The sequence below is a fragment of the Scyliorhinus torazame genome, chromosome 1 (genome assembly GCF_047496885.1).
Source record: "Scyliorhinus torazame isolate Kashiwa2021f chromosome 1, sScyTor2.1, whole genome shotgun sequence".
NCBI classification, from domain to species: Eukaryota; Metazoa; Chordata; class Chondrichthyes; order Carcharhiniformes; family Scyliorhinidae; genus Scyliorhinus; species Scyliorhinus torazame.
This window is the reverse complement of record NC_092707.1, coordinates 238,197,056-238,249,640: the sequence shown is the minus strand read 5'-3', so window position 1 is coordinate 238,249,640 and position 52,585 is coordinate 238,197,056. Positions and strand designations below refer to the sequence as shown.

The window sequence follows — 52,585 nt, the reverse complement described above, 5'->3', positions numbered from 1 at the left end:
CCAGGAATCACCTTTCATGTGTCTTGCTCTTACACAATGTCACCGGAAGTCCGAAATGTCTCTCAAATTAAGATATTTCATTTTTAAAAAGGCCGGGGGGTGGGGGTGTCATGAATCTGCCTGGAGAAAGAAGTTGACTGTATTCAAAGGGCCTCAATGATATATGTCCCACCTGGTAACGGGTTTAGAACGGCAGTTTAGATAATAATCAAGTTTGAATAGCTTATGGAGGAGAAACCGATTATAAACGATTGGTAAGGTCCCTGAGATATAGATATGTTAGTGAATAGTCAAGGACGTTGATGGGGACATAGAACGCATAATCAAAGAATAACAAAGGTGTAATTGATCAGTCCCTGAGAATGAAGGGAGGCAGTTACCATCTAGCAGTCTCAGAAATCGGACAGGCCCGTTTCCAGCCACCAAGCCTGAAGGCCAGTTTACAGTAATAAGCTTCTAAGTTTTAGAGCCAAGGCAGTGCAGAAAAACTTCGTAACAGCAGTTTTAAAATATCTCCATTGGACCTGAGTGGTTCCACCATGCTGGGTTCAGCGGACGTCAGTGGGCCTGTTGTGACTTCTGTTGGCTGAGTCTCCATGTCAGACTCCGAGTCCAATAAGTCAGCCTCCCATATATCCAGATCGAGGAGTAGGTCCTCCTTACAAGAGGTCAATGTCGACTATGCCGGAGGAAAAGGTACCACTGGTTGTGGGAGCTCCGGGTGGCATTCGAGGACCTGTTTGGCACGGCTGCGGAGGTAATCCATGTGCCTATCGCCCCTTCCCCTGTACACGCACAAGTATGAGACCGGTCCTGATTGCTTCACCACTCTTCCGAGATCCATAACACGCCATCAGCGAAATTCCGGACATAGATTGTGTCGCCTGGGGAAAGTTCCCTGAAGGGCCTGGGCCATACGCATCAGAGTGCTTCTGCCAATCATGGAATTTCCCCCCCGATATCGGCAGGACGAGGCTCAACCGTGTGCACAGGGGACGACCCATTAACAGCTCTGAGGGGGCTGGGTCAGAGGGGCTGAGCTGGGACAGAGGGGTTGATTCCCAGTGGGTCAGAATGGAGGAGAGCTTGTGCAGGGGGTCGGGATTGAAAGCACTAGCGCCACTCCCGATGGCCCCGGGGAAATACTCAGTGAGTCCAGTAATAATAGCTTCATTGAGAATTTGGAGGCAGGTTCGCCAACACTTCGGGTTGGGGGCAGGGTCAAGGGAAATGCCATTTTGGGGGAACCACAGATTTGAGCCAGGGAGGTGGGATGGAAATTTTCAGAAATGGGAGGAGAAGGGGATTAAGACACTAAAGTATTTGCTTCTTAGGAGTCGGTTTGCAGGATTGAGGGAGCTGGAAGCGAAGTATGGACTGGAGCAGGGGGAAATGTTTAGAAACATGCAGGTTCGAGATTTTGCCAGAAAGGAGATACAGAGCTTCCCGGTGGAGCCGGCCTCCACATTGCTGGAGGAGGTGCTGACGACGGGGACTGGAGAAGGGGTTATAGTCGGCGGTTTACGGAGCTATTTTGGAAGAGGAGAAGGCACCACTGGAAGGGATCAAAGCAAAGTGGGAGGAAGAGTTGGGAGAGGATATGGAGGCGGGGTTCTGATGTGAGGTGCTCTGGAGAGTGAACGCCTCCACCTCGTGCACAAGGCTGGGGCTGATAGAGCTGAAGGTGGTATACAGAGCACACCTCACGAGGGCGAGGATGAGCCGATTCTTTGAAGGAGTAGAAGGTGTGTGTGAACGTTGCGGGGGCGGGGGGGGGGGGGGCCTGCTAATCACGTTTATATGTTTTGGTCCTGTCCAAAGCTGGAGGATTACTGGAAGGAGGTTATTAGGGTAATTTCTAAAGTGGTGCACGTGAAACTGGACCCGGGCCCCCAGGTGGCCATATTCGGGGTGTCGGACCAGCCAGGGTTGGAAACGGGTGCGGAGGCAGATGTTGTAGCCTTCGCCTCGTTGATCGCCCGAAGGCGGATCCTGATGGGATGGAGAGCAACCTCTCCACCCTATGCCCTGGCGTGGCGGGGGGACTTGTTGGAATTCTTGACTCTTGAGAAGGTTAAGTTTGAACTGAGGGGAAGGATGGAGGTGTTCTACAATTCGTGGGCATTATTCATCATGCACTTTCAAGAACTGGATAACACCGAACATTAGTTGGGGGGGGGGGGGGTTGGGGGGAGGGGGCTGTGTGTGTTAATGGTGACTATGGGTGATTCCTGATTCCTTTTTGTCATTTGTTTATGTGAACATGCGGGCTAATGTTTGGGGTTTGGTGGGGGGATGGGATCGCTGTTATTGATATGGGGATTGACCTATTTGTTACTGATTATTGTTTATTGTGGGTGGGTGTAAATTTGGGAGAAAATGTGAAAAAGGAGGAGAATAAAAATATATTTTTTAAAACAACTCTGAGGGTGCAACTCCAGTAGTGGCATGCAGCATGGGCGATGGTAGAATAAGAATTGGGCCAGATGGGTCTCCAGAGAACCAGAGGTCTGCTTCCGCATCCTTAACTTAAAGGTCTGTAGCGCCCATTCGGCCAATCCATTGAAGGACGGGTGGTAAGTGCAGTCTGTAGCCATCTCAGATGGCCACCTGAAAAGGACCATGGGAATTATGGCCAACCCAGGACTCAGGTAACCGATACAGATGCAGACTAACCCTTTGCTAAGAAAGCCCAAACAGCCAAGGTCAATGACGGCTCAGGCCATGCCCAGCCATCAAGGCACTCGCCCCTTTATTGGCCAAAATCGAAGGCAGTGATCGAAGTGTTGCTCTTTTTAACCTTAGTCTATTTGCTCTGTTTACGTCACCTTTTCTCATGAGTCGCCAGGTATCTTTATGATACCTCCACGTGGTTCAAGTTCAGGTTATGATTAATAACACAGCACACCGCTTAGTAAGGATTAAAACAATGGTCATTTATTATATACAACAAGCAATATTAATACCCTAATACTACTTTCTATATAATAAACCTATCACTATTGGCCAATACTTAACTTAGGAAGAGCCCACCAGGTCAGGGAAACGAATGGCTTGTCCAATCAAACCTGGCCCGCGGGATTCAAAAGGCTGCTACAGGTCGGTGGCTAGGTGTCTCTACCGGATAGCGATCGTTGGATTCAAACTTACAGTTGCCGGTGGCTGGTTTTGCGAAGGTCTCGAGCAGGCGAAGATGAGAGAGAGAGAGATCTGAACTTGGACCCTCACTTTTATAGGGCCCAGGGGCTTCCCGCCTCCCGGGGCGGCCCTTGACCCTGAGTCCCAAGTGATTGGATCTGTCGATCTCTGGGGTCGATGTGTCCAATGGTGAGGCGATTCCTCAATCGGGGGGTGGTCGCTCACCTGTCTTTGTTTCGGCCACTGCAGGCGCCGACAGGTCTGGCCCAGTATTCAATTGCTAATATGTTGCAATTGTTCCCGGGGATAGCCGATTTAACTGTGGAAGTCTGAATAGATGGGCTGCAAACAGTCCTGAATGCAGCTGTGAATACCTGGGTTGATGGGCTGTTGATAGCCCTGAGTATCGATCTGGGCTACCTTCCCAGAGCCGAATATGCAAAACTGTCTGCAGCTGCCTGCTTGTGTCTTCTTGGCTGCTTTTCCCAGCAGTCTTTCGGGTTAGCCGTTTTAAACTGGGTTTTGGCCAGATTAATCGGAACGCAGCCATTTTATATGGCTACATTCCCGCCTTGTGATCCTGACGCGAAGCGTGAAGGATCACATAAATTTTGTCCTCTTCGTTTCCCGACGGGGGCACCTCCCACATGGCCACTACTCTGACCCTAGCTATGCACAAAAATTTACCTAACCAATTCTTGAGGGCGCTATGTCAGGGAGGGCATGTGTCTGGAAAAAAATAAACTGGGAACCTCTAATTTTACCTAAACAATACTTCAAGTATTTTACAATCTTATCTCTCTAAACATACACTAACAATTACAACATTTAATATATTCTTTCCTGGCTTGGCAGTCAAGCTCAGGATCATACATTTCCACACATTCTCTTTTTATTTGCAGGAAAAACCTCCAGTGCATGTTTTATTATTCAGTGAAGTGTTAACAGTAAAGGGGTTTGGAGTGATGGGGTCCGCGTTCCCGTGCAACCAAAAGTCCACAACAAACATGTTGAGCACGAAGAAGGGAGTCCCCATGGCTGTCTTCTTTCTTTTCCTTTTTCTGTTTACTGGTTTTCTCCGGACTTGGATCTTCTGGAGTTCTGTAAGACAAGCGTAGTGTGTGTAAATACTTCGGTTTAATATCTGGTGTGTTAGTGTGTCTGTCCTTCTTGGGGCCAATTAAACCCTTATAATTGGTCACACTATGTGACTCTCCCCCCATTTTTTTTTTTCAAAACAAATGTTTGGACACGGCACACTTCCCAATGGTGGACCAGTGCTAGGTTTATCATCCAAATGTTCCAGGATGTAAATAGCATGTGGCAGCAACCCAAAGGTTGCCTAAATAAAATAAAACTGTTTTTGAAAGAAAAGGTCAAATGAGGTGCGTGTGGGCCGCGACGGGTACGATTTGGGTGGAGTCCCCGGGTAGGACGGCTACCAATACTTCCCTACCCGAGCGTTTTTGACCAATGGGGTGGTCCCCAGGCAGGGCGGGTCTCACGCCGTTTCTCCACTGCCTGAGCGACCAAAGAACGGACCAAAATGTAGTCATCATAGTGGGGTTACTGTTCTGATTCTACCATCAAATCAGAAGAGTAGCTACGACAGGGCGTCTGGTCTGGTGACCACGTATCTGTGGACAAGTTGGTACCGCTGAACAAGCGTCTGGCTTGTCCGTTTGGAAAAGAGCTAAAAGGTTCAGGTGAATGGGTGTGGGGCGGTGAGAAAATTCTCCTGTAGGACGAACAACATTTAACAAACAGACAGACAACGTAAAACATTCTGCAGGTTCCATCAGGGAGGACAACACTTTTCACCAAATGTCTCCTTTAAATTATCATGTGGACACCTAGGTTCTCGGTTGCAAACAGGGTCGCAAAAGGGTTGGCGGAGTCAGGCCCGAGGTCGTCACTGTCTCCCGGGTGCCAAACTCTGGAGTGGATCAGGGCGGAAAGGGCTGCGTGGTGTGAGTTGGGATCGTCCTCGTCGTTGCGGACGAGTCTGCAGGAGTTGTCGCGGTGCCAATGAGTGGTGTCGAGTTGGGTGGGGACAAAGTCGGGGTCGTCCGTGTAGTTCGGTGGTCGGTGGTGGGGTTTATTTAAATAGGTGATGAGGAAGGGGTCACTGGAGACGAGGTCGGAGTTGCTGGGCGTGGGACCAGGATGGTAGGGAGGCGTGCTGTGGCTGTCGTCAGAGTCACAGTCGCTGTCTGTGCTGCTGCAGTCTGTGGGCGTTCAGGGGCGGAGCGTAAAGTTCGTGGGTGGAGTCGGTGGCGAGTCCATGTCTGGGCTGGACGTGGAAGGGGTGGGTGTGGTGCCGTTGGATGTGGGCGGGGTTTGGTCGGCTGCGTCAAGCATGACGTGGTGGGAGTGGTTTGACTGTGGTCCATAAACCTTGAGCTGGTTTATGTGAAACCATGCAGTCTTACCATTTTGGTATTTAATTTTATATACCGACGGGCTTATTTTGTCCGTAATTGAATAGGGACCCGAGTATTTTGGAGCCAGGAACGTGCTGGGGTTGTACACGGACAACATTACTTGCTGTCCTATGTTGTACTCCGTAGCATGTACTGCCTTAGCAAAACAGGCCTTGCTCTGTTTTCTTTTAGTGCCCAGTTTAACAGCGGCTGCTAGCTGAGCCGTTTTTATATTTGCAAGTAGTTGTTCCACGGCCTTCTCGTGGGTGAGGGCCGTGACTTCGGGGCTGGTTAGGTCTAAACCTAGCAAGTATTCTGTCCCTTTCATGGGGCGTCTGGTCATGAGGGTGTGTGGGGTGAAACCTGTGGAGGTGGAAACAGTGTTACCCAAAAACATCAGCGCAAAGGGGAGGACCGAATCCCAAGTGGTGTTGTTTTGCTGGACCATTTTTCTAAGGGTGGTTTTTAGGGTCCGATTCATGCGCTCCACTATACCACTCGACTGAGGGTGGTACGCAATGTGAAATTTTTGGGTTATGCCAAATATCGTGAGAACGTTCTGCATGACCCGTCCCGTAAAGTGAGAACCTTGGTCCAAGTCAATACTGCGGGGGAGTCCCCATCTTGTGAAGATGTGGTGGGTTAGGATTTTGGCTGTGGTTTTCGCGGTGTTGGTGCGGGCTGGAAATGCTTCCACCCTCTTTGTAAAAGTGTCAATGACCACCAGAACATATTTATAGCCATTCCTGCAAGGGGGCAATGGACCTATAAAATCGATCTGGAGGTTAGTCCAGGGGCCGTTAACGGGTCGGGTGTGGCTGAGATGTGCCTTTTTGGCATACCTATCTGGGTTGTTTTGCGCGCAGCTGAGGCAATTTTCGATGTAATGGGATACATCCTCTTTAAGATTTGGCCACCAACAAAGCTGCTTGAGGTGGGCTGCGGTGGGTTCTATTCCCTGGTGTCCATGGCCGTCATGGAATAGACAGATCATCTGATTCCTATCTTGTACAGGAACCACGTAAAGGCTGTCTTTTAGCACCACACTATCATGTGTGGCTATGGTATTCCGGAAGCTCTCGTATGAGGCTGGAAACTTCCCTTTCACGATCTCAGTGAGAGCGCTATCTTGCTTCTGGGCCGCTATTAGATCCTCGATCCTAGTCTGCGCGATCTGAACTGCACTCACTGGCGCACTCACTGGTGCGCTCCCGGGGGGCTTCCAAAAGTACCCATGCCTGGATCCTGCCTTAGCCAGCGCGTCGGCTTTTACATTTCCAGGGGGGGAAGAACAATGGTGGCTGCGGACTTTTATAATGCCAAAAGTCCTGTTCTTGGCCTTTTCCAGACTATGGCGGAGTAATGGGGCCGAGGGGAGAGGTTTTCCATCCGCGGAAACAAATCCTCTTGTTTCCCAGAGGGGCAGAAATTCGGTGAGGCTGTTGTAGACGTATAGGCTGTCTGAATATATGTCTGCTGGGCTGGGGAAGGAATCTAGGTGGTCTACAATGTAGGCGATGGCCGCAAGCTCTGCCGCCTGCGCGCTTATGTGCCCGGGCAATTTTAATGCGATTTCTTCGAGGGCGTGTCCCTGCGCGTCCTCCATATAAATCCCACAACCTGTTATGCGTTGCCCATCCAGGATTGTGGAAGATCCATCCACATAAATCCTGATGGGGTCACACGTGTCCAGGTGAGGGGGGTTCTGAGATGGAGTGGCTCGTTTTCTGGGGGGTGTTCTGGTTATAAAGGGGCCTGTATTATGGTGGGGCGAGATGATTTCACACTCATGGGGGGTTCCGGGGTATTGTAGATTGTCCGCTAAGTATGTGTGAGTCTTTGTCCGTTTTACTGTGATGTCCCGTCCTTGTAAGAGAAGGGTCCACCGAGCAGCGCGGATTTGGCTGACGGTACCGTCTTTAAGTCGTCCGTCCAGTAAAAGTTGTGTGGGGGTGTGTTCGGTCAAGATGGTGATGGGGTTCAGTCCGGTAATGTAGGAAAAGTACTGGACTGCCCAGAAAACTGTGAGCAGGTGCCTCTCACAGGCTGAGAATCCCTGCTCCACAGCAACTAAAATTCGGGAGGCATAAGCTACGGGTCTTAGCTGGTCGTGCCGTTCCTGCAGGAGCACGGCTGAAAGGGTGCGGTCTGTGGTCGCTACCTCTATGGCGAAAGGGGAAAACGGGTCGGGAACTTGTAGTGCAGGGGCGGCTATGAGTGCCTGTTTTAGTGATTCCACAGCCTCCGTATGCTGCGGAAGCCATTCCAGGGGGTTCCTTTCTTTAGGAGGTCTGAGAGGGGCGCTGCCTTGCTGGCGAAGCCGTCAATGTGGTTTCGGCAGTAGCCAACCAGTCCTAAAAATGACCGGAGGGCTGACACGTGTTGGGGAAGGGGAAATTTAGCGATCGAGTCAATTCTTTTGTGCTCGATCTCGCGTTTGCCGTGTGTGATGATAGTACCCAAATATATCACCTTTTCTTCCAATATTTGGGCCTTCTTGGGGTTTACTTTACAGCCAATGGAGTGTAGTAACTCCAGGAGTTCGGACAGAAGCTCAATGTGCTCTGCCTTTGTGTCTGTCTGCAGTAGTAGGTCGTCTACATACTGTACCAGACATTCGGGGCGAGAAAATTTTGCTAGTCCATTTGCCAGCTGTCGGTGGAAAATGGAGGGGGAGTTGTGGAAGCCTTGTGGCAGGCATGTCCACGTGTACTGCTGAGCTCAGAAAGTGAAGGGAAATTTATACTGGCACGCCTTTGCCAATGGAATGGACCAGAACCCATTACTGACGTCCAAAACCGTGAAATATCGGGCATGGAGTCCCTGTTTGAGCATGGTCTCGGGACTTGTTGCAACGGTGGGGGCTGCTGCGGGGGTGACTTTATTGAGTTCCCGATAATCAATGGTTAAACGCCATGATCCGTCGGGTTTCCTTACTGGCCAAATCGGGGCATTGTTAGTCGAGGCTACCGGTCTTAGGACGCCCTGTTCTAACAAGCTTTCTATGACCTTTAGGATTTCTCACTCTGCTTCTAGGGGAAATCCGTACTGTTTCTGGGGTCTTGGGTCCGGTCCGGTTATGTGTACGGAGCCGGTCATCCGTCCACAGTCCTGTTTGTGGGTTGCAGATGCTGCCCTGTTTTTCTGCAGGACTGCCCTAACCTGTCTGTCCGTGCTGAGTGTGCTGGGGTTAAACCAAAACTCGCCTACGGCGTTGATTTTGTTCATGTAGTCCCCTATATTGAGTGTTGCGGGGGCTCTAGCGGATTTCGCCATCTTCCAGACACACTGGTTGACTGGATCGAAAGAGAGGTGGTGAGAGTTCATGAAGTCGATCCCCAAAATGTGCTCTGCTGTTGGGGGCAGGTCGACTAACACTACGGGGTGTTTTGTACTAATGGTGCCGATTTGGATGGGGACAGGGGTTGTGATATGCCCCTGTTGTGAGTGGCCTGTGAAGCCGCTGAGGGTGATAGTGGATGTGGTGGGCCATGTGTCCTTACCAAGGGTGGAGGAATTTAAGGTTGTGCGGGACCCTCCTGTGTCCCAGAGAAGCTTGATCGGCTGTCCCCTAACCTTTGCTGCGACTACGGGTCGTCCTGACCTATCCCAAAGGGTATCGCACACCCAGCTGGGGGAGCCTATACACCGTCATGCCGTTCCGGTCGCGTCTGTCTGATTGGGCTGGGCGCTAACGCTATGTATGGGCCCTGCCTTTTTCTTATTGGGAGTGCCTGTTTGTTGGGCTCTCTGTGGTTTCTTAGGGCCATTGCATTCCTTAGCAAAATGTCCCAATTGGCCGCAATTGTAGCACTCTTGCGGTTTGGCTGGGGGGCTGTTCTTTCCCTTGTTTACCCAGGCGGGGTTGTGAAAAGTGGTTCTTACTGCCTGCACATCTGTGGCGGCTTGGTTTTCCTCGGGGGTTCTAGTGGCTGTTTTACCGTGAGCCGCTTGTTCCCAAACGCGGGACAATCTCTTGACCACCCACTTCTCATTATGAGCCTCCTCCGAGGGGTCATAATTGCTACAGGCATTCTGTCCTGCTTCCGTGACATGGGAGATAAGGGTGCGGGTCCACTTGGCCATATTGCCTGGGGACAAATGGGCACGATCTACGTTGCCGAAAACGGCTTCAAAATGAATCCACAAGCGTCCTGCGAACGCTGTGGGGTGTTCAGACTTTTTCTGTCTGCATTTATTCAGACCGTCTACAGGGTCGCCCCGGTTGTACCCAATCGCATCCAGGATCGCGGTATGCATTTCTGCAAGGGTGCCTCCTCCTACATTCTGTGGGTCGGGAAGGGCTGCTGCGACCGATGGGTCTAAGCTGAGGACCATGAGCTTTACCTGCTCTTTCTCATCCAGGCCGTACATGGTCGCCTGGTGTTTGACGGTGGCAAAGAAATGGTGTGGGTCTGAAGCGGGGAGGAACGGTGTGATTTTGGCATACGCGTCCCATAATTGGGTCACTGTGAGGGGGGTGGACTTCCGCCTCGTCTGCTGTGGCGGTGCGGTGGGTTGTTACAGGGTTCATGGGAGCCTGTATTATATGTTGTGTGGGGGGTGGGGGTGCTTTCCTCCTTTGGGGTTTTCCCTGCGCACATGCTCCCTGAACATATCTCTGCGCTGTCTCTTGCAATTCTTCCCAATCAGGGCTGTCTTCCTGGTCTAAACTTTCCCCAAAGGTTTCTTGAAATCCCTTTTGGACAGAAAGCAGTGCCTTCAAGTCCGCAATCTGCTTTCGGCACTTTGCCTGGTCCAAAGTACTCTGCCTTTGTTCCGTGGTTGTGGCGTGGAGCGCTCTCAATACTGCCTTGAGATCACTGCATTGTTTCTGGAGCGTCTCTAACTGGTTTTCTGTTTCTTTCTTTACCAGGACTGCACGCTGCAGGTCCTGATAAGCCTTTTCATATTGCGACTGGAAACTACTCAAGTGCGCCAGACAAGGTTGGTGACCCCGTTTGGCGTCAGCCACCTCTTCGTCCTTTGCTGCTAATTTCCCTCTTAACTCCAGGTTCTCTTTCTCAATTTCGCATACATCGATTTTACTCATCCGATGTATGCCTTTGATTTCCTTGCGGAGAGTCCTGACGACCTCCTCTGTGCCTCGCAATTGTGCCAGACAGGACACAATTGCCATCGGCTTGCGCGCTTTTGCTAAACTCTTTTTGTGGATCTCACTCAGGTTCTCCCACCAAGTATGCCCTATACTTCCAGGACCTGAGTCGTCGTTATTGCAGAAACCCTTCCACATGGGCCATCCTTTGCCCTGCAGAAATTTGCGGATTTCCACTTCCCAAACGGAACACTGTCCCGCTCCTACGCTGCTGACTGGTGCAACAGCAAAATCTTCGGGGTTCATGAGGCGCTGCATCGCTTGCATTGCCTGCATGGCTCTCTTATCTGCTCGTTACGTTCGAATTTGGAACAGGGGGCTAAGGTGGTGTGGTAGATGTGGGTACGGCTTGCGCTAATTTCCGAAATACCAACTGCCGATAGTTTTGACGCAACAAAAAATCTATCAGTTTTGCCTTATAACCCTGTTAGTTACGCATGCATATATACACACTTCTGAATTGTGAATTATTAACCAGAACCGCTTGAACACTTGTGGTTTTTTCTTGTTTCCGATTTGATTCTAATTCAAAATGTTGGGGTTCTCCCGGAGTGGTTTTCCACTTCTATGTCGGGTCCCGGCGGAGTCGCCAATTATGTTGCTCTTTTTAACCTTAGTCTATTTGCTCTGTTTACGTCACCTTTGCTCATGAGTCGCCAGGTATCTTTATGATACCGCCACGTGGTTCAAGTTCAGGTTATGATTAATAACACAGCACACCGCTTAGTAAGGATTAAAACAACGGTCATTTATTATATACAACAAGCAATTTTAATACCCTAATATTACTTTCTATATAATATACCTATCACTACTGGCCAATACTTAACTTAGGAAGAGCCCACCAGGTCAGGGAAACGAATGGCTTGTCCAATCAAATCTGGCCCGCGGGATTCAAAAGGCTGCTACAGGTCGGTGGCTAGGTGTCTCTACCGGATAGCGATCATTGGATTCAAACTTACAGTTGCCGGTGGCTGGTCTTGCGAAGGTCTCGAGCAGGCGAAGATGAGAGAGAGAGATCTGAACTTGGACCCTCACTTTTATAGGGCCCAGGGGCTTCCCGCCTCCCGGGGCGGCCCTTGACCCTGAGTCCCAAGTGATTGGATCTGTCCCCAATCTCTGGGGTCGATGTGTCCAATGGTGAGGCGATTCCTCGATCGGGGGGTGGTCGCTCACCTGTCTTTGTTTTGGCCACTGCAGGCGCCGACAGGTCTGGCCCGGTATTCAATTGCTAATATGTTGCAATTGTTACCGGGGTTAGCCAATTTAACTGTGGATGTCTGAATAGATGGGCTGCAAACAGTCCTGAATGCAACTGCGAATACCTGGGTTGATGGGCTGTTGATAGCCCTGAGTATCGATATGGGCTACCTTCCCAGAGCCGAATATGCAAAACTGTCTGCAGCTGCCTGCTTGTGTCTTCTTGTCTGCTTTTCCCAGCAGTCTTTCGGGTTAGCCGTTTTAAACTGGGTTTTGGCCAGATTAATCGGAACGCAGCCATTTTATATGGCTACAGAAGCCTGTCGAATTATTGGGTCCAAAGCTAAGGACCGCCACAAAGAGGGATAAAAAGAGACACAGACATGTGTTCGGTCTCTCTTGGCCTCGGCCTACGCCTAAAACCAAGTGTTGCATTACGACCAGAAGACAAGTTCAAGACCAACTATCGCTACCAAATGGATGAGCCCAGCATAAACTAAGCCACTTCTTCTACCCAGCCATGCAGCCACCAAGTACTGCTTAAGTACTCCTTAACCACTTCCTTACCTTGCAGGTCAGCTGTTCGGGGGAGAGAGAGCCGGGACCTTGGAAACAGCGCGGGAGTTTGAAAAAGCGCGGGAGCTGCGAGGCAGAGGGGACAGTTTAAAATGTCGCGGCGTGGGTGAGGTAAGTGCTGCTTAACCACTTCCTTACCTTGCAGGCCAGCTGTTCGGGAGAGAGAGAGCCGGGACCTTGGAAACAGCGCGGGAGTTTGAAAAAGCGCGGGAGCTGCGAGGCAGAGGGGACAGTTTAAAAGGTCGCGGCGTGGGTGAGGTAAGTACTGCTTAACCACTTCCTTACCTTGCAGGTCAGCTGTTCGGGAGAGAGAGAGAGCCGGGACCTTGGAAACAGCGCGGGAGTTTGAAAAAGCGCGGGAGCTGCGAGGCAGAGGGGACAGTTTAAAAGGTTGCGGCGTGGGTGAGGTAAGTGCTGCTTAACCACTTCCTTACCTTGCAGGCCAGCTGTTCGGGAGAGAGAGAGAGCCGGGACCTTGGAAACAGCGCGGGAGTTTGAAAAAGCGCGGGAGCTGCGAGGCAGAGGGGACAGTTTAAAAGGTCGCGGCGTGGGTGAGGTAAGTACTGCTTAACCACTTCCTTACCTTGCAGGTCAGCTGTTAGTTTCGGGAGCTCAGTGCCGGGAGCAGGCCTATTGGCTGACTGTAAATCAGGAAGGATACAAAGGGTGTGGCTGAAGTGCCTATAGAAAAGGAGTGCTGGAGGCAAACAGAGTGTATCTGAGTTTGGGTAAAGGCTGCGTTCGGGTAAGAGGTGAGCGAGGGCTGTGTTTTTTTTTTGGAGTTTGGTGTTTGGGGTTGAGTTTCCCCCCCCCCCAAAAAAAATCCAATTAATTAAGTGAATTAATTAACTAGTTAAGGGAATTTGGTGCTCATCTTAAGGAGGTGCAGAGAAGCAGACCTGTGAGGGAGCCTCGGGAGCAATTACATCACAGCCAGCAGGTAAGTGATTGGCTTGTAACTGGTAAGTGATTGCTCTCTCTTTGACTTTCTCTTAGCTGTGTAGTGTAGTTCAAATTTAACTTCAGGTTTAAGTCATGGCAGGAGAGCTCAGACCCGTGTCATGCTCCTCTTGTGAGATGTGGCAAGTCAGGGACCCTTCTGGTGTCCCTGACTCCTTCATCTCCAAGAAGTGTGTCCAACTGCAGCTCCTGTTAGACCGCTTGACGGCTCTGGAGCTGCGGATGGACTCACTTTGGAGCATCCGCGATGCTGAGGAAGTTGTGGATAGCACATTCAGTGAGTTGGTCACACCGCAGATTAAAATTACTGAGGCAGATAGGGAATGGGTGACCAACAGACAGAGGAAGAGTAGGAAGGCAGTGCAGGGATCCCCTGCGGTCATCTCCCTCCAAAACAGATTTACCGTTTTGGAAACTGTTGGGGGAAATGGCTCACCAGGGGAAGGTGGCAGCAGCCAGGTTCATGGCACCGTGGCTGGCTCTGCTGCACAGAAGGGCGGGAAAAAGAGTGGCAGAGCTATAGTGATAGGGGATTCAATTGTAAGGGGAATAGACAGGCGTTTCTGTGGACGCAAACGAGAATCCAGGTTGGTATGTTGCCTCCCTGGTGCAAGGGTCAAGGATGTCTCGGAGCGGCTGCAGGGCATTCTGGAGGGGGAGGATGAACAGCCAGCTGTCGTGGTGCATATAGGCACCAACGATATAGGTAAAAAACCGGATGAGGTCCTACAAGCTGAATTTAGGGAGTTAGGAGTTAAACTAAAAAGTAGGACCTCAAAGGTAGTAATCTCAGGATTGCAACCATTGCCACGTGATAGTCAGAGTAGGAATGACAGGATTGCTAGGATGAATACGTGGCTTGAGAGATGGTGCAAGAGGGAGGGTTTCAAATTCCTGGGACATTGGGACCGGTTCTGGGGGAGGTGGGACCTGTACAAATCGGACGGTTTGCATCTGGGTGGGACCGGAACCAATGTTCTCGGGGGTGTGTTTGCTAGTGCAGTTGGGGAGGGTTTAAACTAATGTGGCAGGGGGATGGGAACTGATGTAGGAAGTCAGTGGGGACAGAAACAAAAGGCAGGAAGGGAGAGTGTGTAAAGCATGACCAGAGAAAGCAGGGCAGAGAGCAAGGAAGGTCTACATTAAACTGCATTTATTTCAATGCAAGGGGCCTGACGGGCAAAGCGGATGAACTCAGGGCATGGACGGGCACATGGGACTGGGATATTATAGCTATGACTGAAACATGGCTAAGGGAGGGGCAGGACTGGCAGCTCAATGTTCTGGGGTACAGATGCTATAGAAAGGATAGAACAGGAGGTAAGAGAGGAGGGGGAGTGGCGTTTTTGATTAGGGAGAACATCACGGCAGTACTTAGAGGGGATATATCCGAGGGTTCGCCCACTGAGTCTATATGGGTGGAACTGAAAAATAAGAAGGGAGAGATCACCTTGGTAGGACTGTACTACAGGCCCCCAAATAGTCAGCGGGAAATTGAGGAGCAAATATGTAAGGAGATTACAGATAGCTGCAAGAATAATAGGGTGGTAGTAGTAGGGGACTTTAACTTTCCCAACATTGACTGGGACAGCCATAGCATTAGGGACTTGGATGGAGGGAAATTTGTTGAGTGTGTTCAGGAGGAATTTCTCATTCAGTATGTGGATGGACCGACTAGAGAGGGGGCAAAACTTGACCTCGTCTTGGGTAATAAGGAAGGGCAAGTGACAGAAGTGCTAGTGAGGGATCACTTTGGGACAAGTGACCATAACTCCATTAGTTTTAAGATAGCTATGGAGAATGATAGGTCTGGCCCAAGAGTTAAAATTCTTAATTGGGGCAAGGCCAATTTTGATGGTATCAGACAGGAACTTGCAGAGGTAGATTGGGGGAGACTGTTGGCAGGCAAAGGGACGGCTGGTAAATGGGAGGCTTTTAAAAATGTGTTAACCAGGGTGCAGGGTAAGCCCTTTAGAGTGAAGGGCAAGGCTGGTAGAAGTAAGGAACCCTGGATGACTCAAGATATTGAGACTCTGGTCAAAAAGAAGAAGGAGGCATATGACGTACATAAGCAACTGGGATCAAGTGGATCCCTTAAAGAGTATAGAGATTGTCGAAATAGAGTTAAGAGGGAAATCAGGAGGGCACAAAGGGGACATGAAATTGCTTTGGCAAATAATGCAAAGGAGAATCCAAAGAGCTTCTACAGATACATAAAGGGAAAAAGAGTAACTAGGGACATAGTAGGGCCTCTTAAGGATCAACAAGGACATCTATGTGCAGAGCCACAAGAGTTGGGTGAGATCCTGAATGAATATTTCTCATCGGTATTCACGGTGGAGAAAGGCATGGATGTTAGGAAACTAAGGGAAATAAATAGTGATGTCTTGAGAAGTGTGCATATTACAGAGGAGGAGGTGCTGGAAGTCTTAAAGCGCATCAAGGTAGATAAATCCCCGGGACCTGATGAAATGTATCCCAGGATGTTGTGGGAGGCTAGGGAGGAAATTGCGGGTCCCCTATCAGAGATATTTGAATCATCGGCAGCCACAGGTGAGGTGCCTGAAGATTGGAGAGTGGCGAATGTTATGCCCTTGTTTAAGAAGGGCAGCAGGGAAAAGCCTGGGAACTACAGACCGGTGAGCCTAACATCTGTAGTAGGTAAGTTGCTAGAAGGTATTCTGAGAGACAGGATCTACAAGCATTTAGAGAGGCAAGGACTGATTTGGGGCAGTCAGCATGGCTTTGTGCGTGGAAAATCATGTCTCACAAATTTGATTGAGTTTTTTGAGGGGGTGACTAAGAAGGTAGATGAGGGCAGTGCAGTAGACGTTGTCTACATGGACTTTAGCAAAGCCTTTGACAAGGTACCGCATGGTAGGTTGTTGCAGAAGGTTAAAGCTCACGGGATCCAGGGTGAGGTTGCCAATTGGATTCAAAATTGGCTGGACGACAGAAGGCAGAGGGTGGTTGTAGAGGGTTGTTTTTCAAACTGGAGGCCTGTGACCAGTGGTGTGCCTCAGGGATCGGTGCTGGGTCCACTGTTATTTGTGATTTATATTAATGATTTGGATGAGAATTTAGGAGGCATGGTTAGTAAGTTTGCAGATGACACCAAGATTGGTGGCACAGTGGATAGTGAAGAAGGTTATCTAGGATTGCAACGGGATCATGATCAATTAGGCCAGTGGGCCGATGAATGGCAGATGGAGTTTAATTTAGATAAATGTGAGGTGATGCATTTTGGCAGATCGAATCAGGCCAGGACCTACTCAGTTAATGGTATGGCGTTGGGGAGAGTTATAGAACAAAGAGATCTAGGAGTACAGGTTCATAGCTCCTTGAAGGTGGAGTCGCAAGTGGATAGGGTGGTGAAGAAGGCATTCGGCATGCTTGGTTTCATTGGTCAGAACATTGAATACAGGAGTTGGGACGTCTTGTTGAAGTTGTACAAGACATTGGTACGGCCACACTTGGAATACTGTGTGCAGTTCTGGTCACCCTATTATAGAAAGGATATTATTAAACTGGAAAGAGTGCAGAAAAGATTTACTAGGATGTTGCCGGGACTTGATGGTTTGAGTTATAAGGAGAGGCTGGATAGACTGGGACTTTTTTCCCTGGAGCGTAGGAGGCTTAGGGGTGATCTTATAGAGGTCTATAAAATAATGAGGGGCATAGATAAGGTAGATAGTCAACATCTTTTCCCAAAGGTAGAGGAGTCTAAAACTAGAGGGCATAGGTTTAAGGTGAGAGGGGAGAGATTCAGAAGGGCCCAGAGGGGCAATTTCTTCACTCAGAGGGTAGTGAGTGTCTGGAATGGGCTGCCAGAGGTAGTAGTAGAGGCGGGTACAATTGTGTCTTTTAAAAAACATTTAGATAGTTACATGGGTAAGATGGGTATAGAGGGTTATGGGCCAAGTGCGGGCAACTGGGACTAGCTTAATGGTAAAAACTGGGCGGCATGGACTGGTTGGGCCGAAGGGCCTGTTTCCATGCTGTAAACTTGATGATTCTATAAGATCCGAACAAAGGCCTTGTTCATCTGCAAAGAGCCTGTTGCCCTGAAGTTAAGTATAGGTTATTGTAGTTGTTGGGTGTAGTTTAACTTGTAGTGTTTTATGTTGCAAGTCAAAATAATACTTGTGTGTTAATAAACTATCTTTGAACTTGAACTGACTAACTGGTTGTTTGGTCTTTGATCGATATCCAGTAAAGCCTTGTGGTGGTATCATTTGATATCTGGCAACTCTGAAAAGCAATATTATCATTAATAACTGCCATATGGTGAGTAAAGTTGCAGTTGACACTAAAGTCGGTGGAGTTGTGGACAGTGCTGGAAGGATGTTACAAGTTACAGAGGGACATAGATAAGCTACAGCGCTGGGCTGAGAGGTGGCAAATGGAGTTTAATGCAGAAAAGTGTGAGGTGATTCATTTTGGAAGGAATAACAGGAAGACAGAGTACTGGGCTAATGGTAAGATTCTTGGCAGTGTGGATGAGCAGAGAGATCTCGGTGTCCATGTACATAGATCCCTGAAAGTTGCCACCCAGGTTGAGAGGGTTGTTAAGAAGGCGTACGGTGTGTTAGCTTTTATTGGTAGAGGGATTGAGTTTCGGAGCCATGAGGTCATGTTGCAGCTGTACAAAACACTGGTGCGGCCACATTTGGAGTATTGCGTGCAATTCTGGTCGCCGCATTATAGGAAGGATGTGGAAGCATTGGAAAGGGTGCAGAGGAGCTTTACCAGAATGTTGCCTGGTATGGAGGGAAGATCTTATGAGGAAAGGCTGAGGGACTTGAGGCTGTTTTCGTTAGAGAGAAGAAGGTTAAGAGGTGACTTAATTGAGGCATACAATATGATCAGAGGATTGGATAGGGTGGACAGTGAGAGCCTTTTTCCTCGGATGGTGATGTCTAGCACGAGGGGACATAGCTTTAAATTGAGGGGAGATAGATATAAGACAGATGTCAGAGGTAGGTTCTTTACTCAGAGAGTAGTAAGGGTGTGGAAGTCCCGCAGGGTTCAGTGTTCGGGCCACAGCTGTTCTCTTTTTCTATTAACGATCTAGATGACGGGACTGAGGGCATTCTGGCTAAGTTTGCCGATGATACAAAGATAGGTGGAGGGGCAGGTAGTATGGAGGACGTGGGGAGGCTGTAGAAAGATTTAGACAGTTTAGGAGAGTGGTCCAAGAAATGGCTGATGAAATTCAACGTGGGCAAGTGCGAGGTCTTGCACTTTGGAAAAAAGAATAGAGGCGTGGACTATTTTCTAAACGGTGACAAAATTCATAATGCTGAAGTGCAAAGGGACTTGGGAGTCCTAGTCCAGGATTCTCTAAAGGTAAACTTGCAGGTTGAGTCCGTAATTAAGAAAGCAAATGCAATGTTGTCATTCATCTCAAGAGGCTTGGAATATAAAAGCAGGGATGTACTTCTGAAGCTTTATAAAGCATTAGTTAGGCCCCATTTAGAATACTGTGAGCAATTTTGGGCCCCACACCTCAGGAAGGAGATACTGGCACTGGAGCGGGTCCAGCAGAGATTCACACGGATGATCCCAGGAATGGTAGGCCTAACATACGATGAACATCTGAGGATCCTGGGATTATATTCATTGGAGTTTAGGAGGTTGAGGGGAGATCAAATAGAAACTTACAAGATAATGAATGGCTTAGATAGGGTGGATGTAGGGAAGTTGTTTCCATTAACAGGGGAGACTAGGACCCGGGGGCACAGCCTTAGAATAAAAGGGAGTCACTTTAGAACAGAAATGAGGAGAAATTTCTTCAGCCAGAGAGTGGTGGGTCTGTGGAATTCATTGCCACAGAGGACGGTGGAGGCCGGGACGTTGAGTGTCTTTAAGACAGAAGTTGATAAATTCTTGATTTCTCGAGGAATTAAGGGCTATGGAGAGAGAGCAGGTAAATGGAGTTGAAATCAGCCATGATTGAATGGTGGAGTGGACTCGATGGGCCGAATGGCCTTACTTCCGCTCCTATGTCTTATGGTCTTATGGAATGCCCTTCCTGCAACAGTAGTGGACTCGCCAACACTAAGGGTATTCAAATGGTCATTGGATAGACATATAGACGATAAGGGAACAGTGTAGATAGGCTTTAGAGTGGTTTCACAGGTCGGCGCAACATCGAGGACCGAAGGGCCTGTACTGCGCTGTAATGTTCTGTGTTCTATCCGACTGCATTTGCAGATCGCCTTTGGATCCATTTTAAAGCAGTAATTGAAGATCTGAACTGCGCACACTTAAATGAAGACGACACAACTAAATGGGCCCGCAATTTAGTCTTCCATGCCACAGAAGCAGGTCAAAAGGCTTGTGTAAATTACGACTCCGCAGACACACCCATAATTAAGTTTGGGTCTTAAAGCGACTCTCCAGAGCTTGGGACAATCCCCACATAGGAAGGCAGATCAGGAAAAGGCAGAGGCGAACATGCACCCAGTCAGGACTAATCAGGACCCAGATTGGGTAAATGAGGGCAGACATGAAGGACAGCACCCCAGAACACAGGCACCACGAAGTTGCTATAATTGTGGACACATGGGACATTAAGCCCGCGAATGCAGACAAATCCCCCGAACCAGCAACGGCACCAGCAATGGAACGCCCCACCCACGAACAATGTGAGGCCCATACATAGCATTAGCGCCCGAACAGATAATGCAGTAATCAACACCACAGATTGACGGTGTTCGGACTCCCCAACATGGGTCTGCGACACACTTTGGGACAAATCAGGCAGACCAGTAGTCACAGGCACAGTTGGGGACATCCAGTAGAGTTCCTTTGGGACACAGGAGGGTCCCGCACCACTTTAAACTCCTCCACAATGTTTCAGCATGACAAATGGCCCACCACAGACACCATCACCCTTAGTGGATTTACAGGACATGTACAGCAGGGATACATTACAGCCCCCGTAGATATTCAGATAGGAACATAAACACCAGGCACCCCGTTGTTTTAGTCGACTTACCCCAAACAGCCAAGCACATTCTAGGAATCGACTTTATGAGCTCCCACAACCTTTCCTTTGACCCCGTGAATAAGTGTGGATGGAAAATGGCCAAAGCAGCGAGAGCCCCCGCCGCGCTCACAGTAGGGGACTACAAACATAGGATTTGCTCAGTAGGAGACTATTGGTTTGGTCCGCAAACAATTAGTCCAGACCAGACAATTAGAGAGGGCCTCAGAAAACATAAAGCAGCCTTCGCCCAATACAAACACGATTGTGGGAAGATCCCAGGCATGGTCACAATTTCAGGTCCCGATCCCAAGCCCCAGAAGCAATACGGTTTCCCACAGCAAGCCGAGGGTGAGATCTCAAAAGTCATCAATAGCTTACTAGATCAAGGAGTAATTCGGCCCGTAGCCTCACCAAACAATGCCCCAATTTGGCCCGTAAAGAAACCCGACGGTTCATGGAGATTAACCATTGACTACCGAGAGCTCAACAAGGTCACCCCATTACCTCCCCCACCGTTGCCACGAGTCCCGAAAGCATGCTCAAACAGGGAGTACACGCAGAGTACATTACAGTGCTGGACATTAGCAATGGCTTCTGGTCCATTCCCTTAGATAAGGCCTGTCAATACAAGTTCGCGTTCACATTTCAAGGACAGCAATATACGTGGACATGCCACCCGCAAGGTTTCCACAACTCCCCCTCCATTTTTCACCGACAATTGGCCGACGGACTTTCCAAATTTTCCGCCGGGAATGCCTTATTCAGTAGTGGACAACTTACTCCTACAGACGGACACAAAGGAAGAGCATGTAAGCTTCTTTCAGAATTGCTAGGTCTCTTACAATCAATTGGATGCAAGGTTAACCCGAAAAAAGCCCCGATCCTAAAAGAAAGGTCCTTTATTTAGGCACCATTATCACCCACGGGAAGAGAGAGATTGAACACAAATGAATTGAGTCAATAGTTAAATTGCCCCTGCCCCACAATATCACTGCACTCCGGTCATTCTTAAGATTAGTTGGATATTGTAGGAACCATGTAGATGGTTTTGCCACAAAAGCAGCCCCACTCTCCGAGCTCCTTAAAAAGAACGCCCCATGGGAATGGCTTCCTCAGCACACAGACGCCATTGATGAATTAAAACGAGCCCTAGGCACAGCCCCCGCTTTGCAAGTTCCAGATCCACACTCTTCCTACGCCATAGAAGTAGCGGCCACCGACCAAACTCTATCAGCAGTACTCCTACAGGAAAGACATGACCGATTAGGACCTGTAGCCTATGCTACACGAATTTTGGATCCCGTAGAGCAAGGATTCTCAGCCTGCGAACGGCACTTACTCGCAGTCTTTTGGGCAGTGCAGTATTTTGCATATATCACAGGCCTTAACCCAGTAACGGTTTTAACCGAGCACATCCCAACGCAGCTATTGTTAGATGGTCGGTTAAAGGACGGTTCAGTCAGCCAGATTAGAACAGCTCGCTGGACACTGTTGTTACAAGGAAGGGAAATTACAGTTAAACGTACAAAGACCCACACATTTTTAGCAGACAACCTTCAGTATGCAGGAAATCCACATGAGTGCCAGATCATTGCAGCAAAACACCACCCAGGACCCTTTATTCCGAAGTCACTACACACACGAGCAGGCATCAGAACACAGAAACCCCAGACCACGGACAACGCTTTAAAAATTTATGTAGACGGTTCCTCCACCATTGAGAATGGAAAGAGAGCAGCAGGTGGGAGAACGCGGAGCTTCGGATATATCAGGACTGGAGTGGGGAGGTGGCGAAGAGGAGGGCCGGGTACAATCGAGCAAAGGCGGTGCTGCACAGGAAGGGGGTGAAGTTTGGCATGTTGCAGCCGGCGCGATTGTGGGTTACCTACAAGGACCGGCACCATTATTTTGAGTCTCCGTTGGAGGCGTGTGCCTTTGTTCAGGCCGAGAAGCTGGACACAGACTGAGGGTCGGGATGGGCGATTGGGGACTGCGGTGGATATGCTATGCCTATTTTAGGTTTGGGGGGGGGGGGGGGTGCATTGCATTGTTTTGGGTTTCTTTTTCTCTGTGTTTTTCTCTTTCGGGTTGGGGAGGGTGGATGGGGCGGGTTGGGCACTGTTTTGGTTGGTGGCGGGGCCTGGTAGGTGGAGAGCGCGGGATTTTTTCCCGCGCCGAAGACTGCGGGGGGCATGGCTGGGGCGGGGAAGCGAGGGTTGTTTCCCACGCTTAGAACGGAGGGGGGAGGGGGAGAACCTGTGGATGGGGAGTGAGAGAGGAGGGTGTGCCACACAATGGGAGGAGTCGAAGGGGAGGCGGGAGTGGCCGGGGTCAGCAGGAGTCAGCTGACTTGCGGAAGTGCAATGGGGGGAGTAAACCAGCTAGGATGGGTCCTAGCCGGGGGAGGGATGGGGGTGGGAGGGAATCGAGTTGCTGCTGCTAATGTCAAGGAAGAGCTGGAGCGAGTGGGAGGGGGGGGGGTCGAGACGGGGGTATGCTGCTGTGGGGAACGGGCCGGGTGTGGGGTGCGGGCGCCTGGGTGGCCGAGGAGGGGTCATGGCTAGTCGGCGGGGGAGGGGGGCGGGTAGCCCCCTGATCCGGCTGATAACCTGGAATGTAAGGGGACTGAATGGGCCGGTTAAGTGGGCCCGCGTGTTCACGCACCTGAAGGGGCTCAAGGCGGATGTGGTTATGCTCCAGGAGACACACCTGAAGGTGGCAGACCAGGTAAGATTGAGGAAAGGGTGGGTAGGTCAGGTGCTTCATTCGGGGCTAGATGCCAAAAATCGAGGGGTGGCGATCTTGGTGGGAAAGAAGGTGTCATTCGAGGCGTCGAGCATTGTGGCAGATAATGGCGGTAGGTACATAATGGTAAGTGGTAAGTTGCAGGGAGAGAGGGTGGTACTGGTCAATGTGTATGCTCCGAACTGGGACGATGCGGGTTTTATGCGGCGTATGTTGGGTCGGATCCCAGACTTGGAAATGGGGGGCCTGATAATGGGGGGAGACTTTAACACGGTGTTGGATCCGGCACTGGATCGCTCCAGGTCTAGGACGGGTAGGAAGCTGGCGGCAGCTAGAGTGTTGAGGGGATTTATGGACCAAATGGGAGGGGTGGACCCTTGGAGATTTGCAAGGCCGGGGGCTAGGGAATTTTCATTCTTCTCACATGTCCATAAGGCTTATTCTCGAATCGACTTTTTCATTTTGAGTAGGGCGCTGATAGCGAGAGTAGAGGATACCGAGTATTCGGCAATAGCCATTTCGGACCACGCCCCGCATTGGGTGGACTTGGAGATGGGGGAGGAAAGGGACCAGTGCCCGCTGTGGCGCTTGGAGGTGGGGCTGTTGGCGGACGAGGAGGTGAGCGAGCGGGTCCGAGGAAGTATAGAGAGGTACTTGGAGACCAACGACAACGGGGAGGTCCGAGTGGGGATGGTATGGGAGGCACTGAAGGCGGTGGTGAGGGGAGAGCTGATCTCCATTAGGGCCCACAAGGAGCGGAGGGAGCGGGGGGAAAGGGAGAGGCTGGTGGGGGAGATGGTGAGGGTAGACAGGAGGTATGCGGAAGAGCATGAGGAAGGATTGTTGAGGAAGAGGCGCAGCCTCCAGGCCAAATTCGACCTGGTGACCACCAGGAAGGCGGAGGTGCAGTGGAGGAAGGCCCAGGGGGCGGTCTACGAGTATGGGGAAAAGGCAAGCCGGATGCTGGCGCATCAGCTTCGGAAGTGGGACGCAGCTAGGGAGATTGGGGGAGTTAAGGACAGGGGAGGGAGCGTGGTGCGGAGTGGGGTTGGCATCAATGGGGTCTTCAGGGACCTCTACGAGGAATTGTACCGTTCCGAGCCCCCACGAGAGGAGGGAGGGATGGGCCGTTTCCTGGACCAATTGAGGTTTCCAAAGGTGGAAGAGGGACTGGTGGCGGGACTGGGGGCACCGATTGGGCTGGAGGAGCTGATCAAAGGGATAGGAAGCATGCAGGCGGGAAAGGCACCGGGGCCGGACGGTTTCCCGGTCGAGTTCTATAAAAAATATATGGACCTGTTGGGCCCGCTGTTAGTTAGGACCTTTAATGAGGCAAGGGAGGGGGGGGGGGGGCTTTGCCCCCGACAATGTCCCGGGCACTGATCTCCTTGATCCTGAAGCGGGACAAGGATCCCCTGCAATGTGGGTCTTACAGGCCGATTTCCTTGCTAAATGTAGATGCCAAGGTGCTGGCGAAGGTCTTAGCCACGAGGATTGAGGATTGTGTGCCGCAGTTCATCCATGAAGACCAGACGGGGTTTGTGAAGGGGGGACAGTTGAACGCGAATGTGCGGAGGCTTTTGAACGTTATCGTGATGCCGGCGAGGGAGGGGAAGGCGGAGATAGTGGTGGCGATGGACGCTGAGAAAGCCTTCGATAGGGTAGAGTGGGGGTACCTGTGGGAGGTGCTGAAGAGGTTCGGGTTTGGGGAGGGGTTTGTCAGGTGGGTTAGGCTGTTGTATGAGGTCCCGATGGCGAGTGTGGCCACAAACAGGAAGAGGTCCGAATACTTTCGGTTGCACCGAGGGACGAGGCAGGGGTGTCCCCTGTCCCCCCTGCTCTTCGCACTGGCGATTGAACCCCTGGCTATGGCACTGAGGGAGTCGAGGAACTGGAATTGGTGCGGGATGGGGAGGAGCATAGGGTGTCGCTTTATGCAGACAACCTGCTGCTGTATGTGGCGGACCCGGTGGGAGGAATGCCACAGGTAATGAGGATCCTTAGGGAATTCGGGGACTTTTGGGGGTACAAGCTCAATATGGGGAAGAGCGAGCTGTTCGTAGTTCAGCTAGGGGACCAGGAGAGGGGGATTGGCGAGCTCCCACTAAAAAGGGCGGAGAGGAGCTTCAGATATTTGGGGGTCCAGGTGGCCAGGAGCTGGGGGGCCCTGCATAGGCTTAACTTTACAAGGCTGATGGAGCAAATGGAGGAGGTGTTCAAGAGGTGGGACATGTTGCTGCTGTCCTTGGCGGGTAGGGTGCAATCAAAATGACGGTGCTCCCAAGGTTTTTGTTCCTGTTCCAGTGCCTCCCCGTGTTTATCCCGAAGGCTTTTTTCAGGCGGGTTAACAGGAGTATAATGGGGTTTGTGTGGGCGCGAGGGACTCCGAGGGTGAGAAGGGTGTTCCTGGAGCAGAGTAGAGATAGGGGGAGGCTGGCGCTGCCCAACCTCTGTGGGTACTACTGGGCCGCCAATGCGACAGTGGTGCGCAAGTGGGTGATGGAGGGAGAGGGGGCTGCATGGAAGAGGCTGGAGACGGCGTCCTGTGTGGGTACGAGTCTGGGGGTGCTGGCAACAGCGCCGCTGCCGCTCCCTCCAAGGAGGTTTACCACGAGCCCGGTGGTGGTGGCGGCCCTCAAAATTTGGGGGCAGTGGAGGCGGCATAGGGGGGAAGTTGGGGCCTCGGCGTAGACCCCATTACGGAGGAACCACCGGTTCGCCCCAGGAAGAACAGGTGGAGGGTTTTCGGGGTGGCACAGGGCAGGGATACGAAAGTTGGGGGACCTGTTTGTGGACGTGAAGTTCGCGAGCTTGGGTGAGCTGGAGGAGAAGTACGGGCTCCCCCCGGGGAACACCTTCAGGTACTTACAGGTAAGGGCATTTGCCAGACGGCAGGTGGTGGAATTCCCGCGGCTACTGCCACACACGGTACAGGACAGGGTGCTCTCGGGGGGGTGGGTGGGAGTGGGGAAGATTTCGGAAACTTACCAGGTGATGCAGGAGGAGGAGGAGGCCTCGGTGTTGGAGGTGAAAGGTAAGTGGGAGGAGGAGTTGGGAGAGGAGATTGAGGAAGGGACGTGGGCAGATGCCCTAGGAAGGGTGAACTCTTCCTCATCCTGCGCGAGGCTCAGCCTCATACAGTTTAAGGTGCTGCACAGGGCACACATGACCGGGACAAGGATGAGCCGGTTTTTTGGGGGTGAGGACAGGTGTATTAGGTGCTCAGGGAGCCCAGCAAATCACACCCATATGTTCTGGGCATGCCCAGCGCTGGAGGAATTTTGGAAGGGTGGTAGGATCCAGGGTCAAACCAGGCTGGGGGCTCACAATATTTGGGGTGGCAGAGGAGCCGGGAGTGCAGGAGGCGAAAGAGGCCGGTATTCTGGCCTTTGCGTCCCTGGTAGCCCGGCGAAGGATTCTTCTTCAGTGGAAGGATGCGAGGCCCCCAAGCGTGGAATCCTGGATCAGCAATATGGCGGGGTTCATTAAATTGGAGAGGGTGAAATTCGCCTTGAGAGGGTAGGTACAAGGGTTCTTTATGCGGTGGCGACCGTTCTTAGACTTCCTGGCAGAACGGTAGACATTGGTCAATGGCAGCAGCAACACGGGGGGCGGGGGCTTACTTTATTTTTGTTTTTGTTATTTACATTGAAGGGGCTGAGGGGGTGTATATACCTGTTGTGCTAAGTCGGGGTGTTAATGTTAATTTATTGTTTATGTACAGGGGGAGGGGGGTATGGAGGGTTGCTTTTCTAGACTGTGTTTTGTACTTAACCCTGTTGGGTTCTTTTTTCATTTTGTTATTGATATTTTATGAAAATCTGAATAACATTTTTATTTTTAAGAAGGCACTGTACATCAGTAAGGTGCAGTGCGGCATAGTATATCCAGCTAAGTTGAGGGTGACCTACAATCCAAGGACTTTTATTTTGGGACGGCGGAAGCAGCGGAGGAGTTTGCAAAGGCTGAAAGACTGTGGCTGAATTGAGAAATGGTCATGTACCGATGTAGCCTCATGTAACTGTATGTCACTGCGTGCTGGTGTATGTGCTAAATGAGCCAACGCTGTATATATTTGGACAAGGGAAGAGATGGGACTTTCACTTGCAATGATGGTTCTTTGGGGCTTGAGTGTGTATGCGGGGTTTGTGGGCTAAAGGGGATTTCTTGGCTTTCCTGGGACCGAGCAAGAGGGAAGGAGACCTGGGGGGGGCCTCCACACTGGCCGGTTTAAGCCGGCCAGTGAACGGGAGTAAGGTGGGGGGAGGGGCTGCGGCCATCGGAGCCTGGCAGAACAGGGTCCGATGAATCGAGCCGGGGTGGAAAGTTGGGGGAAAGGAACAGAGGTTGGGGGGGAGGAGTTTCAAAAGAGGAAGTGGAGGGGAGGAGTCGGGGAGGGGGGGTTACAATTCATGGGTGTCATTTACGGTACTCTTTCGGGGATTGGATGGCATTGAATGTTAGGGGGAGGGGGGTGTGGACTCTATAAGTCAATGGTGACCATAGGCGATTCCTGATTCCTTTTTCTATTTTTTCCCTTTGTTTTCCCCACCTTGGGAGGGTTTGTTTTATTTGATGCTTATATTGTCAGGTGGGGCGTTGTTTGGGGTGGTGGGAGCATGGGATCGTTGTTGTTGATATGGGGATTGACTTTGTATTCGTTACCGTTTACTGCTTGTTGGTGGGTGTAAATTCTGAAGAAAATGTGAAAATGGAGAATAAAAATATTTTACAAAAAAAAACCCGGCCGCCCTAAAATTCGGCTGGTTAAGATAAGTCTCAACCTCCCATGGTTGTGATTTAAGAAAGACTGATCGAAGAAATTGTCCACCCACTCCAAGCATCGACCACAAGCTGCGAGAGTCTGTGTACTTTTAAAATTTGCATTTCTTGCCTCTCCAAAATGGTATTTCAAAATAAAAATGAAGGAATCACACATGGTGACGATTCTAATGGGTAATTGAAGTTAAGGAGAGAAAGACAAACAAATCGAGATGTTATCCAAAGATAATAACAGATATTATGCTTGCACCCCCAGGAATATACGAAGAACGGAAGACTGAAGACAGGACTGATGACCTCCATTGTGATCATCGCTGGACTCCTCCAACTGCGCACGTTACAAGCCTCTGTACCCTACACCACACCAGCCCCGAACATGACCACACAACATGATACCCCTAGTCCAGACACCACACCACACATAGAGATAAAAACTGATACCCCCACTTGGTGCGAAAGCATTGTTAAATGGTATTCCCTTTCCTACACAGTAGAGGCCCTTATGGTGATAGCGATAATCTGCAGTGTAGCAAATGGCGAAAAAGAGCCTCCCGCTCCCCGATATATACACTCCCAGCCCCCTTCTTCGGAATTCACCCAACCCAACAAACAATGTAACCACCAATAAAAATGAAGATTGTACACCTCTGTAACGTTGATAAGTTAAGTAGAAATGTGATGCTGCCATTGGTTTAAAACTTTTGTATTGTACATAAGTTCCTTTTTATATTTGCCAGCAGCATGAGAGTAGCTTAGATAGTGATAGTTAGATATTCCCTTGTGCGAATAAGTTAAATGTGTAATACTTGAATGTTTTACAGTGACCCCTTAGAGATTATGAATGTATGATGTGTTAATAAAACTTAGGTAAATACTCCAAAACATAGGACAGAGTAGTGTAGAACCTGTCCTTGACCAAGGGTAACCAGCACACCAAGGATGGATGAGGGATCAACAGTGTGATCCACCACCATTCGCGTTCAGGACCAAGAGGACGGGATGTAGCCATCTCAGATGGCCACCTGCAAAGGACCATGGGAATTATGGCCAACCCAGAACTCAAGACACACTCACGAGCTTGTGTGTGTATTTGCAACACAGATATCTAGACGCGATCGAAACCCCCGCTCGTTTGCATTCTAATGGCCCATTTCCCCAGAACAAAAGGACTGTACTCAGGTAACCGATACAGATGCTGACTAACCGGCGCCACGCCCTTTGCTAAGAAAGCCCAAACAGCCAAGGTCAATGACTGTTAAGGACACGCCCAGCCTCAAGGCACCCGCCCCTTTATTGGCCAAAATCAAAGGCAGTGATCGAAGCCTGTCGAATTATTGGGTCCAAAGCTAAGGACCGCCCCAAAGAGCGCAAAATCCCAGAGGGATAAAAAGAGACACAGCCATGTGTTCGGTCTCTCTTGGCCCCGGCCTACGCCTAAAACAAAGTGTAGCATTACGACCAGAAGACAAGTTCAAGACCAACGATCGCTACCAGACGGAATAGCCCAGCAGAGACGAAGCCACTTCTTCCACTCAATCACGCAAGATCCAAACAAAGGCCTTGTTCATCTGCAAAGAGCCAGTTGCCCTGAAGCTAAGTATAGGTTATTGTAGTTGTTAGGTGTCGTTTAACTTGTAGTGTTTTATGTTTCATGTCGAAGTAATCCTTGTGTGTAAATAAACTATCTTTGAACTTGAACTGACTAACTGGTTGTTTGGTCTTTGATCGATATCCGGTAAAGCCTTGTGGTGGTATCATTTGATACCTGGCGACTCTGAAAAGCAATATTATCATTAATAACTGCCATAACTATGAAATGAAAATCGCTTATTGTCACAAGTAGGCTTATCATAGAATTTACAGTGCAGAAGGAGGCCATTCAGCCCATCGAGTCTGCACCAGCTCTTGGAAAGAGCACCCTACCCAAGGTCAACACCTCCACCCTATTTCCATAACCCAGTAACCCCACCCAACATGAAGGGCAATCTTTTGGACACTAAGGGCAATTTATCATGGCCAATCCACCTAACCTGCACATCTTTGGACTGTGGGAGGAAACCAGAGCACCCGGAGGAAACCCACGCACACACGGGGAGGACGTGCAGACTCTGCACAGACAGTGACCCAAGCTGGAATCGAACCTGGGACCCTGGAGCTGTGAAGCAATTGCGCTAACCACAATGCTACCGTGCTGCTTCAAATGAAGTTACTGGGAAAAGCCCCTAGTCGCCACATTCCGGCGCCTGTTCAGGGAGGCTGTTACGGGAATTGAACCGTGCTGCTGGCCTGCCTTGGTCTGCTTTCAAAGCCAGCAATTTAGCCCAGTGTGCTAAACAGCCCCTAACTAGTTAATTTAGCAACAAGTCCTCACATTTTCAGGAAATCCCCGAATTCCGCACTAGTGAAGGCTGTGCCGTTGTCCAACACCTAAACCTCAGGAAATCCGTGGGTACTTAACATTTGGAGGAGCTTCTCAATTGTGGCTTGCAATGTCATTGTGGACATGCGGTGGCCATCCATCCACTTCGCGTGGACATCCACAATGAGTAACAACATTGCTCCTTGAAAAGGTCCCACAAAATCCACCTGGAGACGGGACTACGTCAGCCGGCCATGGGTGGAGTGGTGCTGCAGGAGGGGGCTTCTGGTGCACGTCCACTGGTTCCCCTTTGTCTAACTTCCTTGTTACCTCCTCAAAGAACTCTAACAGATTTGTCAGCCATGACCGCTCCTTAACGAAGCCGTACTGACTCAGTCCTATTTTATCATGTGCTTCCAAGTATTCTGCAATCTCAACTTTAATAATGGACTCTAAAATCTTACCAATGACCAAAGTCAGGCTAACAGGCCTACAATTTACCATCTCCTTCCTGCCTCCCTCGCTTCTTAAACACGGTGTTACATTAGCCATTTTCCAGTCCTCTGGGACCCTCCCTGCCTCCAGTGATTCCTGAAAGATCATCACCAATGTCTCCACAATCTCCTCACCTATCCTCTTTAGACACCTGGGGTGTAGTCCATCTGGTCCAGATGGTTTATCCACCTTCAGGCCTTTCAGTTTCCCCAGAACCTTCGCCTTAGGGATGGCCACTACATTCACCTCTGCTTCCTGATTCTCCTTAAGTTCTTTAAAAAAATTATTTTAATAGTTTATTTTTAATTTAGAGTACCCAATTAACTTTTTCCAATTAAGGGGCAATTTAGTGAGGCCAGTCCACCTACCCTGCACATCTTTTGGTCGTGGGGAAGAAACCCATGCAAACACTGGGAGAATGTGCAAACTCCACACAAACAGTGACCCAGAGCTGGGATCGAACCTGGGACCTCGGCTCTGTGAGGCAGCAGTGCCAACCACTACACCACTGTGCTGCCCGTTTCTCCTGAAGCTCTGATATCCCACTGGTGTCTTCCACTATGAAGATTAATGCAAAGTAACTATTCAGTTCCCCTGCCATTTCTTTGTTTCCTATTTCTACTTCTCCAGCCTCATTTTCCGGTGGTCCAATGTCTATTCCTGCCTCTCTCTTACCTTTTATATATTGCAAAAAACTCTTGCCATCTACTTTTATATTAATAGCTATCTTACATTCATATTTCATCTACTCCCCAGTTATTGCTTTTGTAGTTAACCTCTGCTCCCTTTTAAAGAGAGATGTAGGAGGAAGATGGCAAGGGGGGGGGGGGGGGTCGGGGATGATGTGTTAGGCACATCATGTGTTAGGTTTGATGTGGACTGCACTCGATGCAGGGAAGTTAGAAACAGACGTCTAACACAGGAGAAGATCCAACACTGTTTTATTCAACTAGATGAACTACTGTACATATTCAGCTGTGGGTCGACACTATAATGATCTGACTAGTGACTTTGTAGTAGCCCGACCAGACTTACTAGCTACCGCATGGTGTTTGTGCTTGCTAGCTCGTGGACTCTGACTGTCTCAGTAGCTGGGTCCCGAGAGAGCTGGAAACCTAGTGCCCTCTGGCTTTATAGTGGTAGTGTCCTGTCTGGTGATTGGCTGTGCTGTGTTGTATGCTTACTGTCATCCTATGTGTCAATCACTGCCTGTCTGCATCTCATTATATATATGAGTGGATATTATGACAGGGGAGAGAAGCAGTGAGTGGGAGGATTGCAGGAGGGAAGCGATCAGCCAGGAGGCAACAACTTACAGGTGGGAAGTGGTGAGTTACAAACGTGTTAAGAGTTAAGAAGTTATTAACAATTTTTGAGTTATTAAGAGGGCTTTTGGGAATACCACTGACCTCGTCATTCTGCTGCAGCTGGTTTTGTAGAATTTACAAAGGAAGATTAATCCCAAAGCTGGGCTGGTTTAGCACAGGGCTAAAGAGCTGGCTTTTAAAGCAGACCAAGGCAGGCCAGCAGCACGGTTCAATTCCCGTACCAGCCTCCCCGAACAGGCGCCAGAATGTAGCAACTAGGGGCATTTCACAGTAACTTCATTTGAAGCCTACTTGTGACAATAAGCGATTTTCATTTCATTTCATTTTCATTTCATTCAATGCATGAAAAACACCAGAATGTTTCTCGGGGGTTTGTGAAAAGGTTTGGATTCCAAGCCCAGATCTCCAAATACTAGTGGAGAGGTTCGTATGAGATTATCTCATGGGATGTTTTAAACCATACATAATTTCAAATACTATCTCTCCCCAAACCACTTTGGTATTGTTGCTAACTTTGGTTGGCTCTTAATTTGTTGCTCGTTGTGTCTTTACTTAATTTGCTCTGTTTCTATAACCTTTGCTCTAGAGTCGCCAGGTATCTTTATGATACTGCCATGAGGTTCAAGTTCAAGTGCTGATCAATAACTCAATACACCAATTGGTAAGATTCAAATTAAAACACATTTATTATACACAGTCAATCACTACTCATGCATAAACTCTACTTACTAGACTATCTCCAACACTAAAAGACCTATTCTTAGCTTGGAACTGGCCCACCAGGTCAGGGGAACAAATGGCCTTTCGTTCGATCCTGAGTCTGCAGGATTCAAAAGCTGGTATAGACTGGTAGCTAGGAGCACCTATCTCGTAGCGTGCGTTGACTGGAGACTTACTTGGTTGATGCGGCAGCTAGGCGGGTCACTGTCAAGGGTTGTTTCGAGCTGCTGAGTGACCCTGCCAAGAAGGACGAATTGAACTTGGAGACTCTACTTTATAGTCCCCAGGGGCTTTGCGCCGTTCGGGGCAGACCCCGTATCTGGTTCCAAGTGCTTGGACTACAATCCAATCACTTAGATCGATTTCTCCAATAGAGCCGTTCCATGATCGCTGGGCGGTTCCTGAGTGTCCGTTGGCCTTCCTTTGTCTTGGCTCCTGCTGGCGCCGAGGAGTCTGGCTTGGCCTTATTCACCTTAAATGTTTCAATTGTTCCTGGGGATCGCTCATTAATATGCGGATGGTTGCTAGTTTCAGTGCTGTCTGGGTTTCTGCAAGTTCTAATACACAGGAAACTTTGCACCTGCTAGTTTTTCCTGGCTTGACTTAATTTCCCTGCATTCTTTGCAGACCTCCATTTTAAGTCGGGAAGTGGCCAACCCAGGTGGCTACACGCCCTCCTTGTGATCCCTAACGCGAAGCGTGAAGGATCACATAACTGCGTCGTCTTTACTTCCTGACCCAGCGAGCACTCTTCCATGGCCTCTACACTGACCATAACTATGTAAGAAATTTTTTGACTGACAGTTCTAAGTGGCGCTATGTCACAACAGGGGCACGCAGTACAACATAAAAAAAACAGTACCTCTAACTATCTTCGATAAACTACACTCACTTAAACATTCAATCATGCTAACTTCCTAACAATACAAAAATAATAGCAGCATTCACATTTCCCTCTGGCTTGACGGTCAAGTTCAGAGTTGTACAACTTCCGGGTGCGGCGATGACCAGCTGAGTCGCACGTTTCGGCAGCTCCCGGTGAAACGGACTTTTGGGCTCTTGATAGGAGCCCCAACGGCAATTTTGACGGCTAAAAACACTGTGCGGTAAACCAGAAGGGAATCCCCCCTGGATACGGATGAAAAAAGGAGGAGAAAGTGGCCGGATTGCAGTGGATCCTTTAGAACAGCAGCAAGGAAGGCAAGCAAAAACCAAGGTGGCGTCGGAAGGTGGCAGTTTAACATGGGGCCCTGAACAACAAGAGTTCTTGAAATGCTGTGTGGAAGAGCTCAAAAAGGAAATGAAGAAAGAGCTGTTGGCCCCGATACTACAGGCGATCGAAGGGCTAAAGGAGGAACAAAAGACCCAGGAGCGGGAGCTTCGGGTCGTGAAGGCAAAGGCAGCCGAGAATGAGGACGACATACAGGGCCTGGTGGTGAAGACGGAGACGCATGAGGCACATCAGAAACGATGTGTGGAAAGGTTGGAGGCACTGGAGAACAACGCAAGGAGGAACAACCTGAGGATTCTTGGTCTTCCTGAAGGTGCGGAGGGAGCGGACGTCGGGGCATATGTGAGCACGATGCTGCACTCGTTAATGGGAGCGGAGGCCCCGGCGGGTCCGTTGGAGGTGGAGGGAGCATACCGAGTGATGGCGCGAGGACCGAGAGCAGGAGAAATTCCCAGAGCCATAGTGGTGAGATTCCTCCGTTTTAAGGATAGAGAAATGGTCCTTAGATGGGCAAAGAAAACTCGGAGCAGTAAATGGGAGAACGCGGTGATCCGCGTTTATCAAGACTGGAGTGCGGAGGTGGCGAGAAGGAGGGCGAGCTTTAATCGGGCCAAGGCGGTGCTTCATAAAAAGAAGATAAAATTTGGAATGCTGCAACCGGCAAGACTGTGGGTCCCATATCGAGGGAGGCACCACTACTTTGAGACGGCGGATGAAGCGTGGACTTTTATTGTGGAAGAAAGACTGGAATGAGCGGGTTATTAAAAAGAACGTTTGAACAAAGTGATGGGGCGAATGTGGGGGGCAAAGAGGGGGGTTAAAAAGGGGGGAAAGAGGAGTTTTATGTACTAATCCTGCGATGTGGTAACTTTTCTCTCTTCCACAGGTGGTGATGGGGGGAGATGGGGAGGTGGAGGAGATGGGGCGTTGGCCATTGGGGGCGGGGCCAAGGGAGAAGCGCGGGCTTGGTTCCCGCGCTATGATAATCATGGCGGGAATAGAGAAGCAGGAAGGAGGGGGCGTCGCACGGTGCGAGCCGAGGTCACGGGGGGAAGCCGAGGTCGGCCAGAGTTTGCTGACTTCTGGGAGCAACATGGGGGGAGTAATTACGCTAGCGGGGGATCTAGCGGGGGGGGGGGGGTGGGAGGGGGGAATTACTGGGTTGCTGCTGCTGGGGAGAGGGGGGAGCTGGTATGGGAGGGGATGGGCGGGGGGGCACCGCCTGGGGGAGATACAGCTGCGTGGGAACCGGGTGAGGTGCTGGAAAAAGGGGGTGGCTAATCGACAAGGGGGGGGGGGGTAGGAAGCCCCCCAACCCGGCTGATCACGTGGAACGTGAGAGGGCTGAACGGGCCGATAAAGAGGGCACGGGTACTCGCACACCTTAAGAAACTTAAGGCAGATGTGGTTATGTTACAGGAAACGCACTTGAAACTGATAGACCAGGTTAGGCTACGCAAAGGATGGGTGGGGCAGGTGTTCCATTCGGGGCTAGATGCGAAAAACAGGGGGGTGGCTATATTAGTGGGGAAGCGGGTAATGTTCGAGGCAAAGACTATAGTGGCGGATAACGGGGGCAGATACGTGATGGTGAGTGGCAAACTACAGGGGGAGACGGTGGTTTTGGTAAACGTATATGCCCCGAACTGGGATGATGCCAATTTTATGAGGCGGATGCTAGGACGCATTCCGGACCTAGAGATGGGAAAGCTGATAATGGGGGGAGATTTTAATACGGTGTTGGAACCAGGGCTGGATAGGTCGAAGTCCAGAACTGGAAGGAGGCCGGCAGCAGCCAAGGTACTTAAAGATTTTATGGAGCAGATGGGAGGTGTAGACCCGTGGAGATTTAGCAGACCTAGGAGTAAGGAGTTCTCGTTTTTCACCTATGTCCATAAAGTCTACTCGCGAATAGACTTTTTTGTGCTGGGAAGGGCGTTGATCCCGAAGGTGTGGGGAACGGAGTATACGGCTATAGCCATTTTGGATCACGCTCCACACTGGGTAGACTTGGAGATAGGGGAGGAAACAGGAGGGCGCCCACCCTGGAGAATGGACATGGGACTAATGGCAGATGAGGAGGTGTGTCTAAGGGTGAGGGGGTGCATTGAAAAGTACTTGGAACTCAATGATAATGGGGAGGTCCAGGTGGGAGTGGTCTGGGAGGCGTTGAAGGCGGTGGTTAGAGGGGAGCTGATATCAATAAGGGCACATAAAGGGAAGCAGGAGAGTAAGGAACGGGAGCGGTTGCTGCAAGAACTTTTGAGGGTGGACAGACAATATGCGGAAGCACCGGAGGAGGGACTGTACAGGGAAAGGCAAAGGCTACATGTGGAATTTGACTTGCTGACTACGGGCACTGCAGAGGCACAATGGAGGAAGGCACAGGGTGTACAGTACGAATATGGGGAGAAGGCGAGCAGGTTGCTGGCACACCAATTGAGGAAAAGGGGAGCAGCGAGGGAAATAGGGGGAGTGAGGGATGAGGAAGGAGAGATGGAGCGGGGAGCGGAGAGAGTGAATGGAGTGTTCAAGACATTTTATAAAAAATTATATGAAGCTCAACCCCCGGATGGAAGGGAGAGAATGATGGGCTTCTTGGATCGGCTGGAATTTCCCAAGGTGGAAGAGCAGGAAAGGGTGGGACTGGGAGCACAGATCGAGGTAGAAGAAGTGGTGAAAGGAATTAGGAGCATGCAGGCGGGAAAGGCCCCGGGACCGGATGGATTCCCAGTCGAATTCTATAGAAAATATGTGGACTTGCTCGCCCCGGTATTGACGAGGACCTTTAATGAGGCAAAGGAAAGGGGACAACTGCCCCCGACTATGTCTGAAGCAACGATATCGCTTCTCTTAAAGAAGGAAAAGGACCCGCTACAATGCGGGTCCTATAGACCTATTTCCCTCCTAAATGTAGATGCCAAGATCCTGGCCAAGGTAATGGCAATGAGAATAGAGGAATGTGTCCCGGGGGTGGTCCACGAGGACCAAACTGGGTTTGTGAAGGGGAGACAGCTGAACACGAATATACGGAGGCTATTAGGGGTAATGATGATGGCCCCACCAGAGGGGGAAACGGAGATAGTAGTGGCGATGGATGCCGAGAAAGCATTTGATAGAGTGGAGTGGGATTATTTGTGGGAGGTGTTGAGGAGATTTGGTTTTGGAGAGGGGTATGTTAGATGGGTGCAGCTGTTGTATAGGGCCCCAGTGGCGAGCGTTGTCACGAATGGACGGGGATCTGCATATTTTCGGCTCCATAGAGGGACAAGGCAGGGATGCCCTCTGTCCCCATTATTGTTTGCACTGGCGATTGAGCCCCTGGCGATAGCGTTGAGGGGTTCCAAGAAGTGGAGGGGAGTAGGTTAAATTTAACGCGGTTGGTGGAACAAATGGAGGAGGATTTCAAGAGATGGGATATGGTATCCCTGTCACTGGCAGGGAGGGTGTAGGCGGTTAAGATGGTGGTCCTCCCGAGATTCCTCTTTGTGTTTCAGTGCCTCCCGGTGGTGATCACGAAGGCTTTTTTTAAAAGGATTGAAAAGAGCATCATGGGTTTTGTGTGGGCCGGGAAGACCCCGAGAGTGAGGAAGGGATTCTTACAGCGTAGCAGGGATAGGGGGGGGCTGGCACTACCGAGCCTAAGTGAGTATTATTGGGCCGCTAATATTTCAATGGTGAGTAAGTGGATGGGAGAGGAGGAGGGAGCGGCGTGGAAGAGATTAGAGAGGGCGTCCTGTAGGGGGACTAGCCTACAGGCTATGGTGACAGCCCCATTGCCGTTCTCACCGAGGAACTACACCACAAGCCCGGTGGTGGTGGCTACACTAAAGATTTGGGGACAGTGGAGACGGCATAGGGGAAATACTGGTGCCTTGGGGGGGTCCCCGATAAGAAACAACCATAGGTTTGCCCCGGGGGGAATGGATGGGGGATATGGAATGTGGCAAAGAGCAGGAATAACGCAACTGAAAGATCTGTTTGTGGATGGGAAGTTCGCGAGTCTGGGAGCGCTGACCGAGAAATATGGGTTGCCCCAAGGGAATGCATTCCGGTATATGCAACTGAGGGCTTTTGCGAGGCAACAGGTGAGGGAATTCCCGCAGCTCCCGACACAAGAGGTGCAGGACAGAGTGATCTCAAAGACATGGGTGGGGGATGGTAAGGTGTCAGATATATATAGGGAAATGAGGGACGAAGGGGAGACTATGGTAGATGAACTAAAGGGGAAATGGGAAGAAGAGCTGGGGGAGGAGATCGAGGAGGGGCTGTGGGCAGATGCCCTAAGCAGGGTAAACTCGTCGTCCTCGTGTGCCAGGCTAAGCCTGATTCAGTTTAAGGTATTACACAGGGCGCATATGACTGGAGCACGGCTCAGTAAACTTTTTGGGGTGGAGGATAGGTGTGCGAGGTGCTCGAGAAGCCCAGCGAATCATACCCATATGTTTTGGTCATGCCCGGCACTACAGGGGTTTTGGATGGGGGTGACAAAGGTGCTTTCAAAAGTAGTGGGGGTCCGGGTCGAACCAAGCTGGGGGTTGGCTATATTTGGGGTTGCACACGAGCCGGAAGTGCAGGAGGCGAGAGAGGCCGATGTTTTGGCCTTTGCGTCCCTAGTAGCCCGGCGCAGGATATTGTTAATGTGGAAAGAAGCCAAGCCCCCGGGGGTGGAGACCTGGATAAATGACATGGCGGGGTTCATAAAGCTAGAGCGGATTAAGTTCGTTCTAAGGGGGTCGGCTCAAGGGTTCACCAGGCGGTGGCAACCGTTCGTCGAATACCTCGCAGAAAGATAGATGGAATGGAAAAAAGAAGGCAGCAGCCCAGGATCGGGGGTGGGGGGGGGGGGGGGGAGGGGGGGGAGGAGGAACCAGAAGGACTCTCAGGGTTGTTAATATATACTGTATAATATGTATAGGTCGTTGCGACAGATAATTATATATTGGACTGTTAAATTATATTTTTGGAGAGTGTTACTTGTGATAAGGCAGTTGCCAATTAGGGTTAGTTTTCATTTTTGTTATTTATTATTTACTCATTTTTTGTTTATAAAATAGGTCATTGTTATTTGTGTTGTTATAATATTGTGTAAAGGATGCACAATGTACTGTGTTGGTTGACCAAAAATTTTCAATAAAATATTTATAAAAAAAAAAAAATTCAGAGTTGTACAATCTCTCCATTGTCTTTATTCACAAAATGACGCTGAACGAATGTCCTTTATTGTAGATCAAGGGGTTCGGGGGCCTGGTGAAAACCGAAGATAGGGGATCTCATCCTGTATATCGGGGTGCAAGAATGGTAGACACTCCTTTGCCATTTTCTCATGCGGATAGTCTACATGATGCTGCAGAATGTCGTCAATACTAAAAGGGATTCAATTCCGTATGAAAGGGAGGACCATGTTATAAACCTATCACACCATGATGGTGTGTTGTTACTTGTCACTGGGCTCTGGGTGCTATGGGGAAGTGAATCATTGACGTCCGGGGGGTTTGGGGTCAGGGGGTTCGCGTCCGCGCGTGACCGAATACAAATTAAAATGATGACGAAAAACACGTATGATGTCTTCATTGTTCTCTTCTTTCTTTTCTTCTCTTCCTTTTCGTCTCTTCTCTCTTCCTGGAGCTTCTGGAATTCTGTGGATCAAGCATAGTTTCTGTTACTATCTTGTTTAATATCTTGAACGTTAGCATGTCTGTCTTTTAGTGCCAATTTCCCTTTATAATTGGTCACCATGTGTGACTCCCTCATTTTTTTTTTAACCAAATATTTGGACTCGACATCTAAGAGAATACTGCCATACTGCGAGCCATCTCGCAGCCTGTGTGATTTACCATCCTAGTGTTTGAGGATGTAAATAGCATAGGGAAGCAATCTTAAGGTTTGCTAAACCAGACAAAAGAATTTTGAACGTAATCGAGCCAAAATGGGTGCATATGGGCCGCAGCGGGTAAGATCTGGATGGAATCCCCGGGTAGGACGCTGATCAATGCCGTATGTGCTCTACCCGAGCGTAGCTGACCAGGGGGGGGGGTCCTCAGGTAGGGCGGAGACCAATGCCGTTTCTCAACTGCCTGAGCAACCGGCAAGAACGGATAAGAATTTGGTCATCGTGGGGGCTGCCTCTCGTGATTACCTTCGAATCAGGAGAGTAGTTATGATTGTTGTCTGCCGACAGACTAGTTCCTCTGAATTATTATCTGGGACAAACTTGTACCTTTTACAATTTTCTGTCGACAGACTAGTTCCTCTGAACTGTTGTCTGGGACAAACTACACGTAACGATAACATTAACGAACAAACATTAAACAAACATGCTGCAGGTTCCATCAGAAAGGACGCCGTTTCTCCCAAGCGGTTCCTTTTTAAAACATCATCTGGACACCTCAGTTATCAGTTGCGAACAGGGTCGCAAACGGGTTCTCGTTTTGGGAGTCAGACTCAATGTCATCATCTTCTCCCGGATGCCATACCCTTGAATGGATGAGGGTTGCTAAAGCTGCATGGTGTGACTTAGGATCCATCTCGTCGTTCCGGACGAGCCTGTATGAATTGTCACGGTGCCAAATAGTAATGTCTAATTCTGTGGGGATGGAATCGGGGTCGTCATCGTAGGGCGGTGGTCTTTGGTGAGGTTTGTTCAGGAATGTGATCAGGAAGGGATCACTCGAATCGTGTTCAGATTCGCTGGGTGTGGGGCCTGTTGCATGGGGATAGTAGGGAGGCGTGCTGTGGCTGTTGCCTGTGTCACAGTCGCTGTCGCTGCTGCTGCTATCTGTGGGCATTCCGGGGCGGAGTCTAGAGTTCGGGGGTGGAGTCGAGGTCGAGTCCGTGGATGGGGTGGACGTGTTGGGGGAGGGTAGGGATACGTTGGTTGTGGGCTACTGCGTCAAGCATGACGTGGTGTGCGTGGTTAGACTGCGAGCCATATGCCTTGAGCTGGTTAATATGAAACCACGTGGTCTTCCCGTTGGGGTAGTTAATTTTATAAACGGAGGGGCTTACTTTGTCCGCAACGGAGTACGGACCCGAATACTTTGGTGACAGGAACATGCTGGGATTGTAGATGGAGAGCATGACTTGCTGTCCTGCATCAAACTCAGTCGATGTACTGTCTTGTCGAAACAGGCCTTGCTCTGTTTCTTCCTTGTGCCTAATTTTACTGCGGCTGCTAGCTGAGCCGTTTTAACATTCTCAACTTGTTGTTTCACTGCGTTCTCGTGTGTGAAAGCCGCCACTTTGGGGCTGGTCAAGTCAAGTCCTAATAAAAATTCTGTGCCTTTCATGGGGCGTCCGGTCATGAGAGTGTGTGGGGTGTATCCTGTGGATGTCGAAACAGTGTTACGCAAAAACATTAGTGCAAAGGGGAGGACTGAATCCCAAGTGGTGCTGTTCTGTTGGACCATTTTCCTGAGGGTTGCTTTTAGGGTCCGATTCATTCGTTCCACGGTAGCACTCGACTGGGGGTGATATGCGATGTGGAATTTTTGGGTAATGCCAAATATCGTGAGGACATTCTTCATGACACGTCCCGTAAAATGGGAACCTTGGTCAGATTCAATGCTGCGAGGGAGTCCCCACCTCGTAAAGATGTGGTGGGTTAAAATCTTAGCGATAGTCTTTGGCGTGTTGGTTCTAGAGGAGAATGCTTCTACCCATTTTGTAAATGTGTCTATCGCAACTAACACATACTTGTGACCATTCCTGCTAGGGGGCAATGGTCCTATAAAATCAATCTGGAGATTAGTCCAGGGGCCATTAATGGGGCGGGTGTGGCTAAGCTGAGCTTTCTTTGCATATCTGTCCGGATTGTTTTGGGCACAGATAAGGCAATTTTCAACATAGTGCGTGACATCTTCCTTTAAATTCGGCCACCAACAGAGCTCCCTGAGGTGGGCTGTAGTGGGGTCAATTCCCTGATACCCATGACTATCATGGAACAAACAAATAAGCTGATTCCTGTCCTGTTCAGGAACCACATAAAGGGTGTCTTTTAGGACCACACCGTCATGTGTGGTCAGTGCATTTTTAAACCTATCGTATGGGGCTGGAAAGTTTCCTTTTGAAATCTCCCTAAGATTACTATCTTGCTTCTGGGCCTGCACTAAATCGTCGATATTAGTCTGTGAGACCTGAACTGCATTCACTGGGGCGCTTTTGGGAGGGTTCCAAAAATGTCCATGTCTGGAACCTGCTTTAGCCAGTGCGTCGGCTTTTACATTTCCAGGTGGGGAGGAACGGTGGTGACTTCGGACTTTAATGATGCCAAATATCCTGTCCTGTGCTTTGTCCAAAATGTGCCGGAGCAATGGGGCTGAAGGGAGCGGTTTTCCGTCCGCGGAAACAAATCCTCTTGCTTTCCACAGGGATAGGAATTCTGTGAGGCTGTTACAGACATAGAGGCTGTCCGAGTATATGTCTGCTGGGCTGGGGAAGGAATCTGGGTGATCTATAATGTACGCAATGGCTGCTAGTTCTGCCGCCTGCACGCTTAAGTGTCCTGGCAGTTTTAAGGAGATTTCTTCTCGGGCGCGTCCCTGCACGTCCTCAACATAGATGCCGCATCCTGTAATGCGCTTCCCGTTTAATACAGTGGAAGAACCATCCACATATATTCTCAAAGGTGCGCACATGTCTGTGTGCTGGGGGCTCTGGGATGAACTACCTATCTTTTTGGGGGGTGTTTTTGCGATAAAGGGGCCTGTGTTGTGGTGCGGTGAGATGATTTCACATTCGTGGGGGGTGCCTGGATACTGAAGGTTGTCGGCTAGGAAAGTGTGGGTCTTGGTCCTTTTAACAGTAATGTCCCATCCCTGCAAAAGAAGGGTCCACCTGGCTGCTCTGATCTGGCTTACTGTACCGTTCTTAAATCGTCTGCCTAGTAAAAGTTGGGTGGGGGTGTGTTCCGTGAGGATTGTGATGGGGGTTAGTCCGGTGATATATGAAAAATATTGAACTGCCCAGAAAACTGCGAGCAGGTGCCTTTCACAGGCCAAAAATCCCTGCTCCACAGGATCTAAAACTCTGGAGGCATAAGCCACGGGCCTTAACTGTTCGTGCCGTTCCTGGAGGAGCACAGCCGAAAGGGTGCGATCTGTGCGAGCTATCTCTATAGCATAGGGGGAAAGCGGGTCTGGAACCTGTAATGCGGGGGCTGCAATGAGTGCGCGCTTTAAAACATCTACAGCATCCGTGTGCTGCGGAAGCCATTCCCAAGGGGCTCCTTTCTTTAGGAGTTCCGAGAGGGGTGCTGCTTTGGTGGCGAAACCGTCAATATAGTTTCGGCAGTAGCCAACCAGTCCTAAAAACGACCGGAGGGCTGAAACATTCTGGGGAAGGGGCAATTTGACAATCGAGTCAATTCTTTTATGCTTGATCTCGCGTTTACCATGCGTGATAATCGTTCCCAAATATATCACTTTGTTTTCCAAAATTTGGGCCTTCTTGGGGTTCACTTTGCATCCAATTTGCTGTAGGAGTTCCAGGAGTTCGGACAGAAGCTCGATGTGCTGTGCCTTGGTGTCTGTCTGCAGTAATAGGTCGTCTACATACTGGACCAGACATTCGGGGCGAGAAAATTTTGATAAACCATTTCCCAGCTGTCGGTGGAAAATGGAGGGGTGTTGTGGAATCCTTGTGGAAAGCATGTCCACATGTACTGCTGACCTTTAAAAGTGAAGGCAAATTTGTACTGGCACGCCGTTGCCAATGGAATGGACCAGAATCCGTTACTGATGTCCAAAACCGTAAAATATCGTGAGTTGAGTCCCTGTTTGAGCATGGTCTCGGGACATGTGGCTACTGTGGGGGCTGCTGCGGGGGTGACTTTGTTGAGTTCCCGGTAATCGATGGTCAGTCGCCATGATCCATCGGGTTTTCTCACTGGCCAATTCGGGGCATTATTAGTAGAGGCTACTGATCTAAGTACGCCTTGTTCTAATAAGCTATCGATAACCTTTGAGATTTCTCCCTCTTGGGGAAAACCATATTGTTTCTGGGGTCCAGGGTCAGGTCCTGTTATTTGAACTGAACCAACCATCCTGCCACAGTCATGTTTATGACTTGCATAAGCGGTCCTGTTTTTCTGAAGAACTGCCCTAACCTGTTTGTCTGCTCTAATCGTGGTCGGGGCAAACCAAAAATCGCCGACTGCGCTAATCATATTGGCATACTCACCTACTGTGAACGTTGCGGGGGCTCTTGCTGACTTTGTCATTTTCCAGACACATTGATTTACTGGGTCAAATTAAAGGTTGTGAGGGTGCATGAAATCGATGCCCAAGATGTGTTCTGCTGTGTGGTCCAGATCGACCAAAACTATGGGGTGTTTTGTTGTGATGTTGCCAATTTGAATGGGTACAGGGGCTGTGATGTGTCCCTGTTGTGAGTGGCCTGTGAAGCCGCTGAGGGTGATTGTGGCTGTAGTGGGCCACGTGTCTTTTTGGAACATGGTGGAGGAATTAATTGTGGTGCGGGACCCTCCTGTGTCCCAGAGAAATTCGATGGGCTGTCCCCGTATCTTCGCTGCAATGACTGGTCGGCCGGACTTATCCCAAAGGGTGTCGCAGACCCAGGTGGTGAAGCCCGAACACCGTCAGCAGTTCCGTTCATGTCTGTCTGGTCTGAACGGGTGCTTACACTATGTATGGGCTTTGTCCTGTTTCCATTCAGAGTGCCTGCCTGCTGGGCTCTCTGTGGCTTTCGTGGGGCATTGCACTCTCGTGCAAAGTGACCTAATTGTCCACAGTTGTAACGCTGCTGTGGTTTCTGTGGGGGGCTGTTCATGCCTTTGTTTACCCATGCGGGGTTCTGGTGCGCTTTAACTGCTTGGATATCTGCCTCTGCCTGCTGTTCTTCGGGTTTCCAAATCGCAGGTTTGTTGTGGACAGATTGCTCCCAGGAGCGGGACAACCTTTTTAAAACCCATTTTTCGTTGTGCGCTTCTTCCGAGGGGTCATAATTGGTACAAGCTTTTTGTCCTGCCTCTGTGGCATGGGAGATAAGGATGCGGGTCCATTTGGCCATGTTGTCTGGGGACAAATGGGCACGGCTAACTCTCCGAAAACTGCTGTAAAATGAATCCACAGGCGTCCAGCAAATGCTGTGGGGTGTTCGGTTTTCTTCTGCCTGCACTTATTCAAGCCTTCTACTGGGTCACCTCTGTTATAACCGATCGCATCTAGGATCGCCGTGTGCATCTCTGCAAGGGTGCCTCCTCCTACATTCTGTGGGTCGGGAAGGGCTGCTACAACTGAAGGGTCTAAGCTTAAAACTGTGAGCTTTACTTGCTCACGCTCATCCAGGCCGTATATGGTCGCCTGCTGCTTCAATCTAGCAAAGAAGTGGTGGGGGGTCTAAGGTGGGGAGGAACGGTGTGATCTTTTTGCACGCGTCCTGTAATTGGGTCACAGTTAAGGGGGTGGTGTAAAGGAATTCCGCCTCTCCGTCCGATGTGACTGTGCGGTGGGTGGTTACTGGATTCATGGGAGCCTGATCTATCTGCTCTGTGGGGGGTTGGGGTGTTTTTCTCCTTTGGGGCGCTTTTCTCCTTTGGGGCTTTCCTTGCGCACATGTTCCCTGTACATATCTCTGCGCGGTTTTGTTTAGTTCTTGCCAATCAGGGCCGTCTTCTTCATCATTTTGCACTGAAAGCAAAGACTGCAGTTCCGCAATCTGCTTCCTGCATTTCGCATGATCCACTGAGCTTTGTCTGTGCTCCGTGGCGGCAGCGTGGAGTGCTCTTAACGCTGCTTTTAGATCGCTGCACTGCCTTTGCAATGCCTCTACCTGTTTCTCTGTCTCTTCCCTTACCAGGACTGCACATTGCGTGTCCTGATAGGCCTACTCGTATTGGGTTTGGAAGCTGCTCAGATGCGTTAGACTGGTGTGTCCACTTGGCATCATCTACCTCTCCGTCCTTTGCTGCCAACTTCCTTCGAAAATCTATATTCTCTCTCTCGATCCCACTAACATCGACTTTGCTCATTCGATGTCTCTCTTCTATCTCTTTGCGGAGCATCCGAACGACCTCCTCTGTGCCTCGCAATTGTGCCAGACAGGACACGATTGCCATCGGCTTGCGAGCTTTTCCCAAGCTTTTCTTATGGATCTCTGACAGGTTCTCCCACCAAGTATGTCCTATACTCCCGGGTCCTGTTTCCTCATTATCACGGAATTCACTCCAAAGGGGCCATCCTTTCCCTTTGAGATATTTTCTGCTCTCTTCTTCCCAAACGGGACATTGTTCTACTCTATTGCTGGTCGCTGCAACCTCAAATTCCTGGGGGTTCATGAGGCGTTCCATTGCCTTCATTGCCATTTTTCCTTTCTGAATGCTCTCTTATAAAATTTGGAACGAGGGGTACTAAGGTGGTGCTGTAAACACGGGTACGGCGTTCGCTACTTTCCGAAATACAAACTCCCGACAATTTTTTGCAACAAAATTCTATCAGTTTTACCTTATAGCCCTGTTAGTTATGCATGCATTATCACGCTTCCGAATTATGAGGATTGATCAGAACTGCTTGAACACTTGTGGTTTTTCTGTTCCCAATTGGATTCTCAATTCAAATTTTGGGTTCTCCCGGAGTGGTTAGACAACTTCTAAGTCAGGTCCCGTCACAATATCGCCAGTAAATGTTGCTAACTTTGGTTGGCTCTTAATTCATTGCTCGTTGTGTCTTTATTTAATTTGCTCTGTTTCTATAACCTTTGCTCTAGAGTCGCCAGGTATCTTTATGATACCGCCACGAGGTTCAAGTTCAAGTGCTGATCAATAACTCAATACACCAATTAGTAAGATTCAAATTAAAACACATTTATTATACACAGTCAATCACTACTCATGCATAAAACTCTACTTACTAGACTATCTCCAACACTAAAAGACCTATTCTTAGCTTGGAACTGGCCCACCAGGTCAGGGGAACAAATGGCCTTTCGTTCGATCCTGAGTCTGCAGGATTCAAAAGCTGGTATAGACTGGTAGCTAGGAGCGCCTATCTCGTAGCGTGCGTTGACTGGAGACTTACTTGGTTGATGCGGCAGCTAGGCAGGTCACTGTCAAGGGTTGTTTCGAGCTGCTGAGTGACCCTGCCAAGAAGGACGAATTGAACTTGGAGACTCTACTTTATAGTCCCCAGGGGCTTCGCGCCGTTCGGGGCAGACCCAGTATCTGGTTCCAAGTGATTGGACTGCGTTCCGATCACTTGGATCGATTTCTCCAATACTGGAGCTGTTCCCTGATCGCTGGGCGGTTCCTGAGTGTCCGTTGGCCTTCCTTTGTCTTGGCTCTTGCTGGCGCCGAGGAGTCTGGCTTCGCCTTATTCACCTTAAATATTTCAATTGTTCCCGGGGATTGCTCATTAATATGCGGATGGTTGCTAGTTTCAGTGCTGTCTGGGTTTCTGCAAGTTCTAATACACAGGAAACTTTGCACCTGCTAGTTTTTCCTGGCTTGACTGAATTTCCCTGCATTCTTTGTGGACCTCCATTTTAAGTCGGGAAGTGGCCAACCCAGGTGGCTACAGTATACATTATGAGAAGCAGTTTATTTAAAAATGGTGAACCAGTTTATTATTTTGCAGTTGACAGAGTCTTAATCTTAAAAAAAAAACTGCAGGTGGAATAAATGTCAATACTTCCCGAAAACTACCTCAACATTCATTCTCCCTCCTAGGATTCAATTTCTCCCTTCACCACAACATACTCTTCCCCGGTTTGCAGATGTGGTTTCCCCCTTCAATATTCATTTAATTTTACACAGACACTGGCTTGGATTTTCACCACCAAGTTGGGTGGCGGGAGTCAGGATAATTTCCAGCTCAGCCTGCCTGCCTTGGGAAAAAGGACCCACTAAGGTGGGATCTTCATTGGTGCAGGCTGGAGGCAGGCCAGTCGACCTGGGAAATAGGTCGGAGGCAGCCACCAGGGCTGCCGTGTACAGAGGTGGGCTGTTTAAAAGACCCGCCTCGATGCTGTGGGATTTCTTCCTGATTAAAATAAAAACTGAAAGGCTCTCCAACTCTCGCCACTCATACCCCCTCACTCGCACGAACTCCCAATGTCACATCCACGTTGCCTTATGCCCACATGCCACTGACATTGAACCTTTAAAAACATTGTGTGACTATCAGTACGGTATCTCTCATCCTGATAGGATGTTATGTGGGCGGAGTATTCTGGGTTTTGTAAATACATGGGACAGGATGCTGTGTGCTCCGTACTTACAATCATGTCATTAATATTTGTTGCTGTATTTGGAAATTGTCAAACGCGCAGAGTATCAAGTCCCTTTTCTGCTGAAAACTATAGAGAAGTTTTATTTGAGGCTCATGCGAGTTTTCTTTGTAAAATTCAGACAAATAAAATCCTTCTCATGTTTTTTATTTTTGAAACTGAGATTAGATCCCAGTTGGTTGTTGCGCCTGGAGCAGGGATGTTCCAATTTCCCAGTCTTATCCACACCAAGTTGGAACAAATTAGAAATAGATCCTGTCCTGACACACAGTATAGATTGCATGGCCAGGGGGGCCCAGTGGTGTTACCTCTGAGCTCAATGTTGAGTTGATAGCTTGTTAAATTCCCATTTTTACAGGGGAGTGGATTCTCCCTGTGAATTACAGAATTGTTGCCCCTCCCGCCGATCCACTTGCAGGTTGCAACCTGCACTTTGAAAAACCCTGCCTTACACACTTGCCTTCTTCCTGGGCTGCTATTTTCAATGCACCTTTAAGTTCACCTGCTTTATGGCAGCTAGTACCATAAAAAGGAGCATGTCTTCCTTTGCTATGCTTCTCTTGGACTCTGACATTGGATCCAGGGACCCACTGCAGCTGCTTGAATCTCACCCGGCTTGAGTCAGGAAGCTGATAAAGAAATTTGACGCGGGTGCAGAATGGCAATCCGATTTGGATTGCCAATCTGAAGACGCTACAGCCCAATATAAAAACTAACAAACACTTATCTTATGTATGACAGTGTAGTTATTATGGTTTAAAACCAGGGGACAAAATCTCACGATAAAGGGTAGGCCATTTAAGACTAAGATGAGGAAGAATTTCTTCACTCAGAGTAGTGAATCTTTGGAATTTTCTACCACAGATAGCTGTCTGTGGAAGCTCAATCATTGAGCATGTTCAAAACAGAAATCTTTACATTTCTGGAGGAAGTGCAGGAAAGAGGTGTTGAAGTAGTTGATCAGCCATGATCTAATTGAATAGTGGAGCAGGCTCGATGGGCTGAATGGACTACTTCTGTTCCTATGTTCCTACTGAACTTAAAACCTGGAGATCGTGAGTTCAAATGTCACCATTGTAAATTTAAAATTGAATTCAGTCAATATGGTAATTTGTAAACCAGCATCTTATCGTACCAATGACTGGGGTGGTATTCTTCTTCCATTCCAATGGTAATTTGAAACAAAAATGTTATATATGGGGAGTGATGCAATGGCCATGCTGCACTGGAAAAGCAGCTCACCACGGTGCAGATTGACGGATGAAAGCCGTGAGACCCCGCTCCCGGGATCTACCAACTCGCCATATCTCATGAGATCCAACACGATGTTGTGCGACATTGCGATGTAAATCCCGCCCATTGTGGGCGGATCACTTTTTGGCAAATATGCATAATAGAGCGAGGCAGTTAGCCTCACTCTAATGTGCAGATTCCCGAGGTACCTGTAACTTTGGGATTAATCCCCTTTGCCTCGGACAACTCAGGCGAGTGCTGTTCAGCACTGGTCTCCATAAACAGACAAAACTGCACTTGGGGTCGCCCAGGAGATCGGAGGCTCCAAGCTGCATGCCCTTTGTACAAGGTGGTGCTCTGGCACTGATGGTGCCACCTGAGTACCCTGGCAGTGCCAGCCTCTCAAGTGATCTTGCAAGATGTCGCGATCGGAATTCCGCCCATTGTGCGCAGATCGCTTTTTGACAAATTAGAGTGAGAGAGCTAGACTCACTCTAATGTGCACTCTCGCGATCTACTGAAGGCGACGGGATCAAACCCCCTCGCCTTGGAGATCTCAGGCAAGTGTCGTTCAGTGCTGATCTCCACAAATAGGGGCCAGACGAATGGCACTTGTGGGGGTCTCCCAGGGAATTTGAGGCCCCCAGGTGCTTGCCCTCTGAGCAGGCTGGCATCCTGGCACTGCTGGTGCCATGTGGGCACCTTGGCACTGCCAGCCTGACACCCTGGCTCTGCCAGCTTGGCATCCTGGCAGTGTACCTGGTGCCAGCCTGGCACTGCCAATATGCCCAGGTGGCACTGGTGAGGGCACTGCCGGGGTGCCAGGCTGCGATTTTTGCATGTTGCGGATTGGAGCCGGGAGCCCTGTGCTGATGCATGGGGTTGCGGGGGTGCCTGAGGACCCCCTTATAGGTGCATTGGGGCTTTGGGAGGGCTTGGAAGTCACATCGGGGACCATTTAAAAATGGCATCCTGATCTCCGAGCAGAGCACATCAGTGCAGGAAACGGGACTAAGTGTGACCTCATCGGGGCAATCCCCGCTGTGGCTACGTATCTACCTGAATGGGCGGTCAGTAGCGTGGTGTTTCTCGGCGTTCCAAGCGCCAGGAAATACCTGGCTAAACCTGCTTGCTGCGGGACTCTTCCCATTCAGGTAGATCGCGCCCTATATATCTAAGTGTAGGCCATGCTTACAGTACTTGCAAAGGCCCAATCAGTGTTGCCTAGTCCTCCATGATCCAACCTGTCTTTCTAAAATGGATCACTGCTTTTCCACTCCACTTGAGGCCCAAATGGGGGAATAAATAATTTTTCTACTAAAGCCACTCAACACTAGAAAAGCTAAACAATCCTTTGCCCAAGGACTATAATACCTTGCAGTGAAGGCCTGGTGCTTTCAAAATGCTTCAAAGGGATCCATGACCTGTATCAATTCTCGTGAGTTTATTTAAGGCTTTTTAAGGACGTAAAGGAAGGAATTTCTTGATTAGTTTGGCACCCGCCTACAAAACCATTCTTTGACATAGGGAGCGTGGATGGACTTTCCTCTTCACTTTGCTACAGAATTGGTCTGGTCTAAATGTGGTGGAATAGCAGAGGAGCTCGATGGAAATGTGACTGAGATCTTCTCCCACCCCAGGAATGTCAGTACTACATACTGTGCCTTGTAGTTTAGAATACTTGTAATTCATCTCTGGCAACTGAATAAAATTGTATTACTTCTTTCTACAGTTGAAAGGGTTGCATGTGAAATGAACTTAGGTCTCCAGAGATTACTTGCCACAGCAATATTTACAAGTTGGCATGCAGACCTAAAGGAAGATCAGTGTAAGAAGTGGAAGAATTCACAGTTCTACAAATCCGACATCTGTCTATATGTAAACCATGACCGCACTTGTAATTCATTGCATGTGAAGTATTTTCGGATATTTGAGAGACCTGGATATCTTGTATTCTACCAAAATATTTCTTTACCCCATATCCATTATCATTATATCATGCAACTAATAGCATGATAGAATGCATATTAGATGGATCTTTAGCTTTTTCAATTTCACAATTTCTTTTTTTTTAGAAATATTTTTGTCGAAAATATTTTCATGAGAACAAAATAGTATTATAATAATATAGTACAAAACTTAAGTTGCAATGTTAAAAAATCACAATCAACAATCACACGTTTGAGTGATTGGAATGCACTTAGTGCTTGGAACGTACTTGCCTCTCTTTGATGTGATCAATGTTTGTAAACATTGGGGTTTCACCACTTAGGCCACTGAACCATGAAGTGTTGCTCTGTTTCTCTGGTTATGAATATGGCGGTCAATATGGTTGCCTTCCTTAATCCTAATTATGTTTGCTTTAGAGTTGCCAGGTATCTCTCGATACCGCCACAAGTTTCCAATCCGAATACTGATCAAAGAGCAGTTAGTTAGTTCAAAGTCAATACTATTTATTTACACACATAGTAATATCTACTCATGCACAAACTACTACAAACTAAACAATCTCTAATGCTCACGCCTATACTTAGCTTTGGGTGCCCACTCAGTCAGAGGAACAATGGGCGTTGTTCAGATTTGAGATTGTTGGGTTCGAAGTGGTACAGGAGAACAGCTAAGGTCGTCCGTCTGGTAGCGAGCGTTGACCTTGGACTTACTTGCTTCTGGTGCAGCTGGTGGATGGGTCTCTCCGCTTTGAGAGCCAAGTCCAAGAGAGTGATTCTCTCGTGGGGGTTCCTTCTTATACCCGGAGGGGCTTCGCGCACTTTTAGGCGGGCCTTGAACTGGGCCCCAATTAATTGGGCCGCTTCTCGATCACTGGTAATGATCTTGACCAATAAAGGGGTGGCTGGGCGTGTCCTAGGTGGCTGTTGGCCTGGCTTTGTTTGCGTTTTCGGTTTGGGGAACTGGCGCCGGGATGTCTGGAGCAGTATCGGTTGCTTGAGTGTCTTTCCTTTGTTCCCGGAGATGGGCCATCAATATGTTAATTGACCTATAGTTTCAGCTCCGTCTGGGAGCTGTCTTTCCAATATGCATACAGG

General features: G+C 49.5%; 1 long non-coding RNA gene across 1 annotated transcript; it reads left to right on the top strand.

The window, feature by feature from the left end:
• Window positions 1–11,718: 11,718 nt before the first annotated feature.
• Window positions 11,719–29,632, top strand: LOC140419730 (uncharacterized). Its single transcript, XR_011946004.1, has 2 exons — window positions 11,719–13,009; window positions 28,191–29,632. It is a non-coding gene; the product is annotated as an uncharacterized lncRNA (long non-coding RNA).
• The last annotated feature ends 22,953 nt before the right edge of the window (window positions 29,633–52,585 follow it).